The following is a 65,761-nucleotide window of genomic DNA, read 5'->3' as shown; positions in this document are numbered from 1 at the left end:
ACAGGAGAAGGAGGAGAAGGGGAATTGGAAAGGGAATGGGAAGGAGAAAGGGGAAGGGGAGATGGAAGGGGGAAGGGGGAAAAGGGAAGAGGTGAGGGGGAAAGGGGAAGGGAGAAAGGGGGGGGAAGGGAGAAGGGGGAAGGGAGAAGGGAGGGGGAAGGGGAAAAGGGGGGAAAGGGGGAAAGGGGGGAAAGGGGGGAAAGGGGGGAAAGGGGAAGAATGGAGAGAAAAGGGAGAAAGGAAAGAGGAGAAGAGAAGGAGAAGGAGGCCAAACATGTTGTGGCCTGGGGATGTCTGAGGGCAGGGCCAGACGTGCAGCCTCTCCAGTGCTCCGCAGCTGGCCAGCACCGCAGCTCAATGGCTCTTGTGTGCGGCAGGAGAGGAGGTGGCTGGGGCTGACCGCGGGCGCTTACGGCGAGGCCACAGCAGCCGCAGCACCTGGCACAGGGACCTGACCCCCACCCGGCACCAGCTGCAGAGCTGCTGCTCCGTCCTCAGCTCCCAGGGACGCCTGCTTGGGCCGAGCTGGGCTTAGCCCCCATCCGTGGCTGGGGAAGGAGGAATAAATGGGTTTAAAAGAAGTCAATTTCCATTCAAAACGATCCAGTAATAAAATTAAATAATCATTGAATTAAATGGCGGGGGGGGAAGTCAACTAAACCCAATTAATGAAATAATAACTTCATTAACGTTTTAAAGCTACAATAAATTAGATGTGGAAGCATGGCATAAAAAATGAGAATCACTTCATTGAGTTGAAACTAATGAGATGGAAAGGGTTAAAGTAAAAAGAATTGCGTGGAAAATGGCCAAATTAAACAGAATTACAGGTTACAATAATTACATTGATAAGTAATCCAATTAATTAATCCTTCAATCAAACAACAATTCGAATAAATAATAATTAAAATAATTGATCATTCAATCATCATTAAATTATTTGATAATGAAATTAAATAACAATGCAATGAAATACTCATTACATTAATTGATAATCCAATTAACTCATCGTTAAATTAATGATCATTGAATTAAATAACAATTCAATTAAATAATAATTAAAATAATTGATAATTCAATTAACTCTTCATTAAATTAATTGGTAATTAAATTAAATAATAATTCTATTAAATACTTATTAAATTAATTAATAATTCCATTCAATCCTCATTAAATTAATTGATAATTAAAATAAATAATAATTCCATTCATTAATAATTAAATAAGCATTACATTAATTAACAATTAAATTAACTAATAATTCCAGTCAATAATAATCTAATAATCATTACATTAATTAACAATTAACTAATAATTCTATTCAATTATTTAATAATCATTACATTAATTAACAATTAAATTAACTGACAATTCCATTCAATAATAATTTAATAATCATTAATTTATAATTGGATTAAATAATAATTCCATTCAATAATAATTTAATAATCATTACATTAATTAACAATTAAATTAACTAATAATTCCAGTCAATAATCATTAAATAATCATTACATTAATTAACAATTAACTAATAATTCCAGTCAATAATAATTTAATAATCATTACATTAATTTATAATTGGATTAACTAATAATTCCATTCAATAATAACTTACTAATCATTAAATTAATTAACAATTAACTAATAATTCCAGTCAATAATAAATCCAGTCAATAATAAATCCAGTCAATAATAATTCAAGTCCATTTTAAGTTCAATTAAAGAATGACTCGATTAAATGCACACCAAAAAATGAGTAAACTTAAACCTACTTAATTAAACAATGATTCAACCAGCGTTTTGCAGTTAAACTAAATGAGAGTCAGAGTCACTACCTCCAAAGAAAGATCATTCCGTTGAAAAGAAGGGCACTGAAAAGGGTTAAATTAAACAGGAATCACGTGGGAAATGGTCCCATTGAAAGGAACTGCGTTTTGAAATGATCCCGTGGAAAGAAGGATTCCATCCCATTTTAACTGAAATGATGATTCCATTGTCGATTGGAGCAAAGGAAAAGTGCTTACATTTTAACACCATGAAATAACAATTCCGTGAACTTTTGACTTAAATGAAAGGAGGATTCCGTTGAATCTGAGTTCAATTAAACACTAGTGAAGTGAAATGAGGGAGGGGGAGAGGGAGGGGGAGAGGGAGAGGGGGAGAGGGAGAAGGGGAGAGGGAGAAGGGGAGGGAGAGGGAGAGGGGGAGGGAGAGGGAGAGGGGGAGGGAGAGGGAGAGGGAGAGGGAGAGGGAGAGGGAGAGGGAGAGGGAGAGGGAGAGGGAGAGGGAGAGGGAGAGGGAGAGGGAGAGGGAGAGGGAGAGGGAGAGGGGGAAGGGGAGGGGGAAGGGGAGAGGGAGAGGGAGAGGGAGAGGGAGAGGGAGAAGGGGAGAGGGAGAGGGGGAAGGGGAGGGGGAAGGGGAGAGGGAGAGGGAGAGGGAGAGGGAGAGGGAGAGGGAGAAGGGGAGAGGGAGAGGGAGAAGGGGAGAGGGAGAGGGAGAAGGGGAGAGGGAGAGGGAGAGGAGATTGCATTTTAAAACCATTAAAAACCGTTCCACGAAATAATTATTCCATTAACTAATCATACCATTAAATTTGCACTTGAATTAACTGATTAACTCAATGAATTAAGGAGGGATAGCTACAGGACTCAATGAATTAAGGAGGGATAGCTACAGGAATCACTCAGTAAATTAAGGAGGGACAGCTACAGGAATCAATGAATTAAGGAGGGATAGCTACAGGACTCAATGAATTAAGGAGGGATAGCTACAGGACTCACTCAGTGAATTAAGGAAGGACAGCTACAGGAATCAATGAATCAAGGAGGGATAGCTACAGGAATCACTCAATGAATTAAGGAGAAATAGCTACCTCACTAAAAAAATAATCAATACATGGAATTTCTTAGTGAATAAATATATTTTTGAATAGGAAAAAAAATCATCCAAACTGAAGCCAGAAATAGGGGGGGGGGGGGGGGGGTGTGAAGAAATGGAATTGAAAAAGGAATAATGAAGAGAGAAATGGCTGCAAAGTGATCGATTAACAAGAAAATTAATAGATTACGCCCCCGCCCCCCCCCAAAAAAAGACTAAATTACTCCCAAAATTGCCTTAAAAATCAATCAGTTCATCCCAAAATTGACTCAAATAGAATCATCCCTAAAAAAAATATAATAACAAAGAAATCAATGACTCAGAAAAGTGACTGGAGGACTGGAAGTGAATAAATCAATAAATGGGCGGAGAGTTGACTCAAGACATTGATAAAGTGCTTCGATGACTGAATGGTCTCGCAGTGGATGGATCAATGACTCAAAAAGGGCTCAATAAAGGGAGCAAAAAGGAGGTGACCAGAACAAGAGGACACAGCCTCAAGCTGCACCAGGGGAGGTTTAGGCTGGAGGTTAGGAGGAAGTTCTACACAGAGTGATTGCCCATTGGGATGTGCTGCCCGGGGAGGTGGTGGAGTCAGCATCACTGGAGGTGTTTAGGAGGAGACTTGATGAGGTGCTTGGTGCCATGGGTTAGTTGATTAGGTGGTGTTGGGTGATAGGTTGGACTTGATGATCTCTAAGGTCTCTTCCAACCTGGTCTGGTCTATTCTATTCTATTCTACTCTATTCCATTCCATTCTATTCTATTCCATTCCATTCCATCCTGTTCTACTCTATCCTATCCTATCCTATCCTATCCTATCCTATTCTATTCTGTTCTACTCTATCCTATCCTATTCTGTTCTGTTCTACTCTATCCTATCCTATCCTATTCTATTCTGTTCTATTCTATTCTACTCTATCCTATCCTGTTCTATTCTATCCTATCCTATTCTATTCCATTCCATCCTGTTCTATTCTATCCTATCCTATCCTATTCTATTCTGTTCTACTCTACCCTATCCTATCCTATCCTATTCTGTTCTACTCTACCCTATCCTATCCTATCCTATTCTATTCTATTCTGTTCTATTCTACTCTATCCTATCCTGTTCTATTCTATCCTATCCTATCTATCCTATTCTATCTTATCCTATCCTATTCTATTCTACTCTATCCTATCCTATCCTATCAGCAGAAAGAATAGATGCAGGACAAAAAATGAATAAATTAACTCAAAATGAGGGCACAAAACGACTCCAAATGCCTTAAAGATGCATTAAAATGAAGGAAGGACACCCCCGCCCCGAAAAAAATATCAATAAATGACTAAACAGGAGGTAAAAAATGCATTTAAATATACAAAGGGCCACAAGAATCAATAAATGACTAAAAAGAAGTAAAAGTAACTAAAAAAAATAGAATTAATTAATAAATGAATTGAAAAGTAGCCAATGGCTAAAGAGAAGCAAAATCACTCAAAATTAATTGCTTTTAATGTGATCAATTAATAAAAACGAAGGGAAAAGAGGAAAATGATAGAAAAAAAGGATAGGGAAAAATCGCTGGAAAATCCATAATTGATTAGCCATTTCTTTTAATTAATTATTAACTAATTAGCTAAGTCAATAAACCCAATGAAAACGGACATGGAAAGCCCCAAAGAAGTCGTTAATTCCCTAACAAGGACTAATAATGAAGGGCTAACGATGAATGAAAAGAAATTAACACTTCCTGGCTGCATCACCAAAACAAAAATCAATTCACGAATGGCTAACGAGGAATGAAAGCAGAGAAAGCCGAGGGGGCTAAATGAGTTCAAAACCGAGCGAATGGCTAAAACAAAATGCCCAAAAAGGGCTAAAAATTGCCCTAAGAGGGCCAAAAATGCCCCAAAAAGGGCTAAAAATTGCTAGAGGACTAAACCAAAGTGAGTGAGTGACTCGAAATGAATTAAAATGGAGCTTATCAAGTGGGAAAAGGAGTAAGGCAATTAAATTAATCCACAGATAGGTAAATAAATGGCTGATTAAGTAACTGGGCGACCACCTGACCCCCAACTCCTCCACCTTCGCCCTCCCCCAACCCGCAGCCGGCAGCCCGCAGCCCACCCCAGCAAATCCTTTCATCTCAGTGCCCAAATTTGACCTTTAGCTCCCCGAATCCCTTTATTTGCGGAGGGATTTTCGGCGAGGAAAAGCCCCAGCAGTAAGGAGCTAAAGGCAAAGAGCTGGGAAAAGCACAAACCCTTGGCGATTTTTGAGGAGAAAAGGAAAAGAAAACAAGAAAAAGGAAAAAAAAACCACCCTTGGAAAGCTCTCGGAATCAAAGGGACCTCGACGGGGCCGAGCGGGCAGGGGGGAGGGTGGGGAGGAGGGAGAGGGAATCCCAAAATCCCGGCTATGAAAGAGCCTTTTTCTGGGAGCTGGCAGCAAAAAAAAACCCCAACAACTCCAGAGCCTGCAAGATAAAGCCAGGAAAAATCTCCAGAAAGGCCCCGGGTTGGAGAGGGGGCAGGGGGGCCGGGGAATGATTTGAGTCCAGTATGATGGGAGCCCCCCGCAAGAAAACACCAATTAGGGGGCAGGGATTGGAGCATCCCAGGGTTGGGACTCCTCCAGCCCAGGGCAGGATGGGGACCTTGAGGAGATCTGATGAATTCTCAATCTAAAGATGAAGAAAATAAATGGGGAGGGGGACGGGACACACACACACCCCAAGACCACCACCCCCACAATATTCAGGGTGCAGGGATTGGAGCATCCCAGGGTTGGGACACCTCCAGCCCAGGGCAGGATGGGGACCTTGAGGAGATCTGGTGAATCCTCAAGCTAAAGATGAAGAAATTAAACGCGGGGTAGGGGGGGAAAGAGAGGAGGGGTAAGAGAGGGGACAGAATGACCCCCCAGGAGCCCCCCAAAACATTTAAGGTGCGGGGATTTGAGCATCCCAGGTTGGGGTCTCACCCAACGCAGGGCAGAATGCGGACCATGGGATTTGATGAATCCCCAGACCGTTAATTAAGAAGGGGGGGGGGGGGGGGGGGAAGGGGAGGAAGGAGTGGGGCAGGGAATGACCACCCCCCCCGACCCCCTCACTCCCACCCCCAACCTCCCTCCCAACGGCTCCAGCCCCCTTGCGGGGCTGCCCCCAGCTGATTGATTTTTGCGTTCAACCGCAGCAAAAGAGCCAAACCCCAGCCCGGTGACGACAGTTTGGGGGGAGGTGGGGGGCGACACGACACAGTGGAACGGAGAGGGGGGGAGAGAGGGGAGGTCCTGGGGAGTGCCGAGGGGCGGGTGCCGGGAGGGAGATGTTTTCCCTTTTCCTAATTTTTCAGCGGTCCGATCCAAGATAAACAGCGGGCAGAGGCTTTATGCCGGGCACAGGCACACAGCCCCCTTGTTACCCAGCGGCTGCGGGGCACGGAACGGGGAGGGAGGGGGGGTCGGGGGTGGGGAAGGTTTTGGGGGATCCTTGGGTTAGGGTTTTTTTCTCTTTTTTTTTTTTTTTTCCCCATTTTCTCCTTTTTTTAAATCCTCTTTCCCCCACTTTTTCTTCCTTCCCTCCTTTTTCCCCCCCTCCCCACTTTTTTCTCTCTTTAGTCCCCCTTTTTCCCCCCTTATTTTTTCCTTCCTTTTAAAATATTTTCCCCTTTTTCCTGGTTTTCTCTTTTTTCCTCTTTTCCCTTTTTTTCTTCATTTTTTTTCTTTTTTCCTTTTTTCCCATTTTCCCCTTTTTTAATATTTTCCCTTTTTTCTTTGCCTTTTTCCCCTTTTTCCTTCTCTTTCTTTTTTTCTCCTTTTTCCTTTTTTATTTGTCCTCTTTTTCTCCTCTTTATTTTTCCTTTTTAAAATCTTTCTTCCTTTCCCCCCTTTTTTATCTCCTTTTTTTGTGCTTTTCCCCCATTTATTCCTTTCTTTCCCTTTCTTTTTTCCCTTTTCCCCCTTCTTTTTTCCTCTTTTTTCCTCTTGCCTTTTTTCCCTTTCCTCTTTTCGTTTTTATTTTTCTCCTTTCTAGCCTCTTCCCCCCTCTTTTTATCCGTTTTCTTCTTTTATTTCCCCCTTTTTATCCTCATTTTTTCCCTCCCTTTTTGACCTTTTTTCATTTTTTCTCCATTTTTACTTCTATTTTCTTCCCATTTTTTCTTTCCCCTTTCTTTCCTTTTCCCTCTCCTCTCCTCTCCCCTCTGAATCTCCCTTCCCTTCCCCTTCCTTCCCTTCCCTTCCCCTTCCTTCCCTTCCCTTCCCCTCTCCTCTTTTTCACTTTTTCCCCTTTTTTTGCCTTTTTCCCCCCTTTTCTTCTCATTTTCATTTTTTTTCCTTCTCTTTTTTTCACTGCCACATCAGAACATTTGATGGTTGAAGGGATCTTGGGGGACGCACATGAGAGATGGAAGGAATGGTGGCACCCACTGGTGACATTCCCTGGGAGATCCATGAGAGCTGCAGCCCCTGGGACATTCCCTGGGAGATCCATAGAGCAACTGGGAATGGGGCAAACCCAGTCCCCAGGGGCTGCTGGTTGCAGGTGGAAACAAGCCAGGAGCTGTGGGGGTGTGAAAAGAGACCCCAGAGCTGGGGCTGGGGGCAGTTGGAGTGGGGATGGGCATAGCTGTGCCCCTGCCCAGTGCTCCCACAGCAGTGCCTGGCTGGCCAGGGGCACCCAGTGGCTGCTGGGGGTGATGGTGGGTGCTGAGGATGCCAGTGGCTGCCCAGGAATGCTGGTGGGTGGTGAGGATACCAGGGGGTGTTGGAACTGCCAGTGGTTGCCAGGGGTGCTGGTGGGTTCTGGAGCTGCTGGTGGGTACTGGGAATGCCCACATGCAGCTGACACAAAGTCTGTTGGCAGAGAGTGAGAGGTGCTTGTAGGTGACCTGGACCAGATCTCTGTATGCTTCTTACTGGGTTTTCATTGATCAGAGACAAGCTATTGGAGTAGACCTCCCCTACTGGTCCTTCCCAACCCAAAACAACTCAACCCAACCCAACGCAAACCAATTAAATCCAATCCAACCCAACTCAATCCAACCCAACCCAACCCAACCCAACCCAACTCAACCCAACCCAACACAATCCAACCCAACTCAACTCAATCCAACCCAATTCAAACCAATCCAACTCAACTCAATCCAACCCAATTCAATCCAATCCAACTCAACTCAATCCAACCCAATTCAAACCAATCCAACTCAACTCAATCCAACCCAATTCAATCCAATCCAACTCAACTCAATCCAACCCAATTCAAACCAATCCAACTCAACTCAATCCAACCCAATTCAAACCAATCCAACTCAACCCAACCCAGCCCAACTCAATCCAACCCAACCCATCTCAACCCAACTCAATCCAACTCAACTCAACCCACCCCAATTCAACCCAACCCAACTCAATCCAACCCAAGCCATTCCATGCTGCTCTCCTGTGGGATTGCTCCTGGTCTTCCACTGCAACTGGTTACAAATACAAAAGAAACAAAACACAAGAAAAAAACCCACAGAAATCAGCTGAATTTGTCCCTTTGATCCAGAAGAGCCTCTCCCAGTTCCCTCCCTGTGCCCTACAACCCCAAATCTGCTGGGTTTTGCTCCGTTACAGCAGTGCACCACTTCCTCATCCTGGGAGGGAAGCGCTTGCCTGTGGCTTCCCGGCCGGCTTTCGAGGGACTCAGGATCATCCCCAAATTCCTTTGGCCTTACTGCTCCTGTTCCTCCCTGCCAGCTCCTCTGGCCCCACCACCATTCCAGTTCTGGTGGCAGCTTCCCCCAGTGAATCACCGCAGGGGTGGGAGGAGGATTGCGCCGCAGGAACCTTCTATTGACAAATATCCAGGCTGGCATCCCGGGAAAGGGAGGTGGAAGCCAAGAACCAGGGGAACAACACAGCCTTGCCCTCACCAGGGTAGTCTCCAAGGTTGTTCTTCTTTCACTTAGCTGCAAAATGACTCACCAGGGGGTTTGGTGACCCTCTGTGGGGACAGTAGGAAGCCCTGCCCATAGCCACAGACACCCTGGGCTACAACAGTGGAGTATGACCTTGGTTCTAAGGGTTGTGTCTTCCTCATGGTGCACAAGCAGTGGTTGGATTGGATCTTGAAGGCCTTTTCCAAGGGCTGTGTCTTCCTCAGGGTGCAGGAGCAGTGATCTTGAAGGCCTTTTCCAAGGGCTGTGCCTTCCTCAGGGTGCAGGAGCAGTGATCTTGAAGGCCTTTTCCAAGGGCTGTGCCTTCCTCAGGGTGCAGGAGCAGTGATCTTGAAGGTCTGTTCCAACCACAGTGATTCTGTGTGAAGGGTTGGGGTGCTGGGGACAAGCCCCAGAGGCTGGGAGGCTTGGGCTGGGGTGTCCCAAGAGATGGAGCACAGTGTCTGAGCAGCCTCCAGAGCAAACACTCCTTCACAGTGGGGTTCCGGTGGGATTTGGGGGGGGGGGGGGGGGGGGGGGCGCTGCTGTGCTGAACCTCTGGGGCCAAAGTGGGTGCTGGGATGTTGGGAACGGGAGCAGCTGCCTGCCGGCCCCTTCAAAGAGCTGCTTTCAAGTGCTAAGGTGAGATGGTATCACCTGGGAACGCCAGGAAGCCTCCAACCGCAGGGCTGGGAGCAGCTCCCGCGGGGACAGTGGCAGAGCCCCGGCAAGGTGGGAGGGCTCCCAGCACTGGGGATGTACGATGGGGTCCTCTACCCGCACCCCCACCACGCTGGCCCCTCCGTGCCCCTCACCTGGGAGGCCAAACCCCGTCCCAGGAGGCTTCTAAGGCAGTCCCAGGGGGTTATCCTCCAAGGGCTGTGAGAGATGTGCTGGCACCGGCTGGATTTCGGTCTGTGGTGCCCGTGGCTCCACTGGTATGTGCCACCCCCAGCCCCGTGTGCTGCGCCCCCCCGGCTCCATGTGCCACCCCCAGTCCTGTGTGCCTCCCCCCCGCTCCATGTGCCACCCTCCAATCCCGTGTGCCACCCCTCCGACCCCTCCAAAAGGGAACCTGGGTTCGGCCCCTATGGATTTGGGGATGACAGAGGCTGGGCTCAGGGAGGTGGGGGTGGGCTGCACCGCGGTGAGGAAGGAGTAAGGGGCGAGGAAGGGGTTGGGAAGGAGGAAGGGGCCAGGAAAGGGGGATGAGGAAGGGGTGAAGGAGGAGAAATAACTGAGGAAGGAGCAAGGGGTGAGGAAGGGGACAAGGAAAGGGTATGGAAGAGGTGAGGAAGGGGCAAGAAAGGGGGAAGGAAGAAGGGATGAGGATGGGGCAAGGAAGAAAGAGTGAGGAAGGAGTAAGGGGTGAGGAAGAAGGGCCATAGGCCAGGGCCAGCAGCTCCGGGGGGGACGGGGGTGTGCCGGATGCCCAGAGGGCTCGGGGAGGTCCTGGGGGGTGTCCGGTGTGAGACCTTGAGACCTCCCCGAGCTGGTTCCCCCCACCCCGCGGGGCTGTGGAGGTTGCACAGCCGAGGGGTATGCACCAGGGCATGCACCAGGGGATGCCCGGAGGTCCCGGGGGGTGTCCAGGGGGAGACCCTGAGACACCCCGGGCTGATTCCCCCCTTGGGTCAGCAGCGTGGGGTGGGGGCTGTGCCCATCCCTTGTGGGAGGAACAGCCACAGGGGATCCGGGGAGGACTGGGGGGGATCCGAGGTGGGGTCCGGAGGGGGTCCGGTATGCCACGGGGAACACCTGGGGCGGGTGCCAAGGAGGCTCTCGGGTATGCTCCGGAGGATCCGGGGTGCCCTGGGTCGGGGGGGATCCGGAGGGGATCCGGAGCGACCCGGGGCGGCCCGCGTCGGAGGGGGGTCTAGGGGCCCCCGGGGAGGGCGGTGGCGGCGGCGGGTCCGCGCTGGCTCCGCCCCGGGGCCGCAGTGGCTGGCGGCGAGTCCTCGCCCATTTCCGCCGGCACGGAGCCGCCCCTCGCCCCGCCGCGCTGCTCCGCGCCCCGCCACCGGCTCCGCCACCTACCGCCGGCCCCTCCGCGGCCCCCCGGACCCTCCGCCAGCATGCCGGGAGCGGCGGCCGTGCTGGCCATCGGTAGGTGCGGGGAGCGGGGGGACGGGACGGGGACGGGACCCTCCAGTACTCACTCCCCCGATACTCCCAGCTCCGGTATCCCGGTGCCAACTACTCCGATACCCCGAGCTCCGGGATCCCGGTACTCACTACTCCGGTACCCACTATCCCGGTAGTCCGAGCTCCGGTACCGCCTACCCCGGCACCCCTGTACCCCGAGCTCTGCTACGCCGGTACCTACTACCCCCCTACCCACTATCCCGGTACCCCCAGCTCCGGTAGCCCCGTACCCGCTACCTCTGTGTCCCCGGAGCTCCGGTACCCGGCACCCCGAGCTCCAGTCCCCCGGTACTCACTGTCCCGGTACCCCAGAGATCCGGTACCCACTCTCCCGGTATCCCCAGCTTCCGTAGCCGGTACCCCGAGCTCCGGTACCCACTATCCCGGTACCCCGAGCTCCGGTACCCACTATCCCGATACCCTGAGCTCCATTACCCCAGTAACTGCTCTCCTGGTACCCCTGTACCCCAAGCTCCGGTATCCTCGTACCAACTACCCCGGCACCCCGAGCTCTGATTCCCGGTACCCCAAGCTCCAGTATCCCGCTACCCCGAGCCCGCTGCCCCGAGCGGCTCCGGGCTCCAGCCACATCTCCAGCCTGAGGAGAGGGCTCCGGAAGAAGCGGGGGGGGTGTATGGAAACAGGGTCCCCACTCCCCCAACCTTCCCTAGCGTCCAGCCCCAGCATCCCTAAAGAGCCTGGAATTTGAAAGGGGGGCGGAGGGGGGAGGTGTGGTGGTATGTTCTGGGCTGGGAAAGGGGAAGGGGTGGAGGGGTGGAAAGGGGTTGGAAAGGGGCTAGGGGGGGTCGGGAATCGATCCCCTCTTGTTCCATAAATCCTCCCAAATTATTTTGGCTCCGTTCCATGGCCAAGTTCTTTGCTCCACGCCTGTGGGAATGCTGGTGAGGAGGCAAAGGAAAGGAGAGGCAGCCCAAGGGCTCCTTGGATGTAGGGAACGAGCCCTCCAGCTTCCTTCTGGGATTAATTAGCGAGAGGCTAATTAAAAGGACTGGACCTCAGGGGCGTCCTGTCACGGCCAGGGAGGGGGTCAGGCAAGGCTGGGGCTGGGCGATGCTGGGGTGGGATGGGAAAGATCCCAACATGATTCCCAGCCTGGAGACTCGGTGGCTGGGGAGTTGGGAGAGCTGGGATGTGGGTGCTCCTTCCTGGCACCCCCAGGGTGGTGCTTTGGTGCTGGCAGGAAAGGTCTTTTCTAGCGGGAGTGGTCCTGTGGAGGTGACCCACGGCTGAGCTGGGTTTGGTGGGATGAGGCAGGGCCACCGTGGTGGGCAAGGGGCTCTTGACAGTGCTCGGGGTCAGGGAAGTCTTGGCCAGCTGGATTTGGCTCCTCTCCAGCCCTCTTGGCTCTGGCATGACCACCCTGAGGTGCCTCCTCCTTCCCCTTCCCTGTCAAACATGCCCTGGGTGGGTGTGCAGCCACCACCTCCCTCCTCAGCTCAGTCTGGGGACACCCAGCTCCCCCCTGCTTCCTGCTGCTTTGCTGCTGCTCAGCTCAGTCTGGGGACACCCAGCTCCCCTCTGCTCCCTGCTGCTGCTCAGCTCAGTCTGGGGACACCCAGCTCCCCCCTGCTCCCTGCTGCTTTGCTGCTGCTCAGCTCAGTCTGGGGACACCCAGCTCCCCTCTGCTCCCTGCTGCTTTGCTGCTGCTCAGCTCAGTCTGGGGACACCCAGCTCCCCTCTGCTCCCTGCTGCTTTGCTGCTGCTCAGCTCAGTCTGGGGACACCCAGCTCCCCTCTGCTCCCTGCTGCTTTGCTGCTGCTCAGCTCAGTCTGGGGACACCCAGCTCCCCTCTGCTCCCTGCTGCTTTGCTGCTGCTCAGCTCAGTCTGGGGACACCCAGCTCCCCCCTGCTCCCTGCTGCTGCTCAGCTCAGTCTGGGGACACCCAGCTCCCCTCTGCTCCCTGCTGCTGCTCAGCTCAGTCTGGGGACACCCAGCTCCCCCCTGCTCCCTGCTGCTGCTCAGCTCAGTCTGGGGACACCCAGCTCCCCCCTGCTCCCTGCTGCTGCTCAGCTCAGTCTGGGGACACCCAGCTCCCCTCTGCTCCCTGCTGCTGCTCAGCTCAGTCTGGGGACACCCAGCTCCCCCCTGCTCCCTGCTGCTTTGCTGCTGCTCAGCTCAGTCTGGGGACACCCAGCTCCCCCCTGCTCCCTGCTGCTTTGCTCCTGCTCAGCTCAGTCTGGGGACACCCAGCTCCCCCCTGCTCCCTGCTGCTTTGCTGCTGCTCAGCTCAGTCTGGGGACACCCAGCTCCCCCCTGCTCCCTGCTGCTGCTCAGCTCCATCTGGGGACACCCAGCTCCCCTCTGCTCCCTGCTGCTTTGCTGCTGCTCAGCTCAGTCTGGGGACACCCAGCTCCCCTCTGCTCCCTGCTGCTGCTCAGCTCCATCTGGGGACACCCAGCTCCCCCCTGCTCCCTGCTGCTGCTCAGCTCAGTCTGGGGACACCCAGCTCCCCTCTGCTCCCTGCTGCTGCTCAGCTCAGTCTGGGGACACCCAGCTCCCCCCTGCTCCCTGCTGCTTTGCTGCTGCTCAGCTCAGTCTTGGGACACCCAGCTCCCCTCTGCTCCCTGCTGCTTTGCTGCCTCCTCAGCTCAGTCTGGGGACACCCAGCTCCCCCCTGCTCCCTGCTGCTGCTCAGCTCAGTCTGGGGACACCCAGCTCCCCTCTGCTCCCTGCTGCTGCTCAGCTCAGTCTGGGGACACCCAGCTCCCCCCTGCTCCCTGCTGCTGCTCAGCTCAGTCTGGTGACACCCAGCTCCCCTCTGCTCCCTGCTGCTGCTCAGCTCAGTCTGGGGACACCCAGCTCCCCTCTGCTCCCTGCTGCTGCTCAGCTCAGTCTGGGGACACCCAGCTCCCCTCTGCTCCCTGCTGCTGCTCAGCTCCATCTGGGGACACCCAGCTCCCCTCTGCTCCCTGCTGCTGCTCAGCTCCATCTGGGGACACCCAGCTCCCCCCTGCTCCCTGCTGCTTTGCTGCTGCTCAGCTCAGTCTTGGGACACCCAGCTCCCCTCTGCTCCCTGCTGCTTTGCTGCCTCCTCAGCTCAGTCTGGGGACACCCAGCTCCCCCCTGCTCCCTGCTGCTGCTCAGCTCAGTCTGGGGACACCCAGCTCCCCTCTGCTCCCTGCTGCTGCTCAGCTCAGTCTGGGGACACCCAGCTCCCCCCTGCTCCCTGCTGCTGCTCAGCTCAGTCTGGTGACACCCAGCTCCCCTCTGCTCCCTGCTGCTGCTCAGCTCAGTCTGGGGACACCCAGCTCCCCTCTGCTCCCTGCTGCTGCTCAGCTCAGTCTGGGGACACCCAGCTCCCCTCTGCTCCCTGCTGCTGCTCAGCTCCGTCTGGGGACACCCAGCTCCCCCCTGCTCCCTGCTGCTGCTCAGCTCAGTCTGGGGACACCCAGCTCCCCCCTGCTCCCTGCTGCTGCTCAGCTCAGTCTGGGGACACCCAGCTCCCCCCTGCTCCCTGCTGCTGCTCAGCTCCGTCTGGGGACACCCAGCTCCCCCCTGCTCCCTGCTGCTGCTCAGCTCAGTCTGGTGACACCCAGCTCCCCTCTGCTCCCTGCTGCTTTGCTGCCTCCTCAGCTCAGTCTGGGGACACCCAGCTCCCCTCTGCTCCCTGCTGCTTTGGTGGCTTTGGACCTCTCTGGTCCTGCTGGTTGCCCATTTCAGAAGGTCAAGCCACAGGTTTCCCAACCCCCAGTCCAGGCATGGTTGGTGCTCCTGGCCTCCAGCCCAGGTAGGTCCCAGCTCCATGGTGTCCCAGGGCAAGGGGAACCTCCTCCTGCCTGACACACGTGGACCTGTTGGCTGCCAAGGGCTGATCCATGAAGCTGAGGGGAAAATCTGAGCTGAGCAGATTAGGAGAGAACCTGGGGCAGGGAGCAAGCCCAGGGATAACCCTGGAGCTCCTGAGGAACAGCCTTGGGGGGTCCTTGGGGGTGAGAGGAGCTGAGCCACTTGCTGGTGGTAGAGAAGGAGCAGCTGGTGACTAGTGTTGGGTTGGGGACACTAATGGTGTCAGTAAGTGGGTGTTGGTCTATCAGCAGGGCTTGGGGAGGGTCCATCAGGAAACTGAGGGTCTCCTAGGTGAGATGGTGAGTTCAGGAGGGGCTTCTCTGTCTCAGGGTGGTGGCAAGAAGACCATCACATAACACTGGGGACAGGGGAGGGAGGGAGGGATGGATGGGTGGGTGGGTGGGTGGATGGATGGGTTTGGGAGGTGGCAACCTGGCTTCAGAATCCAGCTGGAGATGGCACCAGATTTGATCTTGCAGGTTTGGAGAGATGAAAGTCTGAGAGTGGGGCTGGGCTGGGCTTGCCAAAACTCATCTGCTCAGGGCAGTCCTGCTCTCTTGGAGGGGAGTCCTGGTTTGGCAAAGCGAGGCCATGGATGCTCCATGTCTCCCTAAGGTGCCTGATGTCCCCATGCTGGCTCTTGGGGAGGTCACCAGAGCCCTCAGCTGGTGCTGGAGATGTAAAACCACTGCTGAGGAGTGAGGGGGAGGTGGAGCAGTGACCAGGGATGAGGTGAGGGCAAGCTGGGCTCTGACCAGTGAGTGAAGTGGGGAAGAGGCCCCAGAAGAGCTGAGCAGGGTCCTGGCAGGAGCTGGAATGCTGGGGGAGGTGACAGAGACACCCCATGACACAGGGGTGAGCCATATCCCAGCCAGCACTGTACCTGCTGGTGGAGAGTGGTGGGGAAAAGGCCCCAGCAGAGCTGAGCAGGGTCCTGGTTGGAGGGTGGACAAGCTTGGATTACTGGAGGAGATGACAGAGCCTCCCCATGACACAGGGGTGAGCCACATCTTGGCCAACACTGTGCCTGCTGGAGGAGAGGAGTGGGGAAGAGGCCCCAGAAGAGCTGAGCAGGGTCCTGGCAGGACAAGCTGGAATGCTGGGGGAGGTGACAGAGCCTCCCCATGACCCAGGGGTGAGCCACATCCCAGCAGGTGGCTTCTGTGGCACACTGAGGTGGCAGCTTGGGCACCAGCAGGAGCGGGGCCAGAGAGCAAAGGATCTCCCAGCCATGAGCCACCGGTGGGCAGAAGAACAACCCCAGGCTGGGAGGAGCTGGGCACACCTCTGATGAGGACAACCCCTTGGAGGGGGGTCTGTGGCAGCGTGGGGAATGGTGGGGGGGGGAGCAGCCAAGCTGTGTGCCCCTGCTGCCATCAGCAGAGCCACCAGTTGGTGCTGGGGAGTTACTGGGGCTGCAGAGCCCAAGGGCTGCTTGGTCTCCTTCTGCATGAGTTGATTAAAGCCATGGGAGAAACTGGGTCAGGGCCAGCCAAGGGGCTGCTGGCCTCATCTGCCTCCACACCCTGGGGCTGAGCCACCCAGCAAAGCCTCTCAGCTCTGGGGGGGTCACTGCTTCATACAGGGCATGGCTTGGGGGGGAGGGTGTGGGATCTAGGAGCCTGTCTGGACCTGCAGCCCCCTCTGTGCTTGGGGGTTGCACAGAGTAGCTCTGCCTGCACCACAGTGCCAGGGTGCCCACAGTGCCTGCACCCAGCTACCAGGGTGCAGCCTGGGGGTGCCCAAAGAGCAGCAGCAATGGGTTGGGCACCATTTTGCAGGGCATGGGGCTGGGGGAAGCATGGCAGTGCCTGAGCTGTGTGCCCACAGTGGGTCTGTGGGAGCAGGCAGGATCTGGCCAGGCTGTGCCACCTGATGGCTCAGGGGGTTGTTACCCTTTGGAAAACTGCTCTGGGTGCCCAGTGCTTCTTGGAGAGCATGGGTGGCATGGACATGGCCCTGCTGGTGTGGTGGGAAGGGGCTGGCATCCCTGCTGGTGTGGTGGGAAGGGGCTGGCATCCCTGCCGGTGTGGTGGGAATGGTGGGACGGGGCTGGCATCCCTGCTGGTGTGGTGGGACGGGGCTGGCATCCCTGCTGGTGTCGGGGGGAAGGGGCTGGCATCCCTGCCAGTGTGGGGGGAATGGTGGGAAGGGGCTGGCATCCCTGCCAGTGTGGTGGGAATGGTGGGAAGGGGCTGGCATCCCTGCCGGTGTGGTGGGACGGGGCTGGCATCCCTGCCGGTGTGGTGGGAATGGTGGGAAGGGGCTGGCATCCCTGCCAGTGTGGTGGGAATGGTGGGAAGGGGCTGGCATCCCTGCCAGTGTGGTGGGAAGGGGCTGGCATCCCTGCCAGTGTGGTGGGAAGGGGCTGGCATCCCTGCCGGTGTGGTGGGACGGGGCTGGCATCCCTGCCGGTGTGGTGGGACGGGGCTGGCATCCCTGCCGGTGTGGTGGGAATGGTGGGAAGGGGCTGGCATCCCTGCCAGTGTGGTGGGAATGGTGGGAAGGGGCTGGCATCCCTGCCAGTGTGGGGGGAATGGTGGGAAGGGGCTGGCATCCCTGCCAGTGTGGTGGGAATGGTGGGAAGGGGCTGGCATCCCTGCCGGTGTGGTGGGACGGGGCTGGCATCCCTGCCGGTGTGGTGGGAATGGTGGGAAGGGGCTGGCATCCCTGCCAGTGTGGTGGGAATGGTGGGAAGGGGCTGGCATCCCTGCCGGTGTGGGGGGCATCACTGGCATCACTGCCGGTGTGGTGGGAATGGTGGGAAGGGGCTGGCATCCCTGCCAGTGTGGTGGGAATGGTGGGAAGGGGCTGGCATCCCTGCCGGTGTGGTGGGACGGGGCTGGCATCCCTGCCAGTGTGGGGGGAATGGTGGGACGGGGCTGGCATCCCTGCCGGTGTGGTGGGACGGGGCTGGCATCCCTGCCGGTGTGGGGGGAATGGTGGGAAGGGGCTGGCATCCCTGCCGGTGTGGGGGGAATGGTGGGAAGGGGCTGGCATCCCTGCCGGTGTGGGGGGAATGGTGGGACGGGGCTGGCATCCCTGCCGGTGTGGGGGGCATCACTGGCATCACTGCCAGTGTTGTGAGAAGGGACTGGCACTGCTGCCAGCGTGCAGGAAATGGGGAAAGGGGGCTGGCATGCCTTTGAGGTGCCCTGTCAAGCAGCATGGCACCGGAGCCCCAGGTCACTCTGAGCTGTGTTCTAACCCCCAGCCCCTCTCTGGCTGTCCCCAGGTGTGCTGCTTGCCGTGTGCCAGGCACTGGAGAACTCCACGGCCCCCTGGAGCGGTGAGTATCCGTCCCGGGAGGGGTTGTGGGGTGGCCACGGTGCCAACCTGGCCAGGAACCAGGAGCAAAGTGTGGGCATGGGTCAACCATCCTCACACCAAGCCTGTGCTGGATCAGCTGGAGGGATGTTCTCCTGTCCTCCTCCCCAGGGGTGCTCAGGGAATTCTGACCCCCAGAGGTGCTTTATCCCTGAGGGAAAACTGGGAAATGGAGCTCTGTGGTGAGGACTTCTCTGGTGCCCCTTGGATTTGGAGGATCCCAGCATGGTAGGGCTGGAAAGGGAGCTCTGGAGCTCACCCAGTCCAACCCCCCCTGCCCCACCAGGGCACCCCCAGCAGCTTGCCCAGCAGCACAATGCCTGGGGTGGGTTTGGAAGCTCTCCACACCAGAAGACTCCACAACCTCTCTGGGCAGCCTGCTCCAGGCCTCCAGCACCCTCACAACAAACAACTTTCTCCTCCTGGTCAAACAGAACCTCCTGGCTGCCACTTTGTGCCCCTTGCCCCTTGGCCTGGCCCTGGGCACCACTCAGCAGAGTCTGGCCCCAGCCTCTTGCCCCCCACAGCTCCTTCAGCTCTTGCTGAGCATTGCTCAGCTGCCCTCTGGGGCTGCTCTTCTGCAGGCTCTCAGCCCCAGGGCTCTCAGCCTTTGCTGCTGCCAGAGCTGCTCCAGGCCCCTCAGCAGCTTCCCAGCCTGCCCTGGACTCTCTCCAGCACTTCCCTGTCCCTCTGCACCTGGGGAGCCCAGAGCTGGACCCAGGGCTGCAGCTGTGTCCTCAGCAGGGCAGAGCAGAGGGGCAGGAGAACCTCCCTTGCCCTGCTGCCCACACTCTTCTCCATGCCCCGCTGGACACCATTGAGGCCTTCTTGGCCACCAGGGCACATTGCTGGCTCCTGGGCACCTCCTTGTCCCCCAGCACTCCCAGCTGCTTTTTCCCTTCTGCCTGGGCTGGGGTTGTTGCTCCCCAGGGGCAGGACCCTGCCCTTGCCCTGGTTGCCCTCCATCAGGTTCCTCTCCCCCAGCTCTGCAGCCTGCCCAGGTGCCACTGCATGGCAGCAGAGCCTGGAGGGGGGTCGGTCAGCCACTGCTCCCAGCTTGGCACCATCACAGCTAAGAGCTTGGGGTGGCTTGAAGGGTGGTGGTGGATGGGGGGGGGGGGGTGTCACTAAACTGGCACTGGTGCCCTGGGCACGCTGGGCAGCCCTGGGTCTCTGTCTGACCCCAAGGGGAAGCTGCCGGTGCCTGACGCCAGCTCCCGCTCAATCACCTCATTCATGGGAGCAGCACAAAGGGCAGCCAAGAGCCTTTGGCTGGCATGGCACAGCTTGGCACAGCACAGCGTGGCACCGGGGCTGAGGACGTGCCAACTGCTGGGAAAACAAAAAAAAACCTCTTTTTTTGGGGGGGGGTTGGGGGCCTGGAGGGGGGGAACTGGAAAATGCTTCCAGGGGCAGCGGTTGGGAAGCCAGGGAGGAAATGGTGCTGCTGACACTGGCACCGCTGCCAGCTGGGTGCTCCCAGCCCTCTTCCTGATGGATTCGTGCCCAAGCAGGGCAGCTGGAAGCAAGGGGCTGCTCCAAGTGCCAGCTGGGGAGGTGGGGGCCAGGGCCTGTGCGGGTGGCAGCAGCAGAGGAGGCAGCAGCAGAGGAGGCAGCTGCACAATGTGGCCAGCAGCTGGAGAGCGCCGAGGCTTAATGCATCCCAGCACATCCCCAGGCGTGGTGCTGGGCCCTGGGATGTGCTGTGGGATCCAGGGATGTGGCACTGGATCTAGGATGTGGTGTGGGATCTGGGATGTGGCACTGCATCCCAGGATGTGGTATGGGATCCAGGAGGTGGCACTGGATCTAGGACATGATGCTGCATCCAGGCATGTGGTGTGGGATCCAGGGACATGGCACTGGATCTAGGATGTGGTACTGGATCCAGGGATGTGGTATGGGATCCAGGAGGTGGCGTGGGATCTGGGATGTGGTGCTAGATCCAGGATGTGGTATGGGATCCAGGAGGTGGCATGGGATCTGGGATGTGGCACTGGATCTGGGATGTGGTGTGGGATCCAGGATGTGGCACTGGATCTAGGACATGATGCTGCATCCAGGGACGTGGTGTGGGATCCAGGGATGTGGCACTGGATCTAGGATATGGCACTGGATCTAGGACATGGTGTGGGATCCAGGGATGTGGCACTGGATCTAGGATGTGGCACTGGATCTAGGACATGATGCTGCATCCAGGCACATGGTGTGGGATCTAGGGATGTGGCACTGGATCTAGGATGTGGCACTGGATCTAGGATGTGGTGTGGGATCCAGGGACGTGGCACTGGATCTAGGACATGGTGCTGGATCCTGGGACATGATGTTGGATCCCAGGCTGTGATGCTGGATCCAGGTCAGGCTGTGGTGCTGGTAGGGGGCAAAGGGACATGCAGCCCTCTGCTGCTCCCCTGGCCAGGGGGGACTCAGAGCTCAGGCTGGTGGGGGCCAGTGGCAGAGTTTAGGGTTTAGCTTTGGGGGCTAAACCCCACAAGAAGGTGATTTGGGGGACACCAAGGCCAGAGGCAGGAATTTGAGCTCTCCTGGGATAAAGTCATCCCTGGGGAGGGAATTTTCCTGGTGGGGTCTGCACTGAGGTGTGGGTTTTGGCAGCAGTGCTCCTGACAGAGCTCCAATCCCAGCTCCTGGATTCTGGAGGGGGCTGCCACCAGCTCCAGCACCTCCAACCATCCCACCACAAACCCACTGACTCCATCTTGCCATCTCTTCAGCCCCCTGAAAGCCTGGGGTGAGGTGGGGGGCAGTCTCTTCCCTCCTAGTAGCAGATGATAGAACAGGAAGTGGCCTCAGGTTGCCCCAGGGGAGGTTTAGGTTGGACATGAGGAACAATATCTTCCCTGCAGGAGTGGTCAGGGATTGACACAGGCTGCCCAGGGAGGTGGTGGAGTCCCCATGCCTGGAGGTGTTCCATAAGCCTGTGGCCATGGCACTTGGGGCCATGGTTTGGTGGCCAGGGTGGTGCTGGGTTGCTGGTTGGACTGGATGCTCCTGGAGGGCTTTCTTAACCCAGTCATAGAATTGTCAGGGTTGGAAAGGACCTCAAGGATCAGCCAGTTCCAACCCCTCTGCCATGGGCAGGGACACCTCACACCACAGCAGGTTGCTCACAGCCACATCCAGCCTGGCCTGAAAAACCTCCAGGGATGAGGCTTCCACCACCTCCCTGGGCAGCCTGTGCCAGGCTCTCACCACCCTCACGGGGAACAACTTCTTCCTAACATCCAGTCTATATCCACCCACTTCTACTTTTGCTCCATCCCCTCCCAGTCCTATCACCTCCTGACACCCTCAAAAGTCCCTCCCCAGCTTTTCTTCTTCAGATACTGGAAGGCCACAATTAGGTTGCTGGGAGCCTTCTCCTCTCCAGCCTGCACAACCCCAGTTCCCTCAGTCTGTGCTCACAGCAGAGCAGCTCCAGCCCTCTGCTCCTCCTCGTGGCCCTTCTCTGGACACCTTCCAGCACCTCCAGATCCTTCCTGTGCTGGGGGCTGCAGACCTGGACCCAGAGCTCCAGGTGGGGTCTCCCCACGCAGCTGCGATCTGCTGGCAAACCCCGAAGCGTTTGGCAGCCCTGGGTTTAATTACCCCCCCCCAGGCCTGCCATAAATCCCCAGCAACAGGAACTTGAGGTGGCTTTGAAACGACAGCCATCGGATGTGCCTCGCTCCCGGGTCGGCCCCGAGCAGGATATTTGCTTCCCCTCCTCTGCTGCGGAGGATAATTCAAACCAGGGCAGGATAATGGGAAACAGCACCCCCAGCACGGCTCCAGCAGCCCCACCAGCGCTTCACTCCCTCCTCCTCCTCCTCCTGGATTCATAGGAAGGGTTGGAAGGGACCTTCAAGGCCATCCAGTTCCAACCCCAGGCTCCAGCAGCCCCTCCAGCACTTAACTCCCTCCTCCTCCTCCTCCTGGATTCATAGAATGGGTTGGAAGGGACCTTCAAGACCATCCAGTTCCAACCCCAGGCTCCAGCAGCCCCTCCAGCACTTAACTCCCTCTTCCTCCTCCTGGATTCATAGAATGGGTTGGAAGGGACCTTCAAGGCCATCCAGTTCCAACCCCAGGCTCCAGCAGCCCCTCCAGCACTTAACTCTCTTCTCCTCCTCCTAGATTCATAGAATGGGTTGGAAGGGACCTTCAAGGCCACCCAGTTCCAAGGCTCAGCCAGTCCCAACCCCTGCCATGGCCAGGGACACCTCACACCACAGCAGGTTGCTCACAGCCACCTCCAGCCTGGCTGCAAACACCTCCAGGGATGAGGCTTCCACCACCTCCCTGGGCAACCTGTGCCAGGCTCTCACCACCCTCCTGGGGAACAACTTCTTCCTCACATCCAATCTGAATCTCCCCACTTCTAGGCTTGCTCTATTCCCCCCCCAAGTCCTATCCCTCCCTGACACCCTAAACAGTCCCTCCCAAACCAAATCCAGCCAGCCCTAAACTGCAACTCCCAACCCACAGGTGGTGCCAGCTGGGTAGCTGCCAGCCTGGGAAGTGACCCCAAAAACCTCACTGATGTTTTTTTTTTCCCTCCTGGTTTTGTTGTGTCCTCCCCCAGCTCCAGGTCCCCCAGTGGCAGCGGCGGTGAGGTCCCACTTCAACGACTGTCCTGACTCCCACAGCCAGTTCTGCTTCCACGGCACCTGCCGCTTCCTGGTGCAGGAGGAGAAGCCAGCGTGTGTGTGAGTGCTGGGGGTGAGAGCTTCCAGGCTGGGCAGGGCCCTCACAGCTCCCCCTGGGGGGATCCCCCAGAATTGGAGCTGTTGAACCTGGGATTGCTGGGATCCAAGAGGATTCTTTGGTCCTTGGGGTGGTGCTGAGGCTCTCCTGCATCCCTGTGCCTTGGGGTGATGCTGGAGGCTCTCCTGCATCCCTGTGCCTTGGGGTGATGCTGGAGGCTCTCCTGCATCCCTGTGCCTTGGGGTGATGCTGGAGGCTCTCCTGCATCCCTGTGCCTTGGGGTGGTGCTGGAGGCTCTCCTGCATCCCTGTGCCTAGGGGTGGTGCTGGAGGCTCTCCTGCATCCCTGTGCCATGGGGTGGTGCTGGAGGCTCTCCTGCATCCCTGTGCCTTGGGGTGGTGCTGGAGGCTCTCCTGCATCCCTGTGCCTTGGGGTGGTGCTGGAGGCTCTCCTGCATCCCTGTGCCATGGGGTGGTGCTGGAGGCTCTCCTGCATCCCTGTGCCATGGGGTGGTGCTGGAGGCTCTCCTGCATCCCTGTGCCATGGGGTGGTGCTGATGTTCCCCTCTGTCCCTGGCCCTCTGGGTGATGCTGAAGTTCTCCCCACCCGTGGTCCTCAGGGTAATGCTGATGCCCTTCCACACCCCTAGTCCTCAGGCAAGGTTGATGTCCTTCCCCACCTGTGGTCCTTAATGCTCCTAGAACCATCAAGTCATGGAATGGTTTGGCTTGGCAGGGATCTTTAAGGTCGTCCACTCCAACCCCCCTGCAGCCAACAGGGACATCCCCAACCAGAGCAGGTTGCTCAGAGCCCCAAACAACCTGGCCTGGGATGGTGCCAGGGATGGGGCAGCTCTCACCTGTTGATGGTTCCTTCTCTCCCAACCTCTTGATGGTTCCTCAACCAGATGGTTCCTGCCCTGCCCCCAGCCTGTCAAGGGCTCCTCACCCCCCAACCTATTGATGATTCCTCAACCAGATGGTTCCTCCTCTCCCAACTTACTGATTCCTCAAGCAGATGGTTCCTCACCCCCCCAGCCTCTCAAGGGCTCCTCATCCCCCCCGAAGCTCTTCACCACTGGCCCTCAGGGTGCTGCTGATGGCCGTTCTGTTGTCCCCCCCCTTGCCCCTGCAGATGCCACTCTGGGTACGTGGGCACACGGTGTGAGCACGCTGACCTCCTGGCCGTGGTGGCTGCCAACCAGAAGAAGCAAACCATCACTGCCCTGGTGGTGGTGTCAGTGGTGGCCTCGGTGCTGCTCATCGGCGTCTGCGTCCTCATACAGTGAGTGTGGGGAGGAGGCTGGGGGGGGAGCCCAGGACTCGATTTGGGGCTGGATGCCACCCAAGGAGCGGGGGTAAGGGACCCCAGCCCTTGACGGTCCCCACCCTACTCTCTTACAGTGAGTGTGGGGAGAAGGTTGGGAGTCAGGGGGTGAGGTAGAGGGAGAAGGCTGGGGGGTCAGGGGATGAGGTGGGGGTCCAGGGCTCAATTTGGGGCTGGATGCCAGCCAAGGAGGGGTAAGGGACCCCAGCCCTTGACGGTCCCCACCCTACTCTCTTTGAGTGTGGGGAGAAGGTTGGGAGTCAGGGGGTGAGGCAGAGGGAGAAGGCTGGGGGGTCAGGGGATGAGGTGGGGGTCCAGGGCTCAATTTGGGGCTGGATGCCAGCCAAGGAGGCGTGAGGGACCCCAGCCCTTGACGGTCCCCACCCTACTCTCTTAGAGTGAGTGTGGGGAGAAGGTTGGGAGTCAGGGGGTGAGGCAGAGGGAGAAGGTTGGGGGGTCAGGGGATGAGGTGGGGGTCCAGGGCTCAATTTGGGGCTGGATGCCAGCCAAGGAGGCGTGAGGGACCCCAGCCCTTGACGGTCCCCACCCTACTCTCTTGCAGCTGCTGCCGGCTGCGGAAGCGGTGCCAGTGGTGCCGGGCACCCATGGGTGCCCAGGAGAAACCAGGTGGGCTCCTCAAAGGGGGCACCTCCTGCTGCCACGCTGAGACGGGTAAGGGGCCTGGGGGGCACCAGGGTGGCACGCTGCCCACCAGCCCCCCCGGGGTGTAACCATGCTCCCCTCATCCCCTTCCCCACAGGGGTCTGACGGAGCCAAGGGGGGGTGCCCACCACCGCCCCCCCCACCCCGGGAGGCCCACACCAGGACCAGCACAGCATCTCCCCCTCTGCTTTGGGGCTTTCCTTTGGGTTTGGTTTCCTCCTTGGGGGGTTGGGGGGGGGTTGGCCCCCTTTTCCTGCCTCCCCCCCTTCCCCATCTCGCCTTGCCAAGGGAGATGGCAGCAAGCACCCAGAGCTGGGCATTGCCCACGCTGCAGAGCCAACGCCTGGCAGCTGGGGGCAAACTGGGGGTGGTTTGGGACTTTGTTTCTTTTGGGTTTGCTTTGCCTGATTTTAGTTCTCCTCTCTTTTTTGGGGTGGGTTTTTTTGTTTGTTTATTTATCTGTTTGGTTGGGATTTTGCCCCCTTTATTTTCCCCCCCCCCCAAAACCCTTGCCAAAGATGGCAGCTGGGCATTGCCCTCTCCACGGAGCTAAACCCTGGCAACTGGGGGCAAACTGGGGGTGCTTTGGGGCTTTTTTCTTTTGGGTTTGCTTTACCTGATTTTAGTTTTCCTTTTTTTGGGGGTGTTTTAATTTTTTTCCCCTCCCTTCATTCCCCCTCCCCTCCCCCCCAAAAACCTTGCCAAGGAAGATGGCAGCTGGGCATCACCCGCTCCATGGAACCAAACCCTGGCAACTGGGGGCAAACTGGGGGTGGTTTGGGGCTTTTTTCTTTTGGGTTTGCTTTACCTGATTTTAGTTTTCCTTTTTTTTGGGGTGTTTTAATTTTTTTTCCCCTCCCTTCATTCCCCCTCCCCTCCCCCCCCCAAAACCTTGCCAAGGAAGATGGCAGCTGGGCATCACCCGCTCCATGGAACCAAACCCTGGCAACTGGGGGCAGACTGGGGGAGGTTTGGGGCTTTTTTTTTCTCTTGGGTTTGGTTTTCCTCATTTTGGTTTTCCTTTTTTGGGGGTGTTTGGGTTTTTTCCCCTCCCTTTATTCCTCCCCCACCCCTCCAAAACCTTGCCAAGGAAGATGGCAGCTGGGCATCACCCGCTCCACGGAACCAAACCCAGGCAGCTGGGGGCAAACTGGGGGTGGTTTTGTTTCTCTTTATGGTTTGGCTTTTGGGTTTCCTCTTTTAATAATTATAATTTATAATTATAAATTATAATTATTATTGCCCCCCTTTTTTCCAACCCCCTCCTTGCCACCAAAATAATTGGCAGCAAGCCCCCCCAGAACCATCACCTGCAGAGCCCAACAGCAGGGGGCAAAGCTTGGGGGGGTTGTGTTTGGTGGTTTGTTGTCGGTGGTTCTTTTTTTCCCCCCCTTTAAGTTTGGGTTTGGTTGGGGGGTTTTGCCCTGCTTTTTTTTTTTTGGGGGGGGGGGGGGGGGGGGGGTGTTTATTTCCCAGACTTCATTTTTAGGCACCCAGAAGCCCACCCTCCACCCCTGTGGGTTTGGAGCTTTATTTTTCTAGCAAGACAAAGAAAGGCCACAGCTCAGGCTCCTTATTTTCTTTCCTGGGGGGGGGTGTGTGGGGACACAAATCCAAGCTTCTTATTAACAAGAAAATGAAATGGAATCCCTTCAGCCTCCTGAGGTCGGTGCTTTAACCCTCCCCCAGCACCATCCTCTTTGTAGTTCGGTTTGGGGGTGTTGGGGTGGTGGGGTTTTTTTTTTGCCCCTCCTCATTACCAACCCCAAAGTTTGGGATTTTGGGGAGGTTTGGGTTTTTATTTTGTTGGGGGTCTTATTTTTGAGTTGGTTTGGGTTGGGTGTTGGGTTTTTTTTTTTTTGGGGGGGGGTCTTTTGGGTAATTTGTTTTGGTCATTCTTGATGGCTTTGATGTTTTAAAAGTCCTGGTTCCTCTTTGTTGTCTTCTGTATATGTTGCACTGAAAGTTAATATTTAATGGTTTAATTTATTTTGTGTGCTTTAAATTAATGGTTTTTGATTTCTATAAGATGTTATTGTGATCAGACCCTCCTCTTCCCCCTCCCTTCCTCCCTTTCCCCCACCCCCACCTCCCAATACCTGGATTAGAGATATTTAAGTGATATAAAGGACACCTTTTTTCAGAAAACTCGGACTTTTGGGGCATTTTTGGGGGGCAGGGGAATGTTTGGGGAGGAGATTTGGGGGGGTTCTGGGGCTGGCTGGTAGGGATCTCCCAGGACAGGGCTCCGTCCCAGGCTGGATGTCTCCAAACATCACAGCACTGACACCCCACCCATGGGTGGGCTCAGCCCCATTTCCACCCCTTTTCAACCCAAATAATGAAGTGAAAGGGGGGACGGGTGCTGAGCCTGGGGGCCATGCCCAGGTACTGTGCCTGGGGCTTGTGCTTGTGCTTGGATATTGTGCCCAGGGCTGTGCCCATGCCTGGGTGCAGTGCCTAGGGGCCATGCCCAGGTACCTGGGTGCTGTGCCCGTGTTCAGATGCTGCCATTGGGGTCCCTGGGTGGATGTATGTCCTGCCTGGGAGCATGCCTAGGTGTGTGCCTGGGTGCTAGGATACTGTGCCATGCTGGGTCCTGTGCCTGGGCCCCGTGCCCCGGATTGCTTTGCCTAGGTCTGGGTACTGTGCTGGGTGCCCGGGTGCTCCGCTTACGCCCGGGTACCGTGCCCGGTATTGCATTGCTGCGTGGTGCAGGGCCGAGCGCAGCCGTGCCGGAGCTGCGCAGTGCTGAGCCGAACGGAGCCCAACACCTCCGCGTACGGCTGAGCGGACTCCAGCGCCGCGGGGCAAGCAGCGAGCCGGGCAGACAGTAGCCGAGCAGCCCCCGAGGCGGGCCGAGCGCAGCCGAGCCGTCCTCGAGCAGCCCCCGAGGCGGGCCGAGCGCAGCCGAGCCGTCCTCGAGCAGCCCCCGAGCCGGGCCGAGCGCAGCCGAGCCGCCCCCGAGCCGGGCCGAGCGCAGCCGAGCAGCCCCCGAGCCGGGCCGAGCGCAGCCGAGCAGCCCCCGAGCCGGGCCGAGCGCAGCCGAGCAGCCCCCGAGCCGGGCCGAGCGCAGCCGAGCAGCCCCCGAGCCGGGCCGAGCGCAGCCGAGCAGCCCCCGAGCCGGGCCGAGCGCAGCCGAGCAGCCCCCGAGCCGGGCCGAGCGCAGCCGAGCAGCCCCCGAGCCGGGCCGAGCGCAGCCGAGCAGCCCCCGAGCCGGGCCGAGCGCAGCCGAGCAGCCCCCGAGCCGGGCCGAGCGCAGCCGAGCCGATCAGCTCCGCCTGGCCCAGCCCGCGGCGGTGTTCGTCCCCCCGCGGGCGGAGCCGGGGCCGGCATGGCGGAGGCGGCGCAGAGTCGAGCGGAGGCGGCGCAGGTTCGGGTGCAGGCAGCGGTGGAGAGCGCGGTGCAGGCCCTGGAAAGGGACCGGATCCGGGGCATGCAGGTAGCGGGAGGGTGGCCGAAGAGAGGGGACCGGGGAGGAGGAGGCGGGGGACACACACGAGGGGTCCCGGCCCTGCGAGGCAGCCGCTGCCCGGCCCCGGTCCCTCCCCGTGCATGTGCCCGGCGGGAGCCGTGGGTCCGCCCCGGCTGCTGCCGGGTCTCTGCACCCTCTTGTGTCAGCCCTGGCCCCGCCGAATCCTCAGGGTATGGCCCTTGCCCCCCACCCCCATCCCCCCATATCATGCCCTGTGCCCTTTACACACTCCCTGTGCCCTCTAAATGTGCCTTGTGTCCCCCCCTCCCCCGCAGTACATCCTGTGCCCTAGCACACCCCCCCCGAAAGTGCCCTGTGCCCCCCAACATGTCCCGTGGCCCCTACACATACGCTGCCCCCCCCAGCATATGTCCTGTACCCCCTCAGCACATGCCCCGTGCCCCCTAAATAAACTGTGACCCTCCAATGTATCACCTGTGCCACAAACATATACCCTGTGCCCCTCAAAATTTGTCCTGTGCCCCCTAAATCTGCCCTGTGCTCCCCCCAGTTCATGTCCTGTGTGCCTATAAATGCTCTGAGCACCCCCAGCACGTTTCCTTTGCCCCCTACATGTACCCTGTGCTCCCTGCATCTGCTCTGTGACCCCCCCACAGATATTCTGTGCCCTCTCCCCCCAATGCCCTCTGATCCCTCCACATGCCTTGTGCCCCCTAAATCTGCTCTCTGACCCCCTCCCATACCCTGTGGCCTTCCAGCACATGCCCTGTGCCCCCCACTGTATGCCCTCTGATCCCCACACATGCCTTGTTCCCCCTAAATCTGCTCTGTGAGCCACTCCCATACCCCATGGCCCTTCCAGCACATACCCTGTGCCCCACCCAGCACATACTTTGTGCCCCCACATACCCTGTGCCCCCCTCCCATGCCCTGTGTGCCCCTCCACAGTAACTTCTGAGCCCCCCACATGCCTTGTGCCCCATAAATCTGCCCTGTGAGCCCCTCCCATACCCTGTGGCCCTTCCAGCACATACCTTATGCCCCCCCTAATGCCCTCTGAGCCCTATTCATGCCTTACACCCCCTAAATCTACCCTGTGCCCCCCCCCCAACACATACTTTATGCCCCCAGAGACCTCATGTCCCCCTCCCATACCTTCTGTCCCCTACACCTGCACACAGCTGCAGCCTCAGGGTGCAGCCCACTCCTCCCAGGCGCCTTCCACCAAGCAGGGGGTGTCCTCACAGCCTGCACCCACCCAACACCACCCCTCCATTGCCTTGATGTGACCTTCCCCCCTCCCCTGACCCTTCCCCCTCAGGGTGCCATGTTCCGGTGCAGCGCTCGGTGCTGCGAGGACGCCGCAGCCTCCATGCAGGAGGTGCAGCGCTGCATCGAGCGCTGCCACGCGCCCCTGGCACAGGCCCAGGCCATCGTCACCTCGGAGCTGGAGCACTTCCAGGTGAGAGAAGAAAAGTGCTGGGTGGGGAGAGAATCATAGAACTGTCAGGGCTGGAAGGGACCTCAAGGCTCAGCCAGTTCCAACCCCCCTGCCATGGGCAGGGACACCTCACACCACAGCAGGTTGCTCACAGCCACATCCAGCCTGGCCTTCAAAACCTCCAGGCATGAGGCTTCCACCACCTCCCTGGGCAGCCTGTGCCAGTCTCTCACCACCCTCATGGGAAAGAACTTCTTCCTCACATCCAGTCTGAATCTCCCCACTTCTAGTTTTGCTCCATCCCCCCCAGTCCTATCACTCCCTGATGCCTTAAACAGACCCTCCCCAGCTTTCTTGTAGTCCCCTTCAGATACTGGCAGGCCACAATTAGGTTTCCTTGGAGCCTTCTCCTCTACAAACTGAACAGCCCCAACTCCCTCAGTCTGTCCTCATAGCAGAGCAGCTCCAGCCCTCTGCTCATCCTCATGGCCCTTCTCTGGAAATGGTCCAGCACCTCCAGATCCTTCCTGTAATAGGGGCTCCAGAACTGGACCATCTATGAAGCTTCACTGATGTCTACCTGTGGAGCTTCACTGATGTCCAGCTGTGGAGCTTTACTGATGTCTATCTATGAAGCTTCACTGATGTCCACCTGTGGAGCTTTACTGATGTCTAGCTGTGGAGCTTTACTGATGTCTATCTATGAAGCTTCACTGATGTCCACCTGTGGAGCTTCACTGATGTCCATCTATGAAGCTTCACTGATGTCTATCTATGAAGCTTCACTGATGTCCATCTGTGGAGCTTTACTGATGTCCACCTGTGAAGCTACACTGACGACCACCCTGTGACCCTGCTCTGCTGTCCCTGTGTCCCTGCCCCCCCGCAGGACCGGCTGAGCCGCTGCACGCTGCACTGCAACGACAAGGCGCGGGACGCGCTGGACGCAGGGGGCTCGGAGGCCAAGGTCCGCGGCCAGCTGGATGCCTGCCTGGCTACCTGCGGCGAGGACCACCTGAGGCTCATCCCTGCCATGGCCAAGAAGATGCAGGACAGCCTGGCTGCCCTCAAGCAGTGACGGTGGCACCCAGGGCTGCCAGCCTCGACACGCTCGTTCCAGGCGAGGTGCTACGCTGCCCGCCACCCGCGGGTGCTGGAGGGGTCGGGGTGGGGCAAGGTGCTGGGTGCCCCTGCTTGGCACCTGTGCCAAGGGGTGAGCCCTTGTGCAGGGTGACCCTTAAAGATGTGTTGGCTGCCCCTGCTTGGTGCCTGAAGCCACAGGGTGTGCTTGTGCAAGGTGACCCTTAAAGATGTGTCGGGTGCCCGCTGGGTGCCCGTGCCAAGGGATGAGCCCTTGTGCAAGGTGACTCTTACAGATGTGTTGGGTGATGCTTTTGGGGGCTGTGGGTGCAAGGTGGAGGGGGATCTGCTCTAGGGCTTCTAGGTACTGGGGGTGCTGGTGCTTGTGGAGGGTGTGGGGTGACCTGAGACGTGCTGTGGGATTGGGAGATGGCTGCTAGGTGCTTGGGGTAACCCTTGTGCGTGTGCAATGCTTCAGGTGACCCCCACAATGGTCCATTGTATGGGGGTGACCCCTGTGTGGGTGCACACCTGCCCAGCATCGGGTAGCCACTGCACTAGTGCCACGCAGGGGTGACCCCACGCTTGCCCAGCGCACGGGGGTGCACGGCACGCAGCTGACCGCTGCATGTGTATAATGCTTGGGAGTGACCTCCACACGTCTGCGTAGCGCCTGTAGTGCTGGGATGACCCCGCACCCGTTCGCCACTCACCGCCCCCAGCGTGGGGCCGGAGCCGGGGGCCGGGGCCTGCCGTAGTGCCGCGTGTAGCTGCGCTTTGCTTGCCGCTGCCCTGTTTTCCCCTTGCCGCCGCTCTAGTTGCCGCTTCGCGCTGCCACTCGGTGCAATACGGCGCCTCGGGCGCTGATTGGTTGCCGGGGAGGCGAGAGGGGCGGTGGGAAAAGCAGGAGGAGGGAGAGGGGCGGGCTGCTATTGGCTGCTTGGGGGGGCCACGCGGGCGCCCGCGCTGTGACGTCAGAGCGCGGCGCTGAGCGGCAGAACGAGGGGCGCGGAGGAGCCGCCATGAGCAAAGCGCACCCGCCCGAGCTCAAGAAGTGGGTCTGGGCGTGGGGACGGGGCCAGAGCGGGATGGGACGGCCAGGGGAAGCCGGGAATAACAGGGCGGGAAGTACCCGGCGTGATCGGGGGCCTGCCGGTGTCCCGACGCGTGCTGGTGACCCGGCGTGCACTGCGGGCCCGCCGGTGTCATGGCGGCCAGGGGGGTGGTGGGAGGGAAGGCCTCTCCCCTTCCCCCGCCGCTGCTGACCCGTTGCCGCCATCTCGTTTCAGGTTCATGGACAAGAAGCTGTCATGTGAGTGCCGCCCGCCCGGAGCTGAGCCCACCCTGGGGGCTTGCGCTTGGTACCGGGGAGTCCCCAGCCCGGCTCTGCTGCCCCCCGTCACGGTGCCCTGCGGCGGGGAGGCGGGAGGGAGGTGGACTGCCTATGACTAGTTTCAGGCTTAAGAATCTATTCATTTGTGTTAGTTTAAAGTTGGTAGTTACAGCTCTTAGGGCAGGCTTTTCATACCTCATCAGCTGTGGTACCCCAAGGGATGCACTAAACTGCCCCTACTCTGTGGATGTAATGTGGTCAGCAGGAGTAGGGCAGGGATTGTTCCCCTGGGCTGGGCACTGCTGAGGCCACACCTTGAGTGCTGGAGTCAAGTTTGGGGTCCCTCACTCCAAGGACACTGAGGAGTTGGAGCAGGGCTAGAGAAGAGCAACAAAGCTGGGGAAGGATCTGGAGAACAGGGCTGGGGAGGAGCAGCTGAGACCTGGGGTTGTTGAGCCTGGAGAAAAGGAGGCTGAGGGGAGACCTTCTGGCTCTCTGTAACTCCCTGAAAGGAGCTTGAAACCAGGTGGGGGTTGGGCTCTTCTCCCAAGGAACAGGACAAGAGGAAATGGCCTCAAGTTGCTGCAAGGTGGGTTTAGGTTGGACATGAGGAACAATTGCTTCCCTTTGAGAGTTGTCTAGGCCTGGCCCAGGCTGCCCAGGGCAGCAATGAAGTCCCCATCCCTGGAGGGCTTTCAGAGCCGTGGTGCTGAGGGCCGTGGGTTGGTGGTGCCCTGCAGTGCTGGGTTAAAGCTTGGACTCCAGGATCTGAAAAGATCTCTTCCAACCCAAACCATTTTACGATTCTGAAACCTTCCCAGCACAAGAAGCTCCCTGGCTGGGTTTGAGAGCTGCAGCTGTGGTGGGAAAACACCAGCTGGTGGCTCTCAGCAGCCCCCTCCTCTAAACCTGCTCCGGTTGCTTGCAGTGAAGCTGAATGGCGGCCGCCACGTCCAGGGCATCCTGCGGGGCTTTGACCCCTTCATGAACCTCGTCATCGATGAGTGCGTGGAGATGGCACCAGGGGGCCAGCAGAACAACATTGGCATGGTGGTGAGTGCAAGCTGTGGGATGGGCTGGCCTGGCAGGGAGCTGCATCAGAGACTGGTGTGGCTTGGGAGGGACCTTCGGAGGTCATCTTTCACCCCCCCTGCAGTCAGCGGGGACACCTGCGTGGTTGGGCTTGATGAGCGGGGAGGTACTGGGTTGGAAGGGAGCCTCAAAGGTCCCTCAACGCCCCTGCAGTCAGCAAGGACACCTCCAGCTAGAGCAGGTTGCTCAGAGCCCTATCAAGCCTGACCCTGAATGTCTCCAGGCATGGTGCCTCCACCACCTCCCTGGGCAACCCGGTCCAGTGTTGCACCACCCTCCGAGAAAAGAGCTTCCTGATGGCCAGCCTGCTCCACTTTCAAACCATTGTCCCTCCTCCTATCCCCACAGGCCCTTCTGAACAGTCCCTTCCCAGCTTAAAACACCTCTTGAAGGCCTTTTCCAACCCAACCCAATTCTGTAATCTTTCAGCTAGAGCAGGTTGCTCAGAGCCACAACCAACCTAACCTGAAATGGTTCCAGGGCTGCAGTAGCCACAGTTTCTCTGTCCAGCCCTTTGAGGAGCCTGTGGAGGTGTTTATTGTCATCACACAAAGCAATCCACATCTCACCACCACCTCTGAACTCTCATTTTTAGGTGATAAGAGGAAACAGCATCATTATGTTGGAAGCTTTGGAACGAGTATAGCAGGGGAGGATCCCACCTCACTCCCAGACATCCCAACTCCAAGCTGTTTCCTTTCCTCTCCCATTCTACCACGAAGCTTCCCCAGGGCTTAAACTTATTTTGGGTTTGGTTTGGTTAAATAAATTTTGTACTGGTTGATGTAACCTTGTGTCAGTTGTGCTGGGTGAGGGGGAGCAGCTGAACCACACAATCCCAGCACGGGGTGGGGTGGGAAGGGACCTCTGGAGATCATCCAGGGCAAGCCGCCTCCTCCTCCAGCAGGGCACCCCCAGCAGCTTGCCCAGCAGCACAATGCCCAGGGAGGGTTGGAAGCTCTCCACACAAGGAGACTCCACAACCTCTCTGGGCAGCCTGCTCCAGGCCTCCAGCACCCTCACAACAAACAACTTTCTCCTCCTCTTCAGGTGGAGCCTCCTGGGTGCCGCTTTGTGCCCCTTGTGCTGTCCCTGGGCACTACTCAGCAGACTCTGGCCCCAGCCTCTTGCCCCACACAGCTCCTTTAGCTCTTGCTGAGCATTGCTCAGCTCCCCTCTGGGGCTGCTCTTCTGCAGGCTCTCAGCCTTTGCTGCTCCCAGAGCTGCTCCAGGCCCCTCAGCAGCTTCCTGGCCTGCCCTGGACTCTCTCCAGCACTTCCCTGTCCCTCTGCAACTGGGGAGCCCAAACTGGACCCAGGACTCCAGATGTGGTCTCACCAGGACAGAGCAGAAGGAGAAACCTTCCCTTGACCTGCTCCAGGCCCCACTCTTCTTGATGCAGCCCAGGAGGCATCCTTGGCCACGAGGGCACAGGCAGGGCTGGGATGGCTACTCCTCCTTGGAGGAGGCCTTCAGGAGACTTCATTTACTGAACTGTTCAATTTGGGCACTTTTGGTGTCCTTCCCCCTGGTGTCTCATGGAAGATGTGTGGTAAAAAACTCCCCTTGGTGATACCAGTGCTGCTCTGCCAAGCTGGGCTGTCCAAAAGGAGGGATTTGGGGGGGTGGGGGTCAGTACTGATTTTTGACTCTCTTTCTGCATCACCAAATTGTGGTGAAGAAACCAAAGCCTACTGGTGCTCAGCTGGACCAAAGACACCTTCAGGAGTAAGGGGAAAAATGAGCTTCTTGGGGTTGATTTTGTGGCAAACTTGTACTTGCAGGCCTTTCCTGGCCTTGGATTGATCCTAACTTGTTAACTGTTGTGGACTCTTGATGGGTATTGACCTTTTGTATTGCTCTTTTCTTCTGTCACTGTGGTGTTATGTTGGGCTTTGGAAGACCTTGGTGAGCACCATGAATGATGCCAAGAGCTGCAGAAAGCAACTTTGGGCAGAGGTCAAAGTGGGCAGTGGGAGGGAGGCTCCCTCAGCAGGGTTGCAGCTGACACCAATCTGTGTGGGGTGGTTGAGATGCTGGAGGGTTGGGATCCATTCAGAGGGACCTGGGCAGGCTGGAGAGGTGAGCCCAAGCCAGCCTCGGGAAGCTGACCAAACCCACGTGCAAGGTCCTGCAGCTGGGGTGGGACAATCCCAGGCACTAATCCAGGCTGGGGAGGAAGGGGCTGGAGAGCAGCCCTGGGGAGAAGGGAGGACTTTGGGGTCTCTCAAGGCCCTGACTTCCACACTGCATTAATTTTATTGACCCACAAGCTCCAGACAGGGTGGAGGCATCACAGGGACCTCACACAGGCAAGGGACACAACATTCCCAGCAAGAGGGATTTTCTCCCACTCAGAGCCACCTTCTCCTGCCTGTAGGAGCTCAGCTCACCCAAATTAATGCTTCCAAAGCTCCACAAAGCAAAACCCATGGATTCTTCCACCTGTTTTGGCACACCCAGCCCCACCACCCCAAGCTGCTTCTGGAAGCAAATGAAGGACATGGTCCCAGATTTCCACCCAGAACTGGTTGGAAATGGCTGAGGCCAAGACTTGACAGCCAGGAATTGATTTGCCTGGCCTGAAACATGTCCAGAGGAGGGAATTGATTTGCAGGGGTTCATCACAGTGAGGCAGATCCTATGTCTGGTGGGTTCCTGGCTGCACTTCTGGAGTCAACATGGCCCTGAGAACTACTTTAATCTCACTCAGGAAGGGACTGAGGAACTTCCTTGAGGAAGGGTTGGAGGATTTTGCTTGAGGAAGGCCAGGCAAGTGTCCTTGAGGAAGCCCAAGGGTAGTTGCCTGAGGAAGGGCCAAGGAGAATTCCTTGAGGTAGGACCAGAGGAACTTCTTGAGGAAGGGTTTGGGGAGGTTCCTTGAGGAAGGGTTTGGGGAAGTTTCCTTGAGGAAGGGCCAAGTGTAATTCCTTGGGGAAGGGTTGGACACTTGAGAAAGCTTCTTCCCCCTTGGCTCTAGGCTCTCTTCAGTCAGCTGAGCAGCTCCCTTTGGGGACCAAGCGAAGAGGCCTTTGTTCAGCAGCTCCAGCGGCAGCTCAGCAGCTGCAGTAGGTGGATCTCCCTCTCTCTCTGAACGCTGCCTGCTGGAGGCTGTAGCTGAGCTCAAAGCTCTGTCTTCAGCTTCTCCTGCAGGTCCTCCTGGTCGATGTGGTGGCTGCTGCCGTGCCAGCGGTGGTAGGCGAGCAGGGCCGCGTTCTTGGCCGCGATGCAGCTCATCTCCATGGCGCTGGCAGCTCGCTCCACGCCGCTCACGTAGTAGAGGTGGTCGTGGAGGATGATAGGAGAACACCTCTCTGGAGGCCTGTACTCAGGGTAGGCCAACCACTGCTTCACTTTGAGGGAGTCATAGGAGGAGAAAAGCAAACTGAGCTGCTCCTTGGTGAGCACCTCGTTGGAGAACACCTTCCAGACGGCCGAGCGCGAGGACAGCGTCGCTCGGCCGCTCACGCCTTCCACGGGGGACACCTTCCCCACGCTGTTGATGAAGAGCTTGGGGTTCTCCATGGTCAGGATGACACCAAAAGGAAAGGCTGAGGGGTCTTGGTACCCAAAGAAGGAGCTGTTCAGGCGTCCGTGCACCAGAGTGGTGACGGTCTGGTGGTAAAGATTTGGCAGCTCGGGAATGGGAGGCTCAAAGTTCTTGAAGGTGATGTTGGCCATTCTGGGGCTCAGGGGAGCAGCGATGAAGACCATGTCGTATGTGTCCCCTGTCACCCCTGATGTGGTGTTGTAAGTCACCTGGTAGAACTTCACTGGGTCCCCTGGGATCATATAATCGTGGAATTGTTCGGGTTGGAAAAGCTCTCTGAGAGCATTCAGCCCAAACATCAACCCAAGCCCAGCACAGCCTCCAAACCATGGCCCCAAGTGCCACGGCCACAGGTTCCTGGAACACCTCCAGGGACAGGGACTCCACCACCTCCCTGGGCAGCCTGTGCCAATCCCTGACCACTCCTACAGCAAAGAATTTTCTTCTAATCTCCAACCTAACCCTCCCCTGGCACAGTTCCAGGACATTTCCTCCCCTTCTGTCACCTCATAGTCGGGAGAAGAGCCCAACCCCCACCTCACTGCAACCTCCTTTCAGGGAGTTGTAGAGAGCCAGGTCTCCCCTCAGCCTCCTCTTCTCCAGGCTGAACAATCCCAGGTCCCTCAGCTGCTCCTCACCAGACCTGTTCTCCAGACCCTTCTTGGCCACCTGGACACCCCCTGACTCACCTCCAGCTGCTGGCACCCAGCACCCCCAGGGCCTTTCCCGCTGGGCTGTTTCCACTCTGCACCCAGCCTGGAGCCTTCCTGGGGTAGCTGTGACCCAAGGGCAAAACCCAGCCCTTGGCCTTGTTGAGCCTCAACCCATTGGCCTTGGCACATCTACCCAGCCTGGCCAGGTCCCTCTGTAGAGCCTCCACCCCTCCAGCAGATCAGCAGTGCCACCCAGCTTGGTGTCATCTGCAAACTGGCTGAGGGAGCCTCGTTGCCTTCATCCAGCTCATTGTTGAAGGTGTAAAAGAGAACTGCCCCCAGTACTGACCTGGGGAGCCACCAACTGGAGTTAACTTCCATTCCACACCACTCTTTGGGCCCAGCCATCAGCCATTTCTTAACCCACTGAATCCAGTTTTAACTCCAGGGCTGGAGGAGGTCCTACCTGTCCCTCTGACCTTTAGTCTCACAACACCCTGCTGCCAGCTGAAGAAGTGTTAGCTGTGAGCTGGGGTGGTGAGCAGAGCCCATTGCTCATCTTAAAAGGCCATGGAAGTCCCAAGGCTTTGGTTCAGTGTGCCAAGAGCTGAGCCCTGAGAGAGGCCAACGTGGTCTCCAGCTGTCCCTCCCCACCAAAGCAACCCCAACTCACCTGTGCGCCTGGGCCTGACTTTGGGCTCTATGGACAACACAGTTCCAGGGAGAACTTCAGCCTTGGAGGCAGAAAGAAGACCAGTGCAGACCAGTTTGTTCCCTCCTTTTACTGACCAAAGGCCTGAGTCCACCCCTGCCAGCGAAACAGCACCTACAAGGAAGCCACCATCAGTGCAGGGAGGTTCTGAAGATCAGCATTGGAAACACAGAGGGGGAAAATAGAGGCAAAACCCCAACCCTTTGTGGCACAGAGCTTGCTGAAGGTCAGGGGCTTGGGGGAGTGAGGCAGTAATGCAGCCCAAGAGGTTCTGCTGCACGGGAGCTGGAATCCCAACACCCACGAGCAGCACCAGGGCCTCAGGATGGCCACGTGGGGAGCTCAGGCTATGGACCACTCACCTACAAAACCATTGATGTTGACACCCTGCCCGTAATTGACTCTCATGGCTGGACAAACCACCTCATTGATGAACTTGTGAGAGAAGCCAGCCCTCTGCAGGGCTTCATCGATGGTCTGGTTGAGCAGGAGGGTGAAGTCATCCCCTCCAAGGGCGTGCAGCAGCCTCTCGTGGGTGCTGAAGGCGTAGTCGTGCGTCTGGAAGCGATAGATCCTGCAGGCAGGGGCAAGAGGAAGGTGCACAGAGCTGTTAAGCATCTTTTTGGCCTCAGAAGCTGAGGAGCATCTCAGTGTGGCTCTCAAAAGCTTCACAGCTCTTCATGGCAGCAGCAGCTCCTCCAACCCAACCCTGGCCTAAACAGATCTGGACCTTCCTCACCCATGCCCAGCGAAAGCACTTTGTGCAGTGATCAACTGAATCCTCTTATCACTTCTTGGTAGCATTTAGTGAGTGACCACAGGGGAGAGGGACTGGCTCAGCACTGGTTAGGCCACACCTTGAGTCCTGTGTCCAGTTCTGGGCTCCTCAGGTTAAGAAGGACATTGAGAGACTTGAAGGTGTCCAGAGAAGGGCAACGAGGCTGGGGAGGGGTCTCAAGCACAGCCCTGTGAGGAGAGGCTGAGGGAGCTGGGGTTGCTTAGCCTGGAGAAGAGGAGGCTCAGGGGAGACCTTCTTGCTCTCTACAACTCCCTGAAGGGAGGTTGTAGCCAGCTGGGGGTTGGTCTCTTCTCCCAGGCACCTAGCACCAGAACAAGAGCACCCAGTCTCAAGTTGTGCCAGGGGAAGTTTAGGCTGGAGGTGAGGAGAAAGTTCTTCCCAGAAAGAGGAATTGGCCACAGGGATGTGCTGCCCAGGGAGGTGGTGGAGTCACCATCCCTGGAGGTGTTCAATAAAGGCTTGGATGTGGCCCTTGGAGCCATGGTTTAGCTGTCAGGAGGTGTTAGGGGATAGGTAACAGGTTGGACTCGATGATCTCTGAGGTCTTTTCCAACCTGGTTGATTCTGTGATCCTCTGACTCCTTTCCCACAGCCACTGGCCCTCCTTTTCCCTTCACAGGTGCCCACTGTACCTCATGAACTTGTCCAGGATGTCCTCCACCCACATGTACATGCGCAGGGGGTTGAGGCCATAGTGCCAGAGGAGCTTGAGGAGGTTGACGATGTACCAACTGCTCTCCTCAAAGACAAAGTGCTCCCCGTTGTAGATGCCCAGCAGGCTCCCTTGTGCTGAGGCGACCGAGAGACCTCCAGGATTGGGGTGGAAAAAAGGTCATTTAATGAAAGGTTTAACCTCAGGGTTTGACTCCCAGAGGCAACCTCTCTGTGCTCTGGGTGAGCATTGGAGGATTGCATCTCCAGGACTTGGAGAGGGGAATTAGGCCCTCACCGGGAGCCAGGTCGCTATTTGTGGTGATTTTTGGACCCTCACGATGGGGCACCCTTGGGGTGGGAGGTCCCAGTCCCATTTCTATGTTTCCCAGGGGATGATTTGGGGTTTTGCAGGAGGGATAGGTGGGGAAGGATGGGAGGGGGAATACTGGTGGGGGTTAAGAATATTGGGGAAGGGTATGGTGGGGCATATGGGGGGCTGTGGGGGAAGGAGCTGAGGGGATATGGGGACTAAGGATATATGGGGAATACTGGGGGGAGGAAGGATATGGGGGGGGATTGAGGATAAGGATACTGGGGGGGACATATATGGGGGTAAGGATATGGTGGGGGATATGGGGACTAAGAATATATGGGGAATACTGGGGGGGAAGGATATGGGGGGGATTGAGGATAAGGATATTAGGGGGACATATTTGGGGGTAAGGATATGGAGGATATTGAGGTTAGAGATGTGGGGGTGAGGATAGGAAAGGGGATATGGGGGTGAGGATAGGGGGATATGGGGATGAGGATAGGAGAGGGGATATGGGGGTGAGGATAAGAGGGGGGATATGGGGGTGAGGATAGGGGGATATGAGGGTGAGGATAGGAGAGGGGATATGGGGGTGAGGCTAGGAGGGGGAATGTGGGGTCTGAAGATATGGGAGGTAAGGATCTAGGTAGGACACTGAGGGTAAGCACATGTTGGGTTGTTGTGGGTAAGGATATGGGGAGGTATTAAGGATATAGGGGGGTACTGAAGGTTCAGGATACAGGGGGGATATTGAGGGTAAGGATGGGGGGGGATATAGAGTGTAATAATATGGGGGGACATTAGAGGGAGGGTATTGAGGGCAGGGGGCTAGGGGAGGAGTGGACATTGAGGCAGGAAGGGGAAGAACCATGGCTGGTTTTTTCTCTCTGGGGATGTCCCCCCAGCAGAGCTGGAGCCGGGGCACCCCCGGGGGGGCAGCCCGTGTGTGCGGTGCTCTGTGGGGTGGGGGCTGCCGGGGCTGCGCGTGTGTGTGTCCCCCCCCCGCCGCCTCACCCAGCTCCTGGACGAAGTGCTTCATGTGCAGGTTGAGGGGGTGGATGACGGAGCCCCCCGCCTCGTAGGCAGCCCCCTCCAGCTGCTCGGTGGCCAAGCGGCCTCCCACCGCCGCCTTCTCCAGCACCTGGATCCGCAGCCCGGCGCCGAACTTCTGCCTCAGGAAGTAGGCAGTGGCCGCTCCGCCGATGCCGCCGCCGACCACGGCTGCGAGAAGCGCGGCGGGGCGGTGAGCGCAGCCCTACGGCCGCCCCCCGCTCCGGCCCAGCTCTTCCTCCCCCTTCCCCCGGTGCCGGTGCGTTGCCTACCGATCCTGGCGGGGCCCTGGCGGGCCGGGGCGGACGGGCAGAGCGCGGCGAGCAGCAGCAGCAGCGGCAGGCAGGGCCCCGGCATGGCGCGGACCGGGCGCAGCCCTGCCCCCAGCCCGGCCCCGCAGCAGCGACCGGCGACGACCGGCGGCTGCCGGGGAGCCGAAAATAAACCTTCGGCAGTTTTGCCCTGCAACAGAATTGGGAGGAAAATGAGCGCCTGGGGGTTGGTATTGTAGGAGATTTGTACTCGCAGGCCTTTATTGATCCCGGAGCTGTTACCGTTGTGGACTCTGATTGCTATCGACCTCTTTTATTGCTCTTTTCCTCCTGCCGCTGTGGGTTTATGGTTGGCTTCGAGAGAGCTTGAGGAGCAGCTCTAAGGGCGCAGAAAGAGCTCAGGAAGCGACTTTGGGCCGAGCTCAAAGTGGTTTCGTCCGGAAATGGGCAGTGGGATGGAGGCTCCCGCAGCCAGTTTGCCCAGGGCTGGGAGCTGTGTGGTGTGGTTGAGATGCTGGAGGGATGGGATCCATCCTGAGGGACCTGGGCAGGATGGAGAGCTGGGGCAGTGCCAGCCTTAGGAGGTTCAAGGAAGCCAAGTGCAAAGTCCTGCAGATGGGTCAGGGCAATGCCAGGCACAAATCCAGGCTGGAGAGCAGCCCTGAGGAGAAGGACTTGGGGGTGCAAAGCTGGACAGGAGGCAGCAGCTTTTTTGGGGTGATGTGGATAGTGGGCTGGAGGCACCACCACCAGTTTGGGGATGGCACCAAGCTGTGTGCTGGAGGATGAGAAGCAGGAGGGATGGGATCCATCCTGAAGGACCTGGGCAGGATGGAGAGCTGGGGCAGTGCCAGCCTTAGGAGGTTCACCAAAGCCAAGTGCAAGGTCCTGCAGCTGGGTCAGGGGATTCTGCCTCTCTGCTGTGCTCTGCTCAGACCTCCCCTGCAGTGCTGGGACAGCTCTGGAGCCCTCAGCACAGCACAGACAGGGACCTGGTGGAGAGGGCCAGAGGAGGCCACAGCAATGCTGGCAGGGCTGGAAGGGCTCTGCTGTGTGGCCAGGCTGAGAGAGTTGGGGTTGTGCAGCCTGGACAGAAGGAGGCTCCAGGGAGACCTTCTGATGGCTTTCCAGGATACTTAGGGGGCTCCAGGAGAGCTGGAGAGGGACTTGGAAGAAAGGCCTGGAGTGACAGGACAAGGGGTGGGTGATGGCTTCAGAGTGGAAGCAGCTGGACTGAGATTGGACATTAGGAGGAAATTCTTCCCCAGGAAGGTGGTGAGGCTCTGGAGGAGGCTGCCCAGAGGAGCTGTGGAGGCTTCAAACCTGGAGGTGTTCAAGGCCAGGTTGGATGAGGCCTTGAGCAACCAGGGCTGGTGGGAGGTGTCCCTGCCCATGGGAGGGGGTTGGAACTGGATGAGCTTGAAGGTCCCTTCCAGCCCAACCCATTCCATGCTGTTATGAAATGTGACAATCAGTACCTGGAAGCATCACTGCAGCCCTGCTGAGGGGGCTGTTGGACACCACGGGTACTTCGTTTTCCAGACCTGCAATAGCAGGAAGCCTGTTCCATGGGGATGACACAGGCTGTGAGCAAGAGAAACTCAGATTTTAGCTGCAACCAGCCTGGCACAGCAAGGATGTGGCTGTGGGGTGGCTGAGGAGGAACCCTCACAGGATCACAGGATGTTAGGGGTTGGAAGGGACCTCCAAAGATCATCCAGACCAAGCCCCCTGCCAGAGCAGGAGCAGAGAATCCAGCACAGGAACACATCCAGACAGGGCTGCAAAGGCTCCACACAAGGAGACTCCACAACCTCTCTGGGCAGCCTGCTCCAGGCCTCTGGCAGCCTCCCAGGGCAGAAGTTCCTCCTCCTGCTGAGCTGCAACCTCCTGTGCTGCACTTTCCATCCCTTGCCCCTTGGCCTGTCCCAGGGTGCAGCTGAGCAGAGCCTGTCCCCTCCCTCCTGCCCCCCAGCCCTCAGCTCTTGAGAGCCATTGAGCAGATCCCTCTCAGCCTTCTCCTCTCCACACTCAGCACCCCCAGGGCTCTCAGCCTCTCCTCCCCAGGCAGTGCTGCAGTCCCTTCAGCAGCCTTGCAGCCCTCCCTTGGCCTCTCTCCAGCAGCTCCCTGTCCCTCCTCAGCTGAGGAGCCCAGAGCTGGATGCAATGTTCCAGGTGTGGCCTCAGCAGGGCAAAGCAGAGGGGGAGGAGAAGCTCCCTGGCTCTGCTGGCCACATTCCTCTCGATGCACCCCAGGCTGTTGCAAGTCTCCAGAGAAGGAGACTCCACAACCTCTCTGGACAGCCTGTTCCAGTGCTCTGTGACCTTTAAACAGTAAAGAAGTTCCCCCTCGTGCTGAGGTGCAACCTTCTGTGCTGCAGCTTACATTCATCTCCCCTTGTCCTATCCCAGGGTGCAGCTGAGCAGAGCCTGTCCCCTCCCTCCTGACCCCCCAGCCCTCAGATATTCATAAACATTTATTAAATCCCCTCTCAGTATTTTCTTTTCCAGGCTACAGAGCCCCAGGTCCCTCAGCCTCTCCTCACCAGGCAGTGCTCTCAAGGCTCTGACTTCCACACTGCTTTAGTTTTACCGAGCCACGACCTTCACCCGGGGTGGAGGCATCACAGTGACCCCACACAGGCAGGGGACACAACATTCCCAGCAAAAGGGATTTTTTTCTCCCACTCAAAGTCAGCTTCTTTTTCCTGCCTGCAGGCTCAGCTCAGCAAAATCATTATTTCAAAAGCTCCACAAAGCAAAAATCAGTGATTTCCCCCAAACACACCACCCTTGTTGGCACTTTCTGCATGCCCTGCAGCCCAGCCACACCAGCCCAAAGCTCCACGGCTTGTCCTGGAAGCAAATGAAGGACATGGTCCCAGATTTCCACTCAGGACTGGTTGAAAATGGCTGAGGCCAAGACTTGACAGCCAGGAATTGATTTGCCTGGCCTGGAACATGTCCAGAGGAGGGAATTGATTTGCAGGGGTTCATCACAGAGAGGCAGACCCTGGGTCTGGTGGGTTCCTGGCTGCACTTCTGGGGTCAGCATGGCACTCAGAACTTCTTTAATCTCACTCAGGAATGGACTGAGGAACTTCCCTGAGGAAGGGCTGAGGGAGTTTGAGGAAGGGACAAGGAAAGTTCCTTGAAGAAGGACCAAAGGAAAGTCCTTGAGGAAGGGCTTGGGGAAGGCTCTTTGGGGAAGGGTCAGAGAGAGGTTCTTGAGGAAGGGCTGAGGGAAAATCCCTTGAAGGAGGGCTGGGGGGGAAGGCTGCTTGAGGAAGGGCTTGGGGAAGACCCCTTGAGGGAGGGTCGGTGAGCGCAGCCCTAGAGCCGGCCCCCGCTGCCGTTAAGTTCCACCCGCCTCCCGCTCCGTGCCAGGGCGTTCCGTGCCGATCCTGGCGGGGGCCTGTCGGGCCGGTAGAAAGCGGCAAGCAGCAGGAACAGGAGCAGGCAGGGTCCCGACATAGCACAGTGTGAGCAGGCAGGGTCCCGACATAGCACAGTGTGAGCAGGCAGGGTCCCGACATAGCACAGTGTGAGCAGGCAGGGTCCCGACACAGCAGTGTGAGCAGGCAGGGTCCCGACATAGCAGTGTGTGAGCAGGCAGGGTCCCGACATAGCACAGTGTGAGCAGGCAGGGTCCCGACATAGCAGTGTGAGCAGGCAGGGTCCCGACATAGCAGTGTGAGCAGGCAGGGTCCCGACATAGCAGAGTGTGAGCAGGCAGGGTCCCGACATAGCACAGTGTGAGCAGGCAGGGTCCCGACATAGCAGTGTGAGCAGGCAGGGTCCCGACACAGCACAGTGTGAGCAGGCAGGGTCCCGACATAGCAGTGTGAGCAGGCAGGGTCCCGACATAGCAGAGTGTGAGCAGGCAGGGTCCCGACATAGCACAGTGTGAACAGGTAAGGCTCTGCTACCGGCAGCGGACGGGCCGGGCGCGAAGCTTTCAGGGGTGGGCGGAGGAGCGTGCTCATCCGCGCCGCTGGTGTAGTGGTATCATGCAAGATTCCCATTCTTGCGACCCGGGTTCGATTCCCGGGCGGCGCACTCTGTTTTTAACCTGCTTTAATCCCTATACTCACACACATGTATATATTGAATTATTATTTTATCCCTCCATATTTTTCTTATCTGTTAATCCCTAACTATATGTTTTTATTTTCTCGCCTGGCAGCGCTGAGGAAGCACCGGGGGCCGAGGCGCGGGAGGCAGGCAGCGGCCGGCGGCGGTTAGCGGCGCCGGGGCGCGGCGCGCATGCGCGGGCGCGGCGGCCGGGGGCGGTCCTCGGGGCGCAGGCGCGTTCCCGCCCCTGCTGGGCCGGCCGGGCCCCTTCGCCCGCCGCCCGCCATCTTGCGAGGAGCGCCCCGCTCATTGTCCGCCGCTCGGGCTCGGCGGGGCCGGCCGCGCTCGGGCTGCCCAAGGCGTTGAACGGGGCCTCGGGGCCGGCTCGGATTGAAGAGCCGGGGCTGGGCGGGGGCGGCAGCGGCGCCATGGAGGATGAAATGCCCAAGACCCTGTGAGTGGGGAGGGGGCGAGACCGCCTATTGTTCCCGGCTCCGCGGGGAGGGGCGGCCCCGGGCTCCCCTCACGCACGGGGCGGTGAGATCGGGGCTCCGCGGAAGGGCAGCGCCGGTCGCCCCGGCCCCGCGGCCGCCTTCGGTGCCAAAAGAGGTGGGGTGGAACGGCAGCCGGCCCCGGCTCCCCTCAGGGCAGGGGGAGAGCCGCCCGGGGCCGGCTGCGGTCCCTCCGCCCCGTGTCCCGCTGTGCCTCGTCCCCTTCGTGCCTGCCCAGTGCCGCCCCCCCCGGGCCCTCCCGGCACCCCTCGGGAGGGCGGGAGGCCGGGGAGCTGTACCCACACCCCCGGACCCCGTTTTCGCGAGCATCTGGCCGAGTTTGGCCATCCTCGGCTTCTCCTCAGCCCCCGGGGGAGGTGGGGAGGAGGCTGCCCCGGCCTGGGCGCCGCAGCCCCAGTGCCATGTCGAAGACACACGGAGCGGGGGTTCCACCAAAGGGGCACTTGTCCGAGTGTTCGAAGCACGCTGCAAGCCTGTGAACCTCCCCAGGAGCTCGTCCCAGCCCTCGGGCAACTCCTCGCCCTGGGGAAAGAGGTCTCCTGCAATGCCAACCAACTTCCCTGGCGGCGCCGGGCAGCTGCCGCCCGCAGCTGTCAGGAGTTGGGCTTTGGGCTTCGGCTCTGCCACGGTTCCTGCAGCTTGGTTGTGTGAGAGGCACCAGAGAGCTCCTGGCCTCGGGTGGTTTGTGCCTTTTCCCTCTCATCTTCTGGGCTGCTTTTGTCCTCCTCTAGATCAGGGGAATCCTAGACTCCATCCTTTCTGATCCACCTTGGCTTTGATCTCTTGTTCCAGTGCAGGAGTTGGGGCTCTTCAGCCTGGAGAAGGCTCCAGGGAGACCTCAGAGCAGCCTTCCAGTACCTGCAGGGGCTCCAGGAGAGCTGGGGAGGGACTTTGGACAAGGGCTGGGAGTGCCAGGCTGAGGGACAATGGCTTTAAGCTGGGAGGGGGGAGACTGAGACTGGAGATGAGGAAGAAATTCTTGAGAGTGAGGGTGGGGAGAGCCTGGCACAGGTTGCCCAGGGAGGCTGTGGCTACCTCCTGCCTGCAGGTGTTCAAGGCCAGGCTGGCTGAGGCCTTGTGCAAGCTGGGCTGGTGGGAGGTGTCCCTGCCCATGGCAGGGGGCTGGGGACTGGACGATCTTGGAGGTCCCTTCCAGCCTAACCCATTCCATGGGATCCATCCAGTTGAAGGGAGGAAAGAGAAGCAGCAGAGGGAATCTTTCAAGGTGAGGGGAGAGTTTTGCTTCTGGATGGTGGCTGCACCTACCCCAGGGGGTTGATAAATGACTTGGCTGAGCGCAGCACAACACAACTCTTACGTGACTTGGGCCAGCTCCTCTGCTTCGGGCTTGCTGGAGCTGTAAACACCTCCTCCGCCTCCCCCTGGCCCCAGCCCTGTTGTCTTTCTCCTCTCTGCATTCTTGGCACTATTCTTGGGCATCTGCAAACACAGCTCAGACCTGCTGGCATGTTTGTGTGTTCAGTTAGGGAAGATGTTTGGGCTTTTTCTTTTTGGTTTGGTTAGGTTTGGGGTTTGGGGTTTTTTTTTTCCTTCCCACCCCAAACACTCCCTTCCCCCAGTGCCCATGAAATGGGTGCCTGGAGCCTGGTGGGCACCACCTGTGCCCCAGGGAATGGATTGTGCCATCCTTGGGCACGTGCAGCTGGTTGCAGAAAACAGCCATGGGTGGGTTTGGGGGGGAGGGGGGGCAGGGCAGGGTGTTGAGCAACATCCCCCCCTCACCCCCCCCCAAACAACCTTTCTGTCACCCTCAGTGACTTTATCAAGTCACACAAGGTGTTGGGGAGGGGGCAGAGAGTTGTCACAAGCTGAGCTTCACAGATTGTGGCTTTGGAAGGAGCAGCTTGAAGGCAGAAAGTGCTGCTGGAAGGGATTTGAGCCCAGCTGGGCTCTCGAGCCCGTGGGAAAGATTTGCTCACCACTTTTGGTGGTGGTGCTGCAGGAACCCCACCTGGCCGTGGGGCTCGGGGAGTGTTGGCTTGCTGTGCCAGGAGGGGGCCACCAGAGTGGTCTGCAACCTCCCTGTCGTTTCTTGAGGGCCTTCAGCACGTTTAAGTTGTTTTCCTGGAGCGGATTCCAGGCTGCTTTGCTGGGAGGGACTTGTTTTTAGCTGGTTCCACGTCAGCTGTTCCTCCAGGCTGTCAGAGCCTCGCTGGGTGCCTGCTGTAAATGAGTTCCTGGGTAGGCAGCTCCCTTCCACGTGCCAGCAGCCTTCCTTGAAAGCCACTCTTGAGGCAGAGATGATGAATGAGAAGAGCAGGCACAAGGCAGACAGTGTTTTGGACTTGACAAAGCCCTCTTGTGTCTGCCTCTCCTCTCAGGAGGTATTTGTGTGTGCAGGTCGTGTGCTTCTGGTTTACTTTGGGTGCCTAAACCCATGCAGAGGTGCCAGCACCTCTCAGTTTGCAAAGGAACATTGACCAGCTCCTTGAGCAGCCTGGTCTAGTGGAAAGTGTCCCTGCCCAGGGCAGGGGGGGGTTGGAAAATGGATGATCTTGAAGGTCCCTTCCAACCCAAACTGTTCTGTGAATTAATGAGGTTCCCATTAGCAGGGAAGTGAGGGGCAGGAGGGGAGAGAGCTCCTCTATGTGCTGTCCCAGCCTGGCAGGGTCACCTCAGCACTTGGGTGTTTATTACATAAGAGATCCAGGACAAGGTCCAAGGACCCTGCCTCTTGTACCAGGGAGGCTTCATGGTGTGGTTCAGGCACAGCCCCAGTGCAGCACAGGGAGAGCACAGCAGAGAACCCCCGCCCTGGGGTTGTTGCTCAAGGGGGTCCCAGCTCTGTGCTTTTCCATCCACCATGGCACTGCCATGTCCAAGCTAAACCTGCCCTGGCACCACTTGAGGCCATTTCCACTTGTCCTGGCACTTGCTGAGAAGAGCCCAACCCCCTCCTGCCTCCAGTCCCCTTTCAGGGAGTTGTAGAGAGCCAGAAGGTCCCCTCCTCAGCATCCTCTCCCCCAGCTCCCTCAGCTGCTCCTCCCCAGCCCTGTTCTCCAGACCCTTGCCCAGTTTCCATGCCCTTGGCCTCAAGCTGCACCAGAGGAGGTTGAGGTTGGATATTGGGAACAGTTTCTCTGCTGCAAGAGCGCTCAGGGATCGGCACAGGCTGCCCAGGGGGGTGGTGGAGTCCCCAGCCCTGCAGGTGTTGAAGAACCCTGTGGCCCTGGCACGTGGGGCCGTGGTTTGGTGGCCATGGTGGTTGGACTCAGCCCTAGGGGTCTTCACCCAAACAATTCCTGCCTAAAATAGCTCAGGCTATTAATACAGAGCTCCCCAGGTCATGCCAGCACAGCCAGGCTGCGTGGCTCCTGCCCTCCTCTCCTCTGCTCAACCACACGTTCAGGAGGCTGCTCACAGCCTTGTGTCAACAGGAGGAGCAGGAGAGGGCCTTGGGTTTGCTGCCTTCTTGTTGTCTGATGGTGTTTTTGTGCCTCCTGCAGCGGGCTGGGGGGGAGGCTGGGGCTTGGACACGAGCTCTGGCCCAGGGGTTTGCCGCACAGCGTGCCTGTGGGAAGGTGCTGCCACACCTCTGGAGCTGAGGTTTCCCTTTGTGCTGCTGTTACAAATCTTGTGACTGGGGTTCAGCAACAACAAATCCACTCCCACCTGTGGCTTCAGGTGCTGTTTGTCACTGAGGGCCCACACCTCACCTTGCAGTAGGGCTTTGGGTTCTGCTCTGGCCTAGTGAGTCCACCTGGGCTCCCCAGTTGCAGAGGGACAGGGAAGTGCTGGAGAGAGTCCAGGGCAGGCTGGGAAGCTGCTGAGGGGCCTGGAGCAGCTCTGGGAGCAGCAAAGGCTGAGAGCCTGCAGAAGAGCAGCCCCAGAGGGCAGCTGAGCAATGCTCAGCAAGAGCTAAAGGAGCTGTGGGGGCAAGAGGCTGGGGCCAGGCTCTGCTGAGTGCTGCCCAGGGCCAGGCCAAGGGGCAGAGGGCACAAAGTGGCAGCCAGGAGGTTCTCTTTGCCCCTGAGGAGAAAGTTGTTTGTTGTGAGGGTGCTGGAGGCCTGGAGCAGGCTGCCCAGAGAGGTTGTGGAGTCTCCTGGTGTGGAGAGCTCCCAACCCCCCCTGGGCATTGTGCTGCTGGGCAAGCTGCTGGGGGTGCCTCTGGTGGGGCTGGGGGGTTGGCCTGGATGATCTCCAGAGCTGCCTTCCAACCCCTCCACACTGGAGGAGGATGAGGGAAGGACCATCCTTGAGCCTTGGTTCTTGTAAGGCCAATCCAGTGCTCCAGACAAGTTCTGTTTGGACAGGAGCTGACTGAACCAACCACACTTCGTGTCCCAGTCCTGACCTGCTGGGCTGGGTGCTGGGGGAGCAGCTTTGGGCTGTCTTTGCTCACTTGTGGATGAGCACCAGGGTGATGTCTGCTTTGTCTTTGACCCCACAGGTACGTGGGGAACCTGTCCAGAGATGTGACCGAAGCTCTCATCCTGCAGCTCTTCAGCCAGATTGGACCCTGCAAAAACTGCAAAATGATCATGGATGTAAGAGCCTTCCCCTCAGGATTTGCCTCTTTCTCATAGCTCAGGTTTTGGGCTGTGCTTGTGTGCTTCAGAATTCCACTGGGAATACAGCATGAGCATGGCAAAGGGGTGGGATGAGGCTGGAGAGCCCAGGTTGGCATCGTTGGTAGTGAATGGGGTTCACTCCAGTGGGTGGCTGGTGAGCAGTGGTGTGCCCCAGGGCCCACTGCTGAGGCCAGTTCTCTTTAATACCTTCATCAGTGATCTGGATGTGGGGGTCAGGGCTCCCTCAGTCACTCTTCAGGTGACACTAAATTGGAAAGGACCTACAGAGGGACCTGGCCAGGCTGGGTGGATGTGCCACGGCCAGTGGGATGAGGTTCAACAAGGCCAAGGGCTGGCTCCTGCCCTTGGGTCACAACAACACCAGGAAGGCTTCAGGCTGGAAAGTGCCCAGTGGAAAAGGCCCTGGGGGTGCTGGGTGCCAGCAGCTGGATGTTACAGTATAACCTCTTCCCACAGCTGGAGAGGAGCCAGGGGGCACCCAGGTGGCCGAGAAGGCCACCAGCAGCCTGGCCTGGAGCAGCAATAGTGTGGGCAGCAGGAGCAGGGCAGGGATTGTGCCCCTGGGCTGGGCACTGGGGAGGCCACACCTCGAGTGCTGGGCTCAGGGTTGGGCTCCTGACTGCCAGAAGGACTTTGAGGGCTGGGGCAGGGCCAGAGAAGGGCAAGGAAGGTGGGGAAGGGTCTGGAGAAGAGGGCTGGGGAGGAGCAGCTGATGGAGCTTGGGGTGTTGAGCCTAGAGAAAAGGAGGCTGAGAGGAGGCCTTCAGGCTCTCTGCAACTCCCTGAAAGGTGGCTGGAGCCAGGTTGGGGTTATTCACCCAAAGAAAAAGGGGCAGGACAAGAGGAAAAGGCCTCAAGTTGCCCCTCCCTGGAGGTGCTCAAGGCCAGGCTGGATGAGGCCTGGAGCAGCCTGGGCCGGTGGGAGGTGTCCCTGCCCGCAGCAGGGGCTTGGACATTTCAGGTCCCTTCCAACCCAACCCATTCCATGCGCCTGTGACCTCAGGATGTTCAGATGTGCTGAAGGAGGAGCTGGGGAGGGCAGGGAGGCTTGCAGCTGTGTGGGGGCTGTGTCAGTCACCCCCTGGCTGTCTCTCTCCTCAGACAGCTGGCAACGATCCCTACTGCTTCGTGGAGTTCTACGAGCACCGGCACGCGGCGGCCGCGCTGGCTGCCATGAACGGCCGGAAGATAATGGGTAAGGTAAGCTGTCCTGTCTACAGGGTGAGTTGGAGCTGGCAGCAGGCTGGCTTGGGTGGCCTGGGGGGCAAATCTTGTCACCTGAGGCCGAGTGGGTGCCCTGAAGCGGGCACAGACCCTCTGCCTGGAGAGGTCCCCGTGACGCGACTGAGAAAAGCTGGTTCAGAGGGTTGAAGGAAGGGAGGTGGTGGTGTGGAGCTGGGAGGGCTCAGGGGCAGGGAGCACAATGAGGGTTTGGCTGCCAGGCTGAGCAGGAGATTCCTCACTTCCTACCCTGAGAAAAGGGCTTTTGCTATCTGAAAGTGAGGAGGAACACCTCAGGAGGTTCTGCCTCGACACGAGAAAGTTGTTTGGAGTGAGGGTGCTGGAGGCCTGCAGCAGGCTGCCCAGAGAGGTTGCGGAGTCTCCTCTAGTGAACTCCCAGCCCCACCTGGCCACTGATCCGGGGCAAGCTGCTGTGGGTGCCCCTGCTGGAGCAGGGAGGGATTCCAGCCACCCCAGAATCCCCAGGCTGCAGGTCTGTTTCCCAGCTTTCTTCTTAACCGGTGTAACAGGGTCTGGAAGAACAAACCCTCTGCTGAGGAAGGGACCTTAACCTTCAGCTTTTTCCCCTCAAAGCTGCACCTCTGGTGCCCCTGTAGTGTTGGAGGTAGCTTGAGCTTGGGTGGGACTTGGTTGATCTAATCTCAGCAACTGACATTTGCAGGAGGTCAAAGTCAACTGGGCGACCACCCCCAGCAGCCAGAAGAAAGACACCAGCAGTAAGTGTTGCTTTCAGAGCCTCTCTTGATTTGCACCACCAGCACTCCTGAAAACCTAACCACTTACAGTCCTCTGCTTGGCTGCAGTGATCTTGGGGTCCTCATCCTAAGAGATCAATTAATGTCTCAGTGTTAATCAATTCAAGAACAAATTGAGGTAGTACCCCTGGCATCACCCAGCTGGCACGAGGTAATGGTGAGCTCTTAAACATAGAGTCACCGAATCCCAGCCTGGTTTGGGTTGAAGGAACTTTTAAGCTCATTCAGCCCAGCCCCCCTGCAGTCAGCAGGGACATCCCCAACCACAGCAGGTTCCTCACAGCCCCAGAAAATCTGACCTGGGATGGTGCAGCTCTCACCTCTCTGGGCAACCTGGGCCACCCTCAACATCAAACATTTCCTCCTCCTCTCTGGTTTGCATCCCCCTCTTTCAGCTGAAGCCATCCCCCCTTGTCCTGTCATGACAGGCTCTGCTCAAAACTCTGTCCCCAGCTCTCTTCTTGGCCCCTTTAAGCACTGCAAGGCCACCAGAAGGTCTTCCTGGAGCTTTCTCCTCTCCAGGCTGAACAACTCCAACCTTCTCAGCCTGGCCTCACAGCAGAGGGCTTCCAGAAAGTTCTTCACAGGGAAGGGTTGTCAGAGCCTGGCCCAGGCTGCCCAGGGAGGTGGCTGCATCCCCATCCCTGGAGGTGTTTCAAAGCTGCAGAGAGGTGGTGCCGATGGCCATGGTTCAGCCCCAGCCTTGGCAGAGCTTGGCCTGGATGATCTCAAAGGGCTTTTCCACCCAGCCCCACTCTGTGCCTCTATGAAGCCAAAGGTTTCAGAAGTTGTTCAGTGAGCACTGACTGATCCCAGGAGCAGTTTGTGAAATCCAAAGTGTCACTTGCAGCACCCTTCACACCACTGGCTGTGGCACTGCCCAGTGAGGGATGTGTTGGGAGCAGCTGTCCCACTGAACTGGCAGCAGGTTTGGGCTCCTCGCAGGATGTTGAGGGCTGGAGCAGGGCCAGAGAAGGGCAAGGAAGCTGGGGAAGGGTCTGGAGAACAGGTCTGGGGATGAGCAGCTGAGGGACCTGGGGGTGCCAAGACAGGAAGAGGAGGCTGAGGGGAGAGCTTCAGGCTCTCTACAGCTCCCTGAAAGGCTGAAGCTGTGTGGCGTGGGCTCTTCTCCCAAGGGACAGGACAGGAGGAGATGGCCTCAGCTTGCTCCAGGGGAGGTTTAGTTGGATATTAGGAAGAATTTCTTCACTGCAGGAGTGGTCAGGCATTGGCACAGGCTGCCCAGGGGGGTGGTGGAGTCCCTGTCCCTGGAGGTGTTGAAGAGCCCTGGGGCCATGGTTTGGTGGCCAGGGTGGTGCTGGGTTGCTGGTTGGACCGGGTGAGCTCAGAGGCCTTCTCCACCCCCAAGATTCACTTAGTGAGAATTAGCTTTGTGGTCCCCTCTGTTGCTGGTGTGGTTTTGCACACCCAGTGGGCAGCTGTGCTCTCTGAAGCCCTGACCTCCTTTCTTTGTCTTCCCTTCCCAAGACCATTTCCATGTCTTTGTTGGAGACCTCAGCCCAGAGATCACCACCGAAGACATCAAAGCAGCCTTCGCGCCCTTCGGCAGGATATCGTAAGTCCTCTGCTACTCGCTCTGCCTTCTCTCTCCTCCTGCATGGAGGCACCTCAGGGTTCAGTGAGGAACTCCAGGAGTTGGCAGCAGCTCACCTTGAGCTGCTCATCCAGCAACCTTGGCCACCAAGCAGGGATGTTGTAACCAGAGTCCTTTAGAGCAGAGGCGTCCAGCGTGGGCTGGCTGCGACTCCTGCACCCGGGGTCCGTCCCTCTCTGCTCAGGTCACCGTCACACCACGCAGCTTGTGGCTGCTTGAATCCCTTCTTGGGAGGCTTTGCAGTAACCCATATCATTTTTTTTTTTCCACTTAAATCCCTTTTTCCCCCCCCTTCCCCTTAAACCAAACCATTTTTATAACCTCCTCAGGGCCATCCAGAGGCTACCTCGAAGCATCTGGTGCTGGGGGCAACACAAAGCCTTGAGCTGAAGGGCTCAACCCAAAGCTGTGGGACATTTTGGGGGCAAGGAGATGCCCAGATGCCCTGGTGCCCCTTGGTGGCACAGTGTGTGGCACTCAGGGTGTAGCAGAGTAAGGAGAAGGTTCCTTCATTCCAGCCTCCAAATGTAAACCATTAATTTTCCTTGTAGTGTTGTCTGTACTGGACATTGGAGTTTCTTGATGGTGGTGTAAGACCATAAAGTGCTTTGGAGTGTTGGGTAGTGAAGCATTTAATTGAAGTAAGTTTGGTTTATTTTGTTGTTTTTGTTATTTCATTTTTTTTTTCATCTCCCCCACCCACCCCTCAGAGCCCAGTGGTTCACTCTCCTCAATGTCAGCTTCGTGTCTTCCTCTGCTAAGGGTTACAAACCAAAGGTGTCACCAAGAGCCTGACATGCTTCAGGCCATCAAACACTCAGCTGCACCTCTTGTCACCCAGGGAGGGCTCCCAAGGAGTCACAGAATCATGGAATGGTTTGGCTTGGGAAGGACCACCAAGATCATCCAGTCCAACCATAACCCAGCACCACATGGCCACCAAACCATGGCCCCAAGTGCTATGGCCACAGGTTTCTTGAGCACCTTCAGGGATGGGGACTCCACCACCTCTGGTTTATCCTCTGGCCAGGTGTGCTCTGGGTGGAATCACAGAATGGTTTGGGTTGGAAAGGACCTTAAAGGGCATCCAGTTCCAACCCCCCTGCCACCTCCCACCAGCCCAGGTTGCTCAGGGCCCCATCCAGCCCAGTCTTGGACACCTCCAGGGAGGGAGCATCCAAAAGGATTGTGGAGTGTCAGCTGGGGAGTGTGAAATCACTGCTCCATGTGCCTGGGGCCATCCTAGCTGTTCCATCCTTGGGGAGATTTAGACTGGACATTAGGGAGAAGTTTTCTACTGTGAGGGTGGTGGAATGCTGGAACAGGTTGCCCAGGGAGGTGGTGGAGACCCCATCGCTGGAGGTGTTCAAGGTCAGGCGGAGGGAGCTGGGGATGTGCAGCCTGGAGAAGAGAAGGCTCCAGGGGGACATCAGAGCTGCCTGCCAGGACCTGAAGGGATCCTCCAGAAAGGCTGCAGAGAGACTTCTGCTGAGGCTGTCTAGAGCCAGGCCAAAGGCAAATGGTTTGAAGCTGAGGCAGAGCAGGGTTAGAGTGGAGCTGAGGAAGAAGCTCTTCAGTGTGAGGGTGGTGAGAGTCTGGCACAGACTGCCCAGGGAGATTGGGGCTGCCTCCTGGCTGGGTTTGTTCAAAGCCACATTGGATGAGGCCTTGAGCAGCTGAGTCTAGCTGGGAGGTGTCCCTGCCCATGGCAGGGAGTTTGGAGTAGATGATCTCTGAGGTCCCTTCCAACCTGAGCCAGCATTCTATGGTTGATGGAGCTCTGAGCAACCTGCTCTAGTTAGGGATGTCCCTGCTGACTGCTGGGGGGTTGGACAAGATGACCTTTAAAGGTCCCTTCCAATCCAAACCTTTCCATGATTCTGTGTTCTCTAGGAGCACTTCCTGTGGTGGTGACAGAGAGGGGGAAGTGCTGCCCCTGCTTTGAGGGGCACTCAGCACCCAGGCTTGGACTTCACCCATGGAAAACTCTGGTTCATCCTGACCCTCCAGCCCCAAAACTCAGCTCTTTTCCTCCCACAAAAGCCATAGGTTGAGAATGATCCCCATGAGAAGGTCTCCTTCCAAACCCCAGGGACTGAACACACAACCCAAGGAGCCTCCAGCCTCTCCTTGTTTAAATCCCACCTGGATTAAACCCCACTGCTGCTGTCTCCTCAAGTGGTGGAATGAAGTGACTTTAACTTCCCCTGTTCCTCCTCAGCTCCTCATTTCCTGCAGTGTGCTGGACATACTTCCTGAGTTCTCTTGACTTTGCTTCAGGTTATTTTTGGAGAGGGGGGGTTCAAACTCAGCTTTTGGTTGAACACCAACCCAAGAGCCTGAACACCCTGGGGGATGCTCTGCCTCTGGGGGTTTGGAGCACTGTTTGCAGCCCATTTGGGGTTTTTTTTGGTTGTGGTTTCTCTTTGTGCTGGCTCTCCTCAGCTTTTCACCACTTCTCAAGCCTTTGGTGGTGGTTGTTTTTTTGGCAAACTTTTCAGTTGAGGGTAAGTAGAGATGAGTTCTGCCACCCCCCTGCCTCTCCAGGCTCTTCAGAGCAAGCAGCTTCCAAGTTTCCCTCAATGGCTCTTCTCAGGCAATTTGGGATGTAGGACCCCAGCTCTGAGCTAAAACAGGGGGGGTTGGGGGGGTGACCCTCAATTTGGGCTCAAATGGGGATGTGGCCCCAAATCTGAGCTCAAACAGGGGAGGTGACCCTAAATTTGAGCTAAAAAGGGGAGGTGACCCCAAATCTGAGCTCAAACAGGGAGATGTGACCCTAAATTTGAGCTAAAAAGGGGGGGCTGACCCCAAATCTCAGCTGAAACAGGGGGATGTGACCCTAAATTTGGGTTCAAATGGGGGTTGACCACAAATCTGAGCTGAAATAGGGGAGGTGACCCTAAATCTGAGCTGAAACAGGGGAATGTCACCCTAAATTTGGTCTCAGATGTGGGTGTGACCCCAAATCTGAGCTGAAACAAGGGAGGTGACCCCAAATCTGAGCTGAAACAAGGGAGGTGACCCCAAATCTGAGCTGAAACAGGGGGATGTGACCCTAAATTTGAGCTAAAACTGAGATGTGACCCAAAATCTGAGTTGAAACAGGGGTGTGTGACCCTAAATTTGGGCTCAAATGGGGGTATGACCCAAAACCTGAGCTCAAACAGGGGGATGTGACCCTAAATTTGGGCTCAAATGGGGGTATGACCCAAAACCTGAGCTCAAACAGGGGGATGTGACCCTAACTTTGAGCTAAAATGGAGATGTGACCCTGAATTTGAGCAAAACCAGGGGGATGTGACCTCCAATTTGAGCTAAGACATGAGGGGGTGACCCTAAATCTGAGCTAAAACAGGGAGAAGTGACCTCAAATTTGACCTAAAACAGGGGGATGTGACCCCAAATCTGAGCTAAAATGGGGCTGTGACCTCAATTTTGGGCTATAACAGGGGAAAGTGACCTTAAATCTGAGCTAAAATGGGAATGTGACCCCAAATTTGGGCTAAACCAGGGGGATATGACCTCAAATTTGGGCTAAACCAGGGGAATGTGCCCCCAAATCTGGCCAAAAGGAGGCAAAATGAATGGAAGGGGGGATTAAAAAGGGGCAAAGGTGGAAGAAAAGGGTGAAGGTGAAGAAAGAAGGGGGAGGAGGAAAGCAGAGGATGAAGAGGGAAGGGGAAAAAAAGGGCAAAGGGAAGAAAAAAGGGGAAGGAGGAAGAATAAAGGGTGAAGGGGAAATGCAAAAGGGTGAAGTGAGGAAGAAAAAAAGGGGAAGGGGAATAAAGGAAGGGGGAGAAAAGGAGGGGAGATAAAAGGATGAAGGGGGAAGAAAAGGAAGGGGGAAGAAGAAGGATCAAAGAAGGGGAGAAGAGGGAAGGAAAAAAGAGGGAAAGAAGGAGGAAAAAAATGAGGGGGAAGGAAAAAAGGTGGGGGGGGAACCAAAAAGGGCAAAGGGAGACAGAAAGAAGAAAGGGTGCAGTGGGAAAAGAAAAGGACAAAGGGGGGAGAAAAAAGGGCAAAGGGGAACCTCCCAGAGAGGAGAGCAAGACGGTTTCTGCTGGAGCTTTGGCTGAAGCCTTCCCCTGGGGCCTGTGGTGCTGGAGTTAGCTCTGTGGGCCAAGCTCAGCCATGGTTTGGCTGTAAGGCTCCACAAGAGGAGTCTAAGGAACCTCCTCATGGCTGTGACTTTCCTGACCAGCACACAAGGGGTTGGTTCCCACGAGCCTGATCCCTGCTTCACCTCTCCCTAGTGACCCCCACAGCAGGAACATCTCCCAGCCAGGAAATTGCCTGAGGAGAGCCAGGGAGCAGCCTGCCAGCAGCAGGGCTTAGCTCTGCCTGGCTGCCTTCTGCCTCTCCCCTCCATCTCCAACCACAGGCCTGTGGTGGTTTTGCAGAGTGCCTCTGCAGAAGGAGACAGAATGGCCTTGGCCAACCACAAGCTCCACTTAACAAGGGACAAACTTTATAGTTCCTTCTTTACTCCTTTGCCTTTAAACATCTCCCTGCTTGCCAACCAGTCCCTGGGTGCCTGCTGGCATGCAGCTGCAGTTGATGTGTGCTAACCTTAGCTCCAAGGCTTGGCTTTGGGACAGGGGGTTTGTTCCTTCAATCGTGGGGTTTTTTTTCCCCTCAATCTCTCTGCCCCTGGTCCCAGAAAGGGGGAAGGAAGTCAAGCATTCAGTCCATTCTTTTCATTGTTTTCATTGTTGGGTTTGGGTTTAATCCTTTTTGGCCTCTTCTAACCAGCCTTGAGGAGGTGGAAATGATGTGTGGACAACCTGCACGCTTCAAGAGAGCCCTTCAGCCTCCTGCCCTCAGCCCTTCTCCTCCAGAGCTGCTCTGCCCATGCTTTTCTGTCCTTAAAGAGCCTTTGGGAGTGGGAGCTGGTTTACCTTAATGAATTAGAGGAGCTCTTTGGTTTGCATGTTGACACCAGTTAAGTTTTCATGTGGCTGCTGGCAGAGCCTTTAGCCAAGCTGGTTTGGGGTGGTTGTTTTTTAGAGCTGAGAAGCCTTTTGCTGTGCAACCCAATAAAAAGCAGCTGCTGGTAGTGAAGGTGGAGGATGAAGATGAAGCTGTTAGGTGTGGCTTGAGTTGTCCTGGTTGGTCCCAGGTGTCCTCTGAGAGGTGCTGAGCTGCTGCTTGTTTCTCCCTTGTAGAGACGCCCGGGTGGTGAAGGACATGGCCACAGGGAAGTCCAAGGGCTATGGCTTTGTCTCCTTCTTCAATAAGTGGGTGAGTGGTTCCTAGAGTCATGTGGAATGGCTTGGCTTGGAAAGGGACCTTCAAGGTCATCCAGTTCCAACCCCCCTGCCATTGGCAGGGACACCTCCCACCCAGCCCAGGCTGCTGGGCTGCTCAGCTCCTTGCAGCAGCCACGCCAGGGAAGGAATAGAATCAGGGAATCCTAAACTGGTTTGGGTTGAAAGGACCTTTAAAGCTCATCCAAGTCCAAGCCCCCTGCAGCCAGCAGGGACATCTCTAACTAGACCAAGTTGCTCAGAGCCCCAAGCAACCTAATCTGGATTGGTGCCAGGGATGGGGCAGCTCTCACCTCTCTAGGCAAGCTGGGCCAGGCTCTCACCAGCCTCAGTGTCAAACATTTCTTCCTTCTCATCAGTCTGACTCTCCCAGTTTGAGTTCAGACATCCCCCCCTTGGCCTGTCACAGAAGGCCCTGCTAAAAACTCTGTCCCCAGCTTTCTGATCAGCCCTTGAAGCACTGAAAAGCCACCAGAAGGTCTCCCTGGAGCCTTCTCCAAGCTGAACACCTCCAACTCTCTCAGCTTGGCCTCCCAGCAGAGCCCTTCCAGCCCTCCAGCATTGCTGTGGCCTCCTCTGGCCCCTTTCCACCAGGTCCCTGTCTGTGCTGAGGGCTCCGGAGCTGTCCCAGCACTGCAGGGGGGTCTCAGCAGAGCACAGCAGAGGGGCAGAATCCCCTCCTTGCCCCTGCCCACACTGCTGGGGATCAGCCCAGGCCAGGCTGGGGCTGGGCTGGGAGCAGAGTCCTGTGGTCCCAACCTCCACCCAGCTTCACTTTCCCTCCTGCTTCTCTCTGTTGCTGGGACTCAGCTATGGCTTTAGCATTCCTAAAGCAAGTGGTGGGTGACACCCACGTGAGTGATGCCCAGGCATGGCCAAGTGACCACCCCTCTGGTGTGCATCAGGAGGGGCACTGGGTGAAGCCTGCCAGTGTCCCTCAGCCTGCCTCAGTCCCCTTCTTCTGCAGCTGGGCTGCTTCTGGCACCTTGCAGGCATGGGGCAGGGTGGGCGTGGGGACATCATTCAGTTGGCTCCAGCACCACTGGTGGCTTTTCTTCTCTCCCCACCTGCTGGGCAGGATGCAGAGAATGCCATCCAGCAGATGGGTGGCCAGTGGCTTGGGGGAAGGCAAATCAGAACCAACTGGGCCACCAGGAAACCTCCAGCTCCAAAGAGCACATTTGAAAGTAAGTCCTTGGGGATGTGGGACTTTGGCAGCCTCCTGAGGAGGGGAGAAGGGCAGGGGCAGGACTGCAGGAGGGGGAGAAGCAGCTACAGGGGACAGAGAGTCCCTCGAACAGCGTCCAGCCTGCTGAGTTAAGGAGCTCAGGAGCTTCCCAGTTACACTGGGGAGGGGGCTCCTGGTTGCCACCACAGGGGGAGGGTCCTTTGGCTTCTGCCCCATCTTCTCACCTCTGCTTGCAGAGCTTTTCGTGGGCATCCAAAGAGGGACCTGGGAGGAGGGCCCTGTGGGGACGCAGGAGCTCCTGGGCAGGCGTTTGCTGTTGGTGCTCAGCCTGTGGAGCCAGGCTGGGCTGGGGATGATGTGGCTGTGCCAGGGCTTTGCTCCACTCACCAGCTCCTCCCATCTCTCGAAGCCAACACCAAACAGCTCTCCTACGAGGAGGTGGTCAACCAGTCCAGCCCCAGCAACTGCACGGTGTACTGCGGGGGAGTGACGTCAGGGCTCACAGGTACTGTGGCCTCCTCCACCGCCACCCCCTGCCCTGCCAGCTCTCTTGGGCTTGCTGGCTGGCTGGCCCTCACTCTGCTGCTCTCTGTCTCTTCCCTTCCTGCTGCAGAGCAGCTCATGCGCCAGACCTTCTCCCCCTTTGGGCAGATCATGGAGATCAGAGTCTTCCCGGACAAAGGCTACTCCTTCGTCAGGTGGGTTCCTGGGGTGCTGAGGGGGTCAGGGAGCTCGTGGAGGCCTGGAAGGGGTTGGGCTGGAAGGGACCTCCGAGATCATCCACTTCCAATCCCCCTGCTGTGGGCAGGGACACCTCCCACCAGCCCAGCTTGCTCAAGGCCTCATCCAGCCTGGCCTTGAACACCTCCAGGCAGGAGGCAACCACAGCCTTCCTGGGCAGCCTGTGCCAGTGTCTCCTCACCCTCTCTGTCCAGAATCCCTTCCTAATCTCCAGTCTAAGTCTGCCCTCCTCAGGCTTCAATCCCTTGCCCCTCATCCTACAAGCCCTTGTCAAAAGTCCATTCCCAGCTCTCCTGTAGCCCAGATACTGAGCTGCTCAGGTACTGGAAGGCAGCTCTAAGGTCTCCCCCAAGCCTTCTCTTCTCCAGGCTGAACAGCCCCAACTCTCTCAGCCTGTCCCTGTCTGGGAGGGTCTCCAGCCCTCTGATCATCTTTGTGGCCTCCTCTGGACCCACCCCAGCAGCTCCAGGTCCTTCTTCTCTTGGAGCACCATAACTGGATGCAGTGCTTCAGGTGGGGTTTCACCAGAGCAGATGATTGATGGTTTCAAGCCATTTTCATTCAAGTTGTGGTTTCCCCCTCCTTGGAGGTGTTGAAGGCCAGGTTGGATGAGGCCTTGAGCAGGCTGGGCTGGTGGGAGGTGTCCCTGCCCATGGCAGGGGGTTGGAGCTGGATGAGCTTGAAGGTCCCTTCCGACCCAACTCATTCCCTGCTGGGTGGGAGTACGCCAGGCTGGAGGGGGTTTGTTAGAGCAGCTGGCTGGATGTTCTCCCAGCACCCAGCTGGGTGCTGAGCTGTGGGGATGACTCCCTGGGGGTCGCCTCTGGCTGTTCCTCACCCAGCTGTCCCTCTCAGCAGCATCTGTGTGTGCCACAGGTTTAACTCCCACGAGAGCGCCGCTCACGCCATCGTCTCCGTCAACGGGACCACTATAGAAGGTCACATTGTGAAGTGCTACTGGGGCAAGGAGACACCAGACATGATCAGTCCTGTCCAGCAGGTCAGAACTTCTCCTCTGCTACCTAAGTCTTTGCTGGAAACCTCTTGAAGTGGTTGTAAATCCTCTGCTGTGCTGCATGTCACTGCTGATAGGCCTTACACCCAAGCGAGGCACTGAAGGGTTGTGGTGGAAGAACAAACAAATTCTTGACAAGGGGGTGAGACACTGGCACAGGTTGCCCAGGGAGGTTGTGGATGTCAGGCTGGATGAAGCCTTGAGCAACCTATGCTGGTGGGAAGTGTCCCTGCCCATGGCAGGGGGGTTGGAACTGGACGATCTTGAAGGTCCCTTCTGAGCCAACCCATTCTGTGACTCTGAATCATCAAGTCCAACCCTTCCCCCAGCACTGCCAAGGCACCACCACCCCATGGCCCTCAGCACCACAGCTCCAGGGCTTTGAAACCCCTCCAGGGATGGGGACTCCACCACTGCCCTGGGCAAACTGGGCCAGGCCTGGACAACCCTCAAAGGGAAGAAATTGTTCCTCCAACCTGAACCTGCCCTGGGGCAGCTTGAGGCTGTTTCCTCTTGTCCTATCACCTATTCCTTGGCAGAAGAGCCCAACCCCCACCTGGCTCCAACCTTCTCTCAGGGAGCTGTAGAGAGCCAGAAGGTCTCCCCTCAGCCTCCTCTGCTCCAGGCTCAACCCCCCCCAGCTCCCTCAGCTGCTCCTCCCCAGCCCTGTTCTCCAGACCCTTCCCCAGCTCTGTTGCTCTTGTCAAAATGTAAACTTCTGGAGATAGCTCCCCCCACAGTGTGCAGCAGCCTGTAGCCTGTTGGTGGCTGGAGCTGCTGCTGACTCTGGGTGCTTGCCTTGCAGAGCCAGATCAGCTACCCTCCGGCCTATGGGCAGTGGGGGCAGTGGTATGGCAGTGCCCAGCTCGGCCAGTATGTGCCCAACGGCTGGCAGGTGCCTGCCTACGGCGTGTATGGGCAGGCCTGGAACCAGCAGGGCTTCAAGTGAGTATTGCATGGAGTGCTTCAGGTTGGAAAAGACCCTTAGGATTGAGCCCAACATCACCCCAGCATGGCCAGGGCACGGCCAGGGCACCAAACCATGGCCCTCAGCACCACAGCTCCAAGGCTTCAGCCCCTCCAGGGATGGAGACTCCACCACTGCCCTGGGCAGCCTGGGCCAGGCCTGGAGGACCCTCAAGGGGAAGAAATTGTTCTTCATGGCCAAGCTGAACCTGCCCTGGGGCAACTTGAGGCCATTTCCTCTGGTCCTGTTCTTTGGCAGAAGAGCCCAACCTCCACCTTATTCTAGCCTCCTTTCAGGGAGTTGTAGAGAGCCAGAAGGTCTCCCCTCAGCCTCCTCTGCTCCAGGCTCCAACACCCCCAGCTCCCTCAGCTGCTCATCCCCAGCCCTCTTCTCCAGACTCTTCCCCAGCTTCCTTGCCCTTCTCTGGCCCTGCTCCAGCCCTCAAAGTCCTTCTGGCAGTGAGGAGCCCAACCCTGAGCCCAGCACTCAAGCTGTGGCTTCCCCAGGGGCACAATCCCTGCCCTGCTCCTGCTGCCCACACCATTGTTTCTCCAGGCCAAGCTGCTGGTGACCTTCTTGGCCACCTGGGCACCCCCTGGCTCCTCTCCAGCTGCTGCCACCCAGCACCCCCAGGGCCTTTTCCCCACCAGGCACTTCCCAGCCTGGAGCCTCCCTTGGGGTTGCTGTGCCCCAAGGACAGGACCCAGCCCTCGGCCCTGTTGAACCTCATCCCACTGGCCTTGGCACATCCACCCAGCCTGGCACAGGTCCCCTCTGCTGGGGTCCTCTGTGGAGGCTCATTGGAGGCTAACCGAAATGGGTGGAGATTCCGGGGCGGGGGGGAGGAGGGGAGGGGCATCAGGCCTATGGAGTGGTGTCGATCGCCCTCGTTAAGCTCTGGCTCACTGACCAGGTTTTGTTCTCCTTAACGACAGCCAAACACAGTCCTCGGCGGCGTGGATGGGCACCGGCTACGGAGTGCAGCCCCCGCAGGGCCAGAACGGGAGCGTGGCCGGGTACCGGGTGGCGGGCTTCGAGACACCGTGAGGGGGAGCAAAGCCCCAGCTGGGGATCTCCACCTTTCTAATTTATTGCAGAGAAACAAACAAACAAACAACATAAAGAGAGGGGGGGGGGGAAGACCACCCCACCCCGCAAAAATCGACGTTGTTTTAATCATGAAATTGTTCATCCACTTTGGGGAAAAACGACAGAAAGAAGCAAAAAATAACCCACCACACCCAGGAAACTTACCCCCAAAACGAGATGCTGGATGTCTGCCAAGCTTGGCCTTTTAGTTTTGTGTCCCCCTTTGCCATGTTGGTGTTTTGGTTTGGTTTCCCTTCCTCTCCCTCTCCTCCTCTCCCTCTCCTCCTCTCCCTCTCCTCCTCTCCCTCTCCTCCTCTCCCTCTCCTCCTCTCCCTCTCCTCCTCTCCCTCTCCTCCTCTCCCTCTCCTCCTCTCCCTCTCCTCCTCTCCCTCTCCTCCTCTCCCTCTCCTCCTCTCCCTCTCCTCCTCTCCCTCTCCTCCTCTCCCTCTCCTCCTCTCCCTCTCCTCCTCTCCCTCTCCTCCTCTCCCTCTCCTCCTCTCCCTCTCCTCCTCTCCCTCTCCTCCTCTCCCTCTCCTCCTCTCCCTCTCCTCCTCTCCCTCTCCTCCTCTCCCTCTCCTCCTCTCCCTCTCCTCCTCTCCCTCTCCTCCTCTCCCTCTCCTCCTCTCCCTCTCCTCCTCTCCCTCTCCTCCTCTCCCTCTCCTCCTCTCCCTCTCCTCCTCTCCCTCTCCTCCTCTCCCTCTCCTCCTCTCCCTCTCCTCCTCTCCCTCTCCTCCTCTCCCTCTCCTCCTCTCCCTCTCCTCCTCTCCCTCTCCTCCTCTCCCTCTCCTCCTCTCCCTCTCCTCCTCTCCCTCTCCTCCTCTCCCTCTCCTCCTCTCCCCTCTCCTCCTCTCCCTCTCCTCCTCTCCCTCTCCTCCTCTCCCTCTCCTCCTCTCCCTCTCCTCCTCTCCCTCTCCTCCTCTCCCTCTCCTCCTCTCCCTCTCCTCCTCTCCCTCTCCTTTTGTTAGAAATTCACGGATTTAAACCACCACAGGATGCAGGGAACCCTGCTGCCCCCTGGAGAGAGAGAGAGCAAAAGAGGAGGACGGAGGCAGCAAATTGCACAACAGCTTTTTTTCCCTTTCTTTAGGGGGGGGGAGATTTTGGTTTTCCTTCATCATCCCTTCCCTGTCTTTCCCCTTCTGTTCATCCCAAGTGTATTATAAACCCTTGTACAAAAAAACCCCAGAGTAACTCCTAAGAGAAAAAGCCAAAACATGCAAATCTTGAAGAGCCTCTTGTACAAAGCCCTCCCTCTCCTCTGCCTTTTTCCCTACCCCCCCTCCCGGGGGGATTGTTTTCTTGCCGACGAAAATGTTCTGTTTACATCCTTTTAGAGGAGGGGGGGTGGGGGGAGGGGGTTAGGGGATGGGGTTTGTAGCATATTCTTCAGGGCCTTACAAAAGGGGGGGGAGGAGGGGAGGGGCAGAGGGAAAAAATAGGGAGGGGGTGGAGAGGGAAACGCTGCTGGACCCTGGTGGGGGAGTGGGTGACAAAGTCGTTGCTCCTTCAGCACAGTGCCACACGGTTTCCTCTGGCTCAGCTGCATCCTGGGTAGGGTTTGGGGGTGGATTTGTTTGGGGTTCTTTTCGTTGTTGTTGTTG

General features: G+C 57.5%; 5 protein-coding genes and 1 non-coding gene across 13 annotated transcripts; 5 read left to right on the top strand and 1 right to left on the bottom strand.

The window, feature by feature from the left end:
• Positions 1-10,782: 10,782 nt before the first annotated feature.
• Positions 10,783-24,957, top strand: TGFA (transforming growth factor alpha). 3 transcript variants are annotated; one of them, XM_054175202.1, is made up of 6 exons: positions 10,783-10,887; positions 17,949-18,023; positions 22,644-22,767; positions 23,900-24,049; positions 24,654-24,763; positions 24,852-24,957. In XM_054175202.1, the coding sequence occupies exons 1-6, from the start codon at positions 10,857-10,859 to the stop codon at positions 24,857-24,859; spliced, it is 498 nt and encodes a 165-aa protein (XP_054031177.1). In that variant the 5' UTR covers positions 10,783-10,856; the 3' UTR covers positions 24,860-24,957. The 3 variants fall into 3 exon arrangements, with proteins under 3 accessions (XP_054031177.1, XP_054031176.1, XP_054031175.1); XM_054175201.1 differs by having other exon boundaries at positions 17,970-18,023; positions 24,654-24,861; XM_054175200.1 differs by having other exon boundaries at positions 24,654-24,861.
• Positions 24,958-28,046: 3,089 nt separating this feature from the next.
• FAM136A (family with sequence similarity 136 member A) lies at positions 28,047-30,709 on the top strand. The gene is made up of 3 exons (XM_054175019.1): positions 28,047-28,196; positions 29,512-29,652; positions 30,521-30,709. Exons 1-3 carry the CDS (start codon positions 28,089-28,091, stop codon positions 30,707-30,709), a joined length of 438 nt encoding a protein of 145 aa, XP_054030994.1. The 5' UTR covers positions 28,047-28,088.
• On the top strand, positions 30,670-33,925 carry SNRPG (small nuclear ribonucleoprotein polypeptide G). 2 transcript variants are annotated; one of them, XM_054175020.1, is made up of 4 exons: positions 30,670-30,756; positions 32,001-32,023; positions 32,973-33,097; positions 33,732-33,925. In XM_054175020.1, exons 2-4 carry the CDS (start codon positions 32,005-32,007, stop codon positions 33,780-33,782), a joined length of 195 nt encoding a protein of 64 aa, XP_054030995.1. In that variant the 5' UTR covers positions 30,670-30,756; positions 32,001-32,004; the 3' UTR covers positions 33,783-33,925. The 2 variants fall into 2 exon arrangements, with proteins under 2 accessions (XP_054030995.1, XP_009909851.1); XM_009911549.2 differs by lacking the exon at positions 30,670-30,756 and adding an exon at positions 31,643-31,765.
• Positions 33,926-35,375: 1,450 nt separating this feature from the next.
• PCYOX1 (prenylcysteine oxidase 1) lies at positions 35,376-41,252 on the bottom strand. The gene is made up of 6 exons (XM_054175313.1): positions 41,140-41,252; positions 40,832-41,038; positions 39,483-39,657; positions 38,414-38,625; positions 38,013-38,165; positions 35,376-36,918 (listed from the first exon to the last, which is right to left on the bottom strand). Exons 1-6 carry the CDS (start codon positions 41,222-41,224, stop codon positions 36,260-36,262), a joined length of 1,491 nt encoding a protein of 496 aa, XP_054031288.1. The 5' UTR covers positions 41,225-41,252; the 3' UTR covers positions 35,376-36,259.
• A 3,875-nt stretch (positions 41,253-45,127) lies between these two features.
• Positions 45,128-45,198, top strand: TRNAG-CCC (transfer RNA glycine (anticodon CCC)). The gene has a single exon. It is a non-coding gene; the product is annotated as a tRNA-Gly (tRNA).
• A 296-nt stretch (positions 45,199-45,494) lies between these two features.
• On the top strand, positions 45,495-64,190 carry TIA1 (TIA1 cytotoxic granule associated RNA binding protein). 5 transcript variants are annotated; one of them, XM_054175259.1, is made up of 12 exons: positions 45,495-45,667; positions 50,137-50,233; positions 51,379-51,477; positions 52,181-52,235; positions 53,763-53,850; positions 59,058-59,133; positions 60,238-60,346; positions 60,758-60,853; positions 60,962-61,046; positions 61,966-62,089; positions 62,910-63,049; positions 64,007-64,190. In XM_054175259.1, exons 1-12 carry the CDS (start codon positions 45,642-45,644, stop codon positions 64,116-64,118), a joined length of 1,107 nt encoding a protein of 368 aa, XP_054031234.1. In that variant the 5' UTR covers positions 45,495-45,641; the 3' UTR covers positions 64,119-64,190. The 5 variants fall into 5 exon arrangements, with proteins under 5 accessions (XP_054031234.1, XP_054031235.1, XP_054031238.1 ...); XM_054175261.1 differs by having other exon boundaries at positions 45,664-45,667; positions 51,383-51,477; XM_054175260.1 differs by lacking the exon at positions 53,763-53,850 and having other exon boundaries at positions 51,379-51,472.
• Positions 64,191-65,761: the final 1,571 nt, after the last annotated feature.

This window comes from Dryobates pubescens, chromosome 31 (assembly GCF_014839835.1).
Source record: "Dryobates pubescens isolate bDryPub1 chromosome 31, bDryPub1.pri, whole genome shotgun sequence".
Lineage (NCBI taxonomy): Eukaryota > Metazoa > Chordata > Aves > Piciformes > Picidae > Dryobates > Dryobates pubescens.
Note: the sequence above shows the minus strand (reverse complement) of the source record. Positions and strands in the feature narration are given on the sequence as shown.

What these genes read in the sequence shown, in the direction of transcription:
- FAM136A (XM_054175019.1), top strand. Translation starts at nt 28,089, where the DNA reads ATGGCGGAGGCGGCGCAGAGTCGAGCGGAGGCGGCGCAGGTTCGGGTG. An exon ending in ACCGGATCCGGGGCATGCAG is followed by an intron (nt 28,197 to 29,511) that starts GTAGCGGGAGGG and finishes CTTCCCCCTCAG; the next exon opens with GGTGCCATGTTCCGGTGCAG. An exon ending in CGGAGCTGGAGCACTTCCAG is followed by an intron (nt 29,653 to 30,520) that starts GTGAGAGAAGAA and finishes GCCCCCCCGCAG; the next exon opens with GACCGGCTGAGCCGCTGCAC.
- PCYOX1 (XM_054175313.1), bottom strand. Translation starts at nt 41,224, where the DNA reads ATGCCGGGGCCCTGCCTGCCGCTGCTGCTGCTGCTCGCCGCGCTCTGC. An exon ending in CCAGGGCCCCGCCAGGATCG is followed by an intron (nt 41,039 to 41,139) that starts GTAGGCAACGCA and finishes CGCTTCTCGCAG; the next exon opens with CCGTGGTCGGCGGCGGCATC. An exon ending in GCACTTCGTCCAGGAGCTGG is followed by an intron (nt 39,658 to 40,831) that starts GTGAGGCGGCGG and finishes CCAATCCTGGAG; the next exon opens with GTCTCTCGGTCGCCTCAGCA.
- SNRPG (XM_009911549.2), top strand. Translation starts at nt 31,734, where the DNA reads ATGAGCAAAGCGCACCCGCCCGAGCTCAAGAA. An exon ending in CATGGACAAGAAGCTGTCAT is followed by an intron (nt 32,024 to 32,972) that starts GTGAGTGCCGCC and finishes GGTTGCTTGCAG; the next exon opens with TGAAGCTGAATGGCGGCCGC. An exon ending in AGAACAACATTGGCATGGTG is followed by an intron (nt 33,098 to 33,731) that starts GTGAGTGCAAGC and finishes TCTCATTTTTAG; the next exon opens with GTGATAAGAGGAAACAGCAT.
- TGFA (XM_054175200.1), top strand. Translation starts at nt 10,857, where the DNA reads ATGCCGGGAGCGGCGGCCGTGCTGGCCATCG. An exon ending in GGCGGCCGTGCTGGCCATCG is followed by an intron (nt 10,888 to 17,948) that starts GTAGGTGCGGGG and finishes TCTAACCCCCAG; the next exon opens with CCCCTCTCTGGCTGTCCCCA. An exon ending in GAGGAGAAGCCAGCGTGTGT is followed by an intron (nt 22,768 to 23,899) that starts GTGAGTGCTGGG and finishes TTGCCCCTGCAG; the next exon opens with ATGCCACTCTGGGTACGTGG.
- TIA1 (XM_054175259.1), top strand. Translation starts at nt 45,642, where the DNA reads ATGGAGGATGAAATGCCCAAGACCCT. An exon ending in CCAGAAGAAAGACACCAGCA is followed by an intron (nt 52,236 to 53,762) that starts GTAAGTGTTGCT and finishes TCCCTTCCCAAG; the next exon opens with ACCATTTCCATGTCTTTGTT. An exon ending in AAAGGCTACTCCTTCGTCAG is followed by an intron (nt 61,047 to 61,965) that starts GTGGGTTCCTGG and finishes TGTGTGCCACAG; the next exon opens with GTTTAACTCCCACGAGAGCG.